General features: G+C 39.9%; 1 protein-coding gene across 1 annotated transcript; it reads left to right on the forward strand.

The window, feature by feature from the left end:
- Window positions 1–1,763: 1,763 nt before the first annotated feature.
- nxph1 (neurexophilin 1) lies at window positions 1,764–51,861 on the forward strand. The gene is made up of 2 exons (XM_075449528.1): window positions 1,764–2,211; window positions 49,934–51,861. Exons 1-2 carry the CDS (start codon window positions 2,158–2,160, stop codon window positions 50,687–50,689), a joined length of 810 nt encoding a protein of 269 aa, XP_075305643.1. The 5' UTR covers window positions 1,764–2,157; the 3' UTR covers window positions 50,690–51,861.
- The last annotated feature ends 20,228 nt before the right edge of the window (window positions 51,862–72,089 follow it).

Here is a 72,089-nt window from a genome sequence, read left to right on the forward strand (position 1 = left end):
TAAATCCCTCCATTTTCAGTACATGCTTCATCCTATTAAGGGCCACAGCGGAGCTTGAGCCTATCAGCTGCCATCCTGTCCACCACAGGGCAAACACGGGGTCAAGGAGAAAAGGAAGCAAGAGCTTCAATTCAGAATCAACATATAACATGGATGTTTTTGGACTTTGGGAGGAAGCCAGAGAGCCCAAACATTAACCTGCACACTCCCCACAGACACAGACCTCCAGCTGCGAGGCTTAGTACGAACTCTGCACATCCAACAACAATCTGTACGACTCAAACATCAGGAACATGTTGCAGGGACCCGGGTCAAACTTGGGCCTGGATTTTGTTCTGATTGTTATGATGATAGGCTAATGTCTACCTCTGAAAAGACTTGAATATCCAGTATCCAGTATACAAATGCTGGAGTGCTGCCTTTGTGAACTGCAGCTCAAGTGGTCAGTTTTTCACATTTTTACTTGGACATCACACTGATCTTCGAACGAGACGAGAGCAGCTTCTTGTTGTGCTTTCTTTTTCCTCTTGTTCGTCTAAACTTTAAAATGACTTTCCATCACTATCGACTTGCAGCGGTGCCACGATCTGAGCAGTGATCAGCCATGTGTTGATGGTCAATCATTGCAGCAGTGCCTGCGGTAGGGCAGCCGGCGGACCTGAGAGGCCCCTCCTGTCCTGTGATACTCACTCAGCTGATGTGCCGGCCAGATGTGGGTGTGGTGAGCGATGGCTTGAGTGACCTCTGTACTGACTGACACTGCGGTTCATGTAATTGTGTTGTATTTGCGCATAAAATGTGTCTTCTGTCGCATAACGAGGTCTCACATGTCTGTGTTCACTGAATTACCTGGAATGGATTCTTTCCTTGATTTTCAAAAAAATTCAAGGTTCTTTGAACTGGTTTTCGTTTTGGAGTTGTGAAACCAAATGCATGTCATTGTAAACATTTATTTCAGCCGAGGGAGTTACATAAGTCATTTCTGAATATTTGGCACATGGAGACACGAATGTGCAGCATTAAAGTTACATGAAATGTTTTTATTTTCAGTTTTCTGCTTACGAATGAATGTTTTTTTTGTATGTATGTAATGTATGTGTGCATTTTGTTTGTGGTTTCCAGAACAGTCCAGTTCTACCAAGTCTTGTTCTGATGATTTCTACTCAACAAATAAAAGAAACCTGGTCATTTCAATGTGTAATGTTACTGAAGTCTTCATTCCAATGATTTATTACTTGCCAAAATAATAATAGTTCCATAAACTGTATATAATGATGAGTACTCCTACCATACTAGAATGTCAGAATGAAACAGAATATAGCTGCGTTGTTGTGAACTTTTATGAATAATTATGATTACAATTAATTGAATTCCAATTGGCTTGAATTGGACTTATTATCTAAGTGCCTTGAGATGACATTTGTTGTATTTGGCGCTATATAAATAAAAATGAATTGAATTGAATTGTGCCTTTTCAGGTTTATGGATCTCTTGTTTGCGGGGTCCACCAAGCAGGGCACTGCCAAGAGTTCCTGGCATGGGAGGTCTTTCCTCTCAGCTCACTGAGAGCCAAGGTTGAATGCATTTTCTTTACTGGCTTCTATTTAAAGAGAAAAGTAAAAAAAGAGTGGGACGCTTGCATTCTGTGTTCCTGCTTTGACTTCAGCAAATGTATTCCCATGTTTTTTTCCTACTTGTTTCCTCATCTCATCTCGTCCCGCCCCCACAGGGGGAATCTACCGGTTAGCGTTGGAGACGCACGTTATAAAGCGGGAAGTCCAGCCATTCTCTTTGAATTGGAGTGCTCCGACCGGTGCTTGCTGCATCTATAAAATAAATAAATAAATAAATCAGGACTCCAACCAGCCCTCAACTATGACCCTCCTGCTCGCTTTACCTGGATTAACTCTTAAGTAACAGTTTTCTGCCGACCTAATTCCATCCTTAACCCCAGCTGCAGCCCCGGCAGCCTCAGCCTCTCCATCCTCAGCCTCCAACTCTCACTCTGCTCTGCGGTCATGGGGTGCGTCGCTTCCTTTTTGCCTGGGCATCTGAGGATCTTGACCGTGCTGTGAGGTGGATATCAAGTGGATATATGGTCGTCAGAGCCGCGATTATCAGCCGAGGGAAATTAGTGGAAGTTTGAGCTCCGGGAGGATGCAGATGACGTCTTGGTGCGCCGTGTTCCTCCTGACGCTTGCACTTTGCCTGGTGAGTTCTGCTCTTAATCCCTCGCTGAACTTTTCTGTTCATCCCACTGTTATATTAGGAAGAATACCTGTTATTTTCTCACCATGAGAGAGGACGTTGTTTGGTCCAACAGTGCGCACTCCCCACACATCTGCGGCTGGACGGAGGCATCTGGATCTCACATTAGGCTGCTTAAGATGTCATATGTGCAAGGGAAAAATCCAGATTTCATCCAACTTCTTTACAACTTTATTGAAGAATAGGCAGAGGAATAGGCTCCTGGTGGGTCTTTGCTGTGCGAAATCCTGGTATGTGTAAAATTGAATAATTTATTTTGCCGAGGAGATCTTAATTTCCTGCATTTGAAATGGTCCCATATACCTGATACAAGATGAAAGATTTTCAGAAATGTTCTCGTTTCTTTTTTTAAATAAAAAGATTAAAAAATATATATATATCTGCTCAAAACTGGGGCCAGTACGGATGACAAACATTAAACTTGTCTCAAGAGGGCGCCCTAATAAAGCGAAACGTTCTCGGTCACGGCTCAGTTCCCTGACGCACACCGAGCAGCCGTTTGGACTGAGACCAGTCAGATCATTGAAAGTATTAAATTAAAAGAACAACAACTACTGCCACCCACAAGTATTTACACAATGAAAAGAAAGAAGTTATTATTGTAAACTTACAATCTTGAAAATACTCAGTTCACTTTTGGCGCATTAGTTTAATATGAGGGGATTCAGAAAGTCGCGGTGGGGCTTTGTTGCGTGACACACACAAAAAAAGCAATAATGCTCTAAACCTTTTGCAGAAATGGAATAAGAGAGGAGAAAATAAACTTTTAGCTTTTTATATTCTGTGCCTACTTCACATAAACCCTGAAAACAGTATTTAAATCTCACCGTTTAATAATGAGAGATGGTTCTCTGAAGATACATTAATATCCGTCTTTCTTACTCAGAACGAATTACTTATAATTTATAGATTACACCTGATGATATGCCATAACCAACTGAGATTTCTCTCAGATTTCACTAAAAAAAGTGTAATCATTAAGAAAATCTGCTAACCTAAAGCAAATTTAGACAAACTATATTGAAACTTCTCTTTATATATATATATATATATATATGATAAATATGAACAAACGTATTAGTTGGCATTATTATACAATGTTGCTAAAGTAGGTTTAGCATTGAAAGATGTGTGATTTCTTGATTTATAGAAGAAAAAAAGGAGAATAAATAAGGCACATGGTGCGGAGCTCTCCATGGTACCAAAAGAATTTCAGCACGCTTTTCCATCAGACAAATGCAAAGAATTGAATGTGATCTACAGAACCAGGAAATAATGATAGGTGTGACCACAATGACATTCCATTATTAAAATGATTTTCTAAATGGAAATTTATACTTAAAACATTTTCTGGTTATTTATTTTTTCAATTCTTTTTTTGCCAGCAGTCAAATTTGTGACCACTCTTCAGCTTTCTGAAATGTTTCCCCTGATATCTTTATAACTTGACATTAAACTCTTTAACTATACATTAAACAGTGGCATATTTAATACAGTGTTACTGCTCCGTCTCTGTGTGTGTTTTAAATTATGCATATTTGAGGTGCCATTTCTCTTTCAACATAATTCCGTCTAGAGTTAATGAAGCTTTTTGGGAAAACCAGTAACATATCCTCAGCAGCAGATATTAAAGTTGAACTTTGACAGTTTTATTTTATGTTCATTGCTCTTGTATCCGCTCAAGCTTTTCGTCTTGAGAGCACTGCCCAGGTAGATCGCTGACCTGCAGAGTGGATGATCACCTGAGTCCATTATTTAATAAGCAAGCCTCTTATTTTTCCTGCTTATCAGAATTTTATGGAAAAATTCTAAGAAATTGTGTTCATTATCTCTTTTATGGGAGTGTTTGTCATTTATTTCTGCCAATTATGATACATATGGATTATGTATTGAATGGATCAGTTTTTTACTTTGGGTTTTCCTGTGTTTTAGCTGATTTAATTTGCAGTTAAATTGCATTTAATTTGAATCATTTATCTATGAACTTAAAACTTTTCTCAAATGTGGGATTTTCTTCTTTCTTCTAGCATGTCAACAAGTTGTCATGTTTAACAATATTTTGTATCGTAGTTTTGATATTAGGTCAGTTTTACTGCGTAACTGCACGCAACAGATTATTTACAAATGTAAATTTCAGTGTAGAAATGAAAAGGGTTATAATATTTGTTCTTTTGGCTAAATAACTGCATAGGTAGCACTTTTTATTCTTTATCTACACTGTAAAAAAGAAAAAGTTGAGAAACGTAAAACATCAAGGCAACATGATGCAGAGATTTTTGAGTTTTCTCAACTTTTGCCTGCTGTTGTTGACTTAACTAGATTTTTGTTGAATTAATAAACAATTATGCCCCTCAATGTCCTGTATTCCTACCTTCTTTAAACAAAAATAATAAACATAAATTTTACCTCTATAAATCAAGAAAAATGTATGTTGCTGTAATTTTATTTGGAAAATGCTCAATAGATGGATAATTAATAAAACACAGTACAGCTGAATGTCATCTGGAATATTTATTCATTTCTTTATATTTTTTATTTATTTTGTTAGATGCCTTTATAAAAAACAAGAACATCTCTGAGAAGATCAAATTAGTCAGTATTGAATGACTGGTTTGTGCCAATTGACTATTTTTTGCATATGCACATTAAAGTTTTACTAGAGCAATAATGAATTGAACAATTGAAACACTAAATATGAACCTCTTGGTAACTGACAAATAATACTCTATGGAAGAGGCCATTAGGGGGATTTTTAACAAGATTTACAACCAAAATAAAGTAGAACAGGGTAAAGAACAGGCTAAAGTCATGTCTGGCTTCCCCAACAGTCAAAGTAAAAGCTTCGTTTTGAGAGACCCTGTGCGCTGTGAGCATCGAGAGCCACCAAGCTCAAAAAAGATGGTCTGGATCGCTTCGAAGGTGTACCTTATCTGTTTTGGGTAATTAATGTTGAGGGCACACAGAAGGCCTAAGAGGCAGGCGAAGGCAGTGGAGAGGTTTGCAATGTCATGCAGCACCATGCCCCCTTCCAACACACAGAGATGTGGGCTTCATGTCGTAGGACGCTGAGGATGGCCACAGACGCACCTTCCAGCACTGGTGCCAAAGTGTCAGTGTCCGGAGGAAAAAGAGCAGATGCATTATTAAGAGCTTAGAGAAACCAATACACACCAGAAAGAGCATTTTCTGAGGACAATGTGTGTGAATGCTAAAGGTCCATGCGTACGCTGAGAAGTAGAACTTATAGGCTGAGATATGATTAGCTTCATAACGGCTAAAAAACAATTGGAATGTTACAAAGGCAGAAGAAAATGGGCAGCTATACACTGGAATCTGACAGCCACAGAAAATTGATGAAGCAATGGAAACATAGCTGAAGTAATAGCTGAGAATAGATTTAGTAGTTTAGAAGTAGAACTTGTGAAAAGGAGGTTGATTAACATGAATTGTACAAATGTTAGTGTGAACAATGTCTGAAAATATCAACAAATCAGATAGATATGTCATGTGAAGAGTGAGAAAAGGGTTGAAACTGTTGGACAGGAGAGGGATGCAGAAGCCAAAGTCATGACATGGAGAGGCTGTACATTCTGAAATCTTCATTTTGTGAACAAACTCAAATGTATTGAAAGACAATGTTGAAGACGCTTTCAAATTCCCCTCAAATCAAATCAAACTTTATTTATATAGCACCTTTCATACTAAAAAAGCAGCACAAAGTGCTTTACATAATGTCTGAAATCACAGAAGGACTGAGTAGTAACGGATGAAGTAGCAGAAAGCAAAATAACATTTTATCTTTCTTTGGCTGGAAACAGAAACCTCAGGTACATCAGGGCTGCGGTTTGTTGCTCCACCCAGGACAGTTTTCTGTGTCCTCACTGCTACTGCTTTTGGATTTCTCATTTTGAAATGGTAGCTCTTAGCAGAAAACAAACCAAACCAAGCATGGTTGGAGTGTGAGTATTTTTTGGTCATCTTAGAGTGAGTTTCAAACCGAAGCCCCATCTGCTCGTCTCTGAAAATGTTTGTATGTGAGTCTGTGGGCAGCAGGCGGCGGAATCTTAGAGGATCATCCTTCAAACTGTGTAGGTCTCTCTGCTTTCAGCATTCACACTAATAATCTGTGTAAGAAAGATCTGAAGAACAAGCGCATTCAGGCTAAAATACATAGGTATTTACCAGAAAAAAAAGCATCTCTTTCTTTAATCAACTAAAGATCTGCAAAGGAACACCACCCAACCATGACCAGCTGCCAAAGTGGAAAACTGCAGTCCTCACCTGACAATTATCTGCACCGGGGAAGTGTGTATTCAACTACTCCTTTAAAACATCTCATGAGAATGAGGAATTAGCTACATGACCTCAATTATTTATCTTTTTGCTACAGTTAGTAGTACTTACCAAACACTTCAGGAAAAACTTTGTTGCATCTTCTCGGAGGAAAATGGGCTCAGTGCTGCTGTCTAAAGAGTATCCAGTGGAAAACACAAGTATTTAATTCAGTATAGTACTTTTTCTGTGTTTTTCTGTGTCTGTTATAAGAAAGTATATTCATGCTCTTCTAAATATGCCAGGCAAAGGAGCACTTCACCCACCTGATCATCAGGTTCATCCAGGTGGTCTTCTCTGGACCAAAAGCTCCCTTCTTAGACCGGTTTCAGCGGGCCGGGTCCAGATGTGTCAAGGGATGCGCTGAAAGTCCCCAGGAGGTCTCTGCTCGTGATTCCATGAAATTCTTCAGATATCTAAACAAGACAATCAACAAAATATTGTCATTTCCTCATAACCATAATGTCAGGATTTCTCTGTACAGGAAATGTTTGGGTAACTCGCTCTGATGCTGCACCATGTTAACAGCAAAACGTAGGACGGTGAAGGTCCTATCCCGAGGCAGATAGAGGATCTGGGTTAATGATCCGGATGAATCGCGATTAATACACCACTATTAGCTACAATTAAAAAATTAAATATATATATAACAGTATATATGATATGATATGATCCTCCGAGCTTGGCTTCATAGCCTATGTCTGCCCCATGAAAACGTTTGCATGGCGGATTACAAAACGAGTTATCTAACAAATTTAACCACAGCAAAAGTGCTGTAAACATGCCAGCCTGAGCTAACGTAATTTAATGTGATGAAAGTGAAAACACACTTACCTTACCTGGTTATGATCGTTGGCTCAACAGAGCCGTTAAAACTGGTTCAAACTGATATCTACGGAGTTAGCCCAACTTAACCCAAAAATCTGCTCAAAGATTTAGAAATCCTTGTTGTGCTGATTTAAAACAGTCAGGACAACAATGAGAGAAAATTGCTGGACAGACAAGATTATATATTGCAAAGGCTTATTTCTGAGTCAGTTTAATTTGAAAAATCTGATGAGATCAAACAATTACTAGTTACCATTTTTCCAGTGTATATCTTTTATGTGCCTGTGTTTATTGTACAATAAATCCAGTGAATTAGCCGTTTTTGCCTCTGTGGCCGTCCTCAGACCGGCTCCTGGTGCAGCATTCTAATCAGGGCAGGGAGGCGTCTCTGGCTCTCAGTAACACCACTGGCACATCCGTAGCCCCCCCCCCCCCCCTCTTTTTTCCCCCGAGGGCAAACAGATGCAGTGGTCCCACTGCTAGCAGTCACCAAGTTGTTAATATCAAACGGTGCACATATGTCAAGAATTTTGCATAGTGGATTCTGAAAAAAAAAAAATAAATGAAAGTACCACTTCGATCACACAGTGTGAACACCTCCACCCATCTTCCATGGACACGTTAGTCCACAGACCTCTAAATGAGCTGATAATACTAATGAATAATAAAATAATGAAAAAGCTATACATCTGCATTGAACTATTTCAAACTAAAATAAAAAGCAGACCTGTAATAATTTAATGATATAGGAAAGGCATTTGTGTGTAAGCCCACAGAGGGTGAGATTGAAGGCTGCACTTACTTAACAAATGCAGCATGTGGTCATCATATGAGAACTGTTGAGTGTGTCTTATGCGTTTCAGTCTAAGTGAATATTTCTCTTAGTGCCTTGTTCAACCTCTGTGCTACTTAGCTTTTAAAACAGCATGGAAGCTTCACTTAAGACATCGATACTCGGCTACTGAAGAGAGAACAGTACAAAAGGGCCCAGAGTTCAGTGGCAGAGATTTACAGTTCAATTCCCCTGTTGCAGTTGCCAGCGCATTGTCTGAGCTCCGTTACTCTGCTCCGTTACATAAATCAGACCGCTCTCAGTGACTCTGCTGCCCTCAGATGACAAGTGGGTCCCAGCAGCATCAAATGCTGGATTATAGATAAGGAGTTTGGAAACTTTTCAGTCAAACTGAAGCAGGTTTTACGTGTTTTTCAGAATGGTAAAGTACAAACTGCAGATGATCACTACATTTCTGCTAATGAATGACTTTTTAATTTCATGTTTCTCTCATATTACCTTTTTTTATTTTGAGAAAAGTGTTTTATGATTTTCATTACTGAAATGCTGCTAAAAGGTTAGTGGAATCAAACTGTAGAGCTCAACTGATATGGGACATTTGATAAATCATAGGTGGGTTTTTACATATATAGGCTACTTAGTTTTTTGGCATAAATCTACGGACATTTATGTCTAAAATAATCATGAAAAAAGAAATACCACAGGTACTGTAATTGTATTATCATTACACAGTGTGTCCATAAGAGAGCACTAAAAAGCTAAATTTCACACTGTCCAATGTTCCACTCAGTATTCATCCTTGATACTTGATCCTTTTTAAGGGTCTCAGTTATAGCTCTGTTTTGCAAGTCATTCATATATTTTATCATACAACAAATGAATAATTTATTCTAACAAATGTTAGAAAATCTTGGAAATCGAATTTAAGAGTCTAAATTTTTGCAAAAACTACACTGTCAAAGGTATCAAATCAGTGTGCAAATATGGAGATAAACAAAATACAGATAACTGTAGCATTTAAAAAGCTGCAATCGGAAAATGTTGGTATGTTTTTAAGGGAATCATTTATAAAGATTCATTATTTAAAGATTTTTCATTTACATCTATTGATTGGTTGATTTCTTAATCTACAAAATGTTTAAACTCTAATCTCAGTGGTTTGTTACTTTCTTCAAATTAGTAAAATGTTTCAGAAAATAAAGAATGAAGTCTGAAGTGTAATTAGAACTGATGTGATGGAGAATTGATTGTGTGGAACCTTGAAGGTGACTCGCATCAAGGTGACTCGGTCTTGCCTCGGTCTCGACCGCATGAACTATGACCTTTCTGAATGTGCCTGTGAGTTAGGGGCTGTCGGATCTGAGCTCGGCCTCCCTGAGCGGCCGCATGCTTCTAAAAACAGCCACAAAGTCAACGATGACAGCAACTGTTGTGGTGTTTGAAATGTGCCTCTGGCACCTCTGAATACATCATTCCATAGCTATTAAAATCCATAATGGGAAAATGAGGGACTTCTCCTTTGGAACGGGATCTTTAAATTGGGTTTAATTTGAAAGGTCTTGAAAAATTCACAGAATGACCACACAGTCTGTCTTTTATACCCATAACAGACACGGCTATTAATATAAGTGTGTGTGTGTATATATTTGAAAAGGTAGGAGTCTTTGATTTATGACCACAGCCTCTATTTTTCTCTTCATACTCTGTTCTTGATTTTCAGTGGCATTTTTATTCGGAGGTCAAAGTGAGAGCTGATTGTTGAAGGGTGTAGTTCCACTGCTTTCGACCTGTGTTTGATCCTGAGGGAAGTTTTAATCACCTTGCTTCTCTCTCTACATTGAGCAATCCTTTTATAGCAAAGTGTGTGACAGCTCGATAGCAGTGCTTTGAAGCAGGTCAGGGGGAGAAGGGTCTGAAGTAAGGAAGCAGCTAGATAATCGTGTACAGCCATTTTACATCTTCATACACTCCAGTGGCTCTGGAGTCCAAAGTATGCCAGGTCTGTCACAGCTGAAGCAATCCAACAAACCTCAGCACTCAAACTCTTAGCTCAATGCACATGAGATGATCCAATGATTTTGGTTTTTGATGACATATGCTTTTTCTTTTCTTTTCTTTTTTATAAAAAGGAAGATTTAACATTTAAAATCAACCGGAATAGAAGATAATAGGACAACTAACAATGGTACTGCAGTGTTTTTACATTATTGTTTAAAGCTTCAATTTTTTTTCATTTAAGTAGTTAATTAACCACAGTTATGTGAAAATGATGGAAGTTTCTGATCTTTAAAACTTTGTGCCTGTGACTCATTTTGAAGTACTCTGACTAGGGCTGGGTAACGATTAAAATGTTTAATCTAATTAATCACATGATTTCCCTGATTAATCACGATTAATCGCATTTGTACGCTGAATTCAAAAATGAGTTCAAAAGTAGTGTATAGCTTTTAGCATTTAGCTTTATTTTAAATGTGCTGCCATATGAATGAAAGTGCCATAACATTTGTTGTGCAAACACACTTTTAACATCAGCATCTTTCTGTAGTTTTTATGTAGAAGCCTCGCTCCACTGTCTGTTTCCTTGAATGACTTGCTGCTATCAGTTGTGTGTTTTGCCTTTAAGTGATATTTTAGACTGGAACTACTACGCTGAGAAGACAATTCAACTTGGCTGTAAATACAGGAGTTTTTTTTAAATTTATTTTTGAAATACGTGCTTTTATGTTGAAACAAGTAAAACAGGAAGTAGCGCCAGTTAGCTCCGGTTAGCTCCGTGAGCTTGACACCTGTAGCGGTGATGTTACAGACAGCAACAGACTTTTACAACGATAAAATAAATAATAAAACCGGCGTTAATGCACGATAAAATATTTATGGGCATTAAATAATTAACAAGTTAACGCGATAATAACGAGTTAACTCACCCAGCCCTAATAATAATATAATATATTGTTTTATAAGGGATGATCTATAGTAATAGCTAATCATTTACCAGGTATAATAACTTCACACAACAGTCAGCGACCCCCTACTGGGTTGCAGCTGTTCAGGGGGGCACTATTGGGCATTTAAAGAAAATCCTTGAGGGTATCTTGTATTGATAGAAAATGTCTCCTACTACAATTAATATAACATTATTTCATTAATCAATGTAATATGTTGCTGCTGTCCTGGCCAGGACACGTGTATTAATGATCTTAGTTACAGTTGGTATTTATTTCTTCCATTTAACTTATTAATGGAAGTTATCCTTTAGGAAAGGAAGAGGAGAAGGCCTCTCATTTCTCACTTTTTTTCTCATTTGCCACCTCTCATCGTCTCCTTGTTTGGTTATCTCTCCATCTCTCACTCTGACTTTCTACATATTCTCCACATTCTTTCTTTAGGATCAAATGAATAGCACTTTTAAACAAGCTGACATTTGACTTTAGACACTGCCCTCCTTCAGATGTGCTCTTGATTCTTATTCTCCATTAAATCTCCCATAATTCTGGCCAAATCTGTCCTCACATTCATTAAGATTGAATCTTTATTCTTTCTTTTTTTTTCAAATGCATTTCGTAAATGCAACAATACGCTACAAAACAATGTTGTTGAATATTTTTAGAGGGCAGCTGCCCAACACACCACAATGATAAACTGTCACGATTATGTTGCACCCAAATGAAGTCCACTCCAATGGAAAAAAAAATAAAATGTTGCCTTTGAAATAAAGGGATTACTTCATGTTATCTTTTTTTAGTTATGATTTTCACATTGAAGAGTGGGGCAATGCCTTCTTAAAATCTGAATATAATTGTTTTTTAACCTTGTGTTCATATAAGCATTTGTTGCCATTGTTGGCACAATAGTTCATAATCCCTGTGTACTTTATCGATTATCAGGTGAGTCCATGAGGAGGGACACTTCTGAACACAACCCCACCAAACCTTGGGATTGTCAGAACTTCATGGGTTCCTTTTTTGGCCCGATGGTTGACAGGGAGCGGTGTGATCACAATCTCTTAAGCTGAACGCAGAAACAAAGACACAGAAAGCACGAGCGTGTTTACAGCTCGACTTACAGAGATACCTAAATTGTTCTTTTCAGTGACAATCAATATAAATCATATCATCTCCAGAAAACACAAAAGTGACACTGTGCAAGTTAACATGAACTAGAAACATGACACTAGAAAAAAAACAAAACTATTTTGTTTGCCTGACCAAAGCTGGACTTTTAAAATGCATGTATACGTATGAAAAAATTCAAAGTCGAGCATCTCAAAACTGGACTAACACACCCAGACAATAGTGCTGGAGTTCAAATCACTCCTGCATCTGTAGCCACAACAACAAACTAATTCATGTATCAGTGGCATTGCTACTTTTATTTTATTTATCTAAATTATCTATTTTACTGAACTGATATGCAACAGGCCCGCTCACCAAACATGGCAACCATGATGCTTAAAACCTAAACTTTTACCCTTTAACATTCAATTTAACACAAAAAACATTGTACACTATTTCTAATGATACATTTACAGAGATATTGGCTTGTGGTTTTGGACTTATCATCAGTAAGCATAAGCATGTTTACAGCTTAGCTCCAGGATTTACTCTGCAGGATTTGCCTCAAATGGGTTTTATTGGGAGTGTCACGGTGCGTTAAGGGAGGACCCAGGTGCAGACACGGACGAGTTAAAGGAAGTTAAAGGATTTATATTCAAATGTAAACAAAAAGCGCAGCAAAGCTGGAACACTGAAAAACTAAACTGAACATAAAACTAAGAAAACAACTAAACAGATTGAAATACTTGCGGACAGGACTGACGAGGAAAACCAGAGACTAGGGACAGGAGTGAGACGATAAAGATGAGGAACACAGATTGGGAATATACAGAAGTGGATTTCAGATAAGTAAGACATGAAAATACAGAAGTATAAGAATTTAACACAAAGAAAACACAAGGATTAACAAAACATAACTGAATACTGATAAAAAACAGAACTAGGATGAAACAAGGACTGATCTAATACCGAAAGAACCAAGAGCACGGAACAAAAACGGAACCAATAACCAAGTACAAAAAAGAACACCAGAAAATCCAGATCCTGACAGGGAGTTTCTTATTCTCAACTAATTTAAAAGGAACATATGGGAAAAAACAAAACAGAAAACACTTATCTGCTAGAGAGAATTGAGCGTCTGAAGTTAGTATCAACTGAAAAACTTGCCTGGCATTTCATTTTGGGCCCTCTTCGGTTTGAAAATATCTAAGCCAAAGAGCTGCTCAGGTTTGCAGAGTAAACTTCGTCTTTCCTAAAATGAACCCTGCCTCCTCCGCTCAGTTCTGACCTCTGAGCCCCGCCACCTTGCATTCACCCAGGAAGACCAGATTAGCTTGGAGGTGTTCTGTTGTCAGCTACACTGAGGAGAAAAACATCTTACATCTACCTCCATCCTCAGAGGAGTCACGTATATGCCACTATATTTTAGGCCAATGTTACAGCAAGAGTTAGCTGAAGACTGTGGCTGTGCAGCAACCACTTTTCATCAAACTGATTTGACCAGCTTCAACCAGTATGATGCTGGACTTGGCATGAAACTGGATATTGTTGGATATCCACTCATGACCCTACCGGTCACCTCCATGTTGCAACTTGTGTTTAGGGCATGTACTTTTTCTTTATTCACTCATTCACTCCGGTAAGGACGTCCATCGTACTCAAAGTCGTCCTCCACGTCGTCAAAATCTGATAAATATCTTCCCATGGTGCACAAAACTAGCAGTAGCAAACTCCATGTCAAGTTAGCCGACTGTCACAGAGCAAGGAGTGAATAAGCTGTGCTGCAGCGGCGCGTGTCGATGACATCATCCCACTAGACGCGTGTGTAGAAAGCTTCCATAAGCCCCCCGATAGCTAGTAGCTAAAGATACTTCCTTGTTGGAAGTACTGTGATTTATATCACCACCAATGTGGAATGGTGGGATTTATTGGTTTTTAAAAGCCAGTCCCTCTATTTTCCATACATATCCATCAATTTCCATAGTTTCAGGGTCAGAGAGGAGTTAGACCTATCCCACCTGCCACTGGGCAAGAGGAAGGGTACACCCTGGACAGGTCGCCAGTCCATCACATGGTGAGGTCAACAGAGAATAATCAATTAACAAAACATGCATGTTTTTGGACCGTGAGAGGATGTCAGTGCAACGAGCAGGCTTGGAGACTCAAGTGCAGAGATCAAACACAATTAAACCCTCCTGTTGTCTTGCGGGTCAAAAGTGACCCACTACCAGAAAAAATACCGTAAACTATCTTTTTCCAACTTGAAATTTTATGATTTTTCCTAAAGGGACCCCATCATTAGAAAAAGTCAGACTTTATTTTTGTTTCTGTTTCCATGTGGGCTGTACACCACTAGGGTACAAAGATTGTCTTATGGGTCATTTTTGACCCGTGAATTATAAAAACATTTAAAAACCAGAAAAAAGTTCAGTTTTTTTCCCTTTCAATATAATTAATTCAGAAGTAATTACTTCACATTTATATAATAGCAATAATAAACCTTTATTATGTAAAAGAAAACTGAGAAAACAAGAAAACTGTTGGTCCAACTGACAGTTGGTTTGTGGTTAAAAAAAAGTGTAATCCTGAAAACTGGTGATTGTCTTTTTTTATTGTGTAACAAAAAATACATGATAAAAAATGTATTGAATTGAGTTGAATAGATAAATAACAGGTGGTTTCATCATACAAAATAGATTTTGGATTTAAAATTCAATTAGTTGCTTTATTTTGGGGCTTTGGTAGGGCGGCTCATTTCTGACCCGTAGGACAAGGGGAGTAAACACAATGTTAAGACCGCACAAAGGGTTAATAAAGGTCATACACAGGGAGGCAATCTGCGGGGCAAAAGTACAGGCAGGGGTGGGCAGAGGCAGAGTCAAAAAACAGTCCAAAGTATCAAACTGGGCAAGGCAAGAGCAGGGTCAAAAAACACAGGAAAAAGGTCAAACATGGGTATACATACACTTTGAGAACGCTAGAGAGCTTGGAACAAAGGAACCTAGATAATCTGGCAAGGTAGGTCTGGAAAGCTGGGAGTATAAATAGTAGTGAGAATGATTACTGATGGCCACCAGGTGTGGCTGAGACTGGTGCGAAACTCAACAGGAAGTGAAATAAGGATGACACAGCGGTTAACAAAATAAAACAGGAAATGAATGTCTATAATCTGTGAGCATGACAGTCAGAGTACTCATAGAAAACCCACCCACGCACAGGGAGAAGGTGCAAGCGCCATACAGAAAGACCCGGCCGAAAGTTTGTGGAAACACTCAATCAGAAGAAAAAAAGAAAAGAAAAATGGACCAAAAAAACCCACACAAATAGTGGAAGGCTGTAGCTCAGGAAGAAGAGCGGTCCTCTGCCAATCAGAAGGTGGTTTTATTTTCGCTTTCCCTGGACCACATGTCAAAGAGACACTTATCCCTACTCTGCCTCCAATGTGTGCATGGCTGTGTGATCGGGAAAAAGCACTGCATAGCCTGAGTGTGTGTTTAACTAGGTGATGTGGCATGTAGTGTAAAAGTGGTCAACTCGAATAGAAAAGCGCTAAATAAGAACAGTCCATTCACTTTGTTGAACCCTCTCTGACAGTTATGACAGCTTGAATTCTTTGAAGTGTGGACTGTTAGATTGATTCTTTAATTGAAAGCTCAAGAACAAGCCGGAGTAATCTCAAGTCTTCATTTCTGGCAACAAATGAAGTATCTCAGCGCTGGACTCGGTATGACAGATCTCTCGCAGGAAATCTGTCAGACAGAGCCTCGATTTCCGGTAACATTTTGTATTTATATGTGTCATTGTTTCACATAGGTTGGACCCCTATGTTGGATCAAATATGATTGGATATGAGTAGGTTCAACATGCTTTGTCATATTCTCTGAATAAGCCAAATAATGTCTCTGAATAACCCACATAATGTGCGTGTGCCTCTGCACCTGGGTTCCCAGGGTTCCCTGTTTTGTCTGGATCAGTCTCAGTTAAGGTCATGTCTCGTGTCCATCCTGGATCATTTTAGGTCATCATGGAAAAGTACAGAGACTATTTCATTCATAATGTCTAAGAACAAAGCCAATTTTAACAGACTTCAAAATTAAAAACAATATTCTTAATCAATCAGGCTTCTTTTTTGTAAAAATATATATACAAACACATATATAATATAAATATAGTCCCTTTTACGTGCCATGGTTTATGGCTTTTCTGTGTGTAAACCCATTTGACTGACTTTGTCTGGTCACAAACATGCACTTTTGTTTTCATGGTATTTGTCTTTCTTTTCTTTCCTTGTGCATTTTCTAGTATTTAATCAACCTTACTTTGAGTTTGTCCTGACACTGGTGTTTTCCTTGGCCCACCTGCATGTTCCCTTATACAACCCTCTCATTTTGTACATTCTCCAAAATGAAGACAATAACTGGTAATTAGCATCATATTTTCCTATACCTTGTGTTGATTTATCTTCTTGGAGGAGTTTTTCATTCTTTTATTTGTTCCAGCTGACTGCCCTCTTGTTAGGTCCATGTTTCTAATCAATCACCATGTTTCATGTCAATCACCACAACGCTGCTGAAAACTCATTTCTTTTTGATGGCTTTTAGTTCTGGTTGAGCACTCAGTGAAATTAAGTTAAATGAAAAAATACTTAATACCCAAAAAGAAATTATATAATTTTACATTTTTTTAAAGCAGTTATTACAAGGAATACTGGAGGAAGGACCTCCTGTATCTTTCTTTATTGTATTGGAGCTTTAAAAGCCTCAAACTGGTTACACTCTTACACTGGTTACGTGAGACACGGCAGGCAAAAACAGTGATGTTTCATGCAGTGGTCAATTTTTAGAGTTTGGGCCAGTCTACTCCTTCAATATGTGTTATTTCAAAACATAAATTAAAATGTTTATTTCATCACATTTTGTTTAATCGTGGCAGTACCTTTCGCCCCAAATTTACCAAAATGAATTCCCCTATTTAAATCTTTAAATGCCGTTTTCTCAAAATCAGTTTTTTGTATATTTCCAGTATCAATATCTCAGACTATGGAGCACCTACTAACACCAAACTTTCCAGTTATACACTTAGCAGTATTCTGAAGATATTTACAGAAGGATTTGTTGATAAAACATTCCTGGCCTGATTTATGTGACATTATAATAAAAAAAATATAGCGAAAATTTATGTTTTTTAGGCTATGGGCAGTATATTTTGATTTCCTAGGAAATGAAAGCAGATATCCTGAAATCCCTCTGTAATTTTCATTTTGTGTGTAAACAAAATGAAAAAAGAATTTTGCACCTGGCTTTATCACATGTTCAGATCTATCTTCCGGAAATATATTCAAATGTGCGCATATTTAATGAGATAATGCCTCTTTTGCATAATTAAACATACAAATTTCTAAAACTTGTAATACATTTTTTTTTTCATACTTGTATAAGTAATCAACTGAAAAAGTTTCATGGTGATATCTATTATTTTAAAAATATTACCCTATTCACCTGTAGTGTCTCGCCTTAATATTAACCATTCTGTGCAGCATTCTTCTTTTAACAAGAAACTTATCGCACTTACTCTAGCACTAGTTCTGCTCTAGCTGTTTGGTTTTGGAAGGAAATGCACTTATGATTTCTTGAAGTTCTTTTGCCTACCGATGTGGAACACACTTATTGTAAGTCGCTTTGGATAAAAGCGTCTGCAGAATGACCGTAATGTGATGTAATGTAACAATCAGCTCCAGGGGCTCCAGAGCAGTCCCCAACAGTCTTATTTGTCAGTTTGTTCAATTTCTTTGAGTCACTGGCTCTGATGTTGAGTCACTGGCTCTGATGTTGCTGCCCCAACAGATGACTGCAAAGCAGATTGTTCTCTCCACCACAGACGACATGCAGCATTTTGATGCAGACATATCTTGGCTTTCATCATGCAAACACAGTTTAATTTATTTATGTATTTTCCTATTCACTTTATTCTTGTTCTTTTTGATGTTATATTGCCGATTAAAGGGATATGCCACCCCCAGGCCAAATTAAGTGTATCCCCGCATTCCCGAGACATAAATAAGTGTGTGGGAGCGTTTTCCTGGCGACCCAGGCATTGTCCGAATCTCACAGCACTGACCACTGCTTGGTTGCGCGTAATACATACATGCTAGCGTCGCCAGTCGAAATATTTCGCCCAACGTGAATTAATTTACTTGATTTACCTTCTAATTACTGTGTGAGTGGTGTACTTTCACATCGAGTGCAAATGACTGTGTAAATCAACACGGAAGGTTTGCTTTGCTCATGTCGGTTTGGGAACTAGTTTCCGGTGCGGAAAACACAGCCGAAGCACACTCCCCGCTACGTCACTTAATCGGCAATAAATATAAACCAAAAATCATACAAATATTCACATTTGTATAACTTGTACTGCATTTGGTCAGTATTATCTGCAGCGTTAAAACATTGTATTATCATCTTAAACATGACCCAAAGCTAGGTATACGCATATTTTAGTACTTTCTTTGTGGAAGCAAGTAATTTCATCCAGTAGTTTCGAACTTTCATTTGCAAGATATTGTTTTTACAACATAGCTACTATCACACTGAACTAAAAGGCCTAATATCCACATATCCAAAATGTTTCCGGGGATATACGGAAAGATCTAATCTTTAAAAGATCCTAATATAGGATACCCTCTATATACATGTCTGTAGCAAATCCTAGTATAGGATATTCTCCAGATACACATCTGTGATAGATCCTAGTATAGGATATCTTCCGGATACATCATACATCAATATTTTATCACTATAAATCCTTTAAACAACTTCCATCCTGCTCAAAAATAAAACATTCAATCATTTTTAGGATTTTAACCCTTTAAATGACAGTTTAATTATTTGAATTAATTATTGACTAAAAACACAAAAAACATTAAACATTTTCTATAAAACAAATATTATACAGATGGGGCTTTGGTGGTAACTACAGTCTCAGATATGTCAAAGATTAGCAACAAATTTGATTTGACATCATTAGTATATTTTTATGTGCTACAAACTGAACAAACTGAAGTTTTACTGCCGCTTTGAAAGACGAGGTGCTGGACCCAACATCCCCCACCAGTCCCAGCAAACTAGCCACTCATGCTCCCCCAGCACAACAGGAGAAGGGCCTCTTTGAAGCTGCTCACCTCTGACCATACCCCCACCCCCACCCACCACACCAACACCTCTCACTGTCCTGTCTCTTTTATTGTGTTTGCTCACCCCAAGACAAATTCCTTGTATGTTCAAACCTACTTGGCAATAAAGACACATTCTGAAATTCCTTATTTGTCAGCGATGCTGAATAAAAATAAGAAAATAACTTGAAGTAGCCAGTCAACTTCCAAGTCATAAGCTTTATTAGTTTATTAGAATATTGAAAATATGGTTGGTTATGTTATTTTTCAGAGAAACGGCAAATCTTATTCTAAAATCATTAAAAAAGGGGGGGGAAAGGTAATGTTTCTGTAACGTTTCAGCCTAAACATCCTTGTCCCTAAATGCATTTCAGTGATGACACTGGAACAACAAGGCTTACACTTTCCTCCCGACTTCTTGAAAACCTAACCTTAGTCTTGGTATAGGCACAACGGCCAAATGATTCTTTTCACTCAGTGGGTCTACATGATGAGATTAATTTGATTATAGCTATTAGTTAGGTTATGCTCCTTATTTGAGCAAGGGTCATTCTCCTTGGATATATGGCGGTGAGTAAATGGAATCATTGACACAAAGCGTGTCATACCCCGGTACGATAGGTGGCGCTGTACCCATTCCAACTGTTGCTAATAGAGCCACTTCCTGTTGACCTCTTCACCACCAACAACAACAACAAACTCAGGCATTGGAGAAAGATGGAGAACGCAGAGCAAGATGAAGCTACGTCCCTCTACATTTGGTCTGTGATGAGCTGCTTGTTGCACAAACTCGATGCCCAACGGAGCATTCTCCATCGCGTTGTTTGTTTCTTTCTGACGGCGACAACAACAGGAATATCGTCTCCTTCGACTTCCGGGTCACGACCCTGGGAAAACATCTGGAGCATGCGCAGAACGCAAAGTCTGATTCACCACGAGCTTCAGCGTCTACAAGCAGGTTTAGTGTGACTTTCAACCCAGTTATCTCGGGGTCTTAATCCGACTGCGAGTAACCCGATCTGGTCCAATTTTTTGTCAAACTAAGGTGTCTACATGAATTAAATAACTCAGTCTTATTGTAATTTAGCCATTAATCCGATTCTTTACAGTGCCATGTGACCCCCCCTGACTGTATGCTTTTCAGTATGTTGCATAGGAAAATGGTTTAAAAGCCACTTGAGTTACATGAATCACTTTCACTCTAATAGTATCTATCACCGTGTTGTTTGAACCATTTAACCTCAGCCACAGTATGCTCAGCTTTAACTGTCTCACCATCTCTTTTCAAAAAGACTATGACCTTAAGCATTCTGGAAATCAACGCTGGTCGAGCTTCAGCTTTCAGATCAAGAACAGGTTCTCCAGTTTTCTCGTCATTTCTAAGCCACCTTGCGAATACACATGACTTTTGCTCTGTAGTCTCCTGTTGATAATTCCCCCCCTCGTGTGGATCTGTCGAACCTGATGGCGTTGAAAGACACTGTGTACACAGTCATTTTTGTATAAAGTCTTAAACATTACAAAATTTTCTTCATAAGAAATATGCCTTCTGTGTAAAGGTGGAAGCAGAGTCATAAAATGTGAAGTTATGCTGAATATCATCACTGTCTGAAAGAATTTTAAGCCTATTTAACTGGTCCATATTGAGTATGTAGCTGCATTTTGATGCTTTCTTTTTGGAGAATTGAAAATATTCTTGAAGCTGTCTTGGAACACATTTATGTTTCTGAAACACCCTGCCAATCTAGCTATGCATCAAAATGAGTTCTGCATGTCAGTTATTTGTATGGTAGTCACCTAAAATCCCATTAGCCCTTTCAAAAGAAAAACACCAAAATGAATGTACCAGGCCATCGTCTATGATAAACGATTTTAGGTGTAAATGAAGGTGTAAGTTCATGGTACATGATACGCTGACTCAAGGGCCGTGTATACTGTCGCAGCAGTGTGTCGCAGTGAGCTTGTCGCAGACATGATGCAGTTATTTTTGATTTATGCCCACTTTTGAAGCGCGGTCTGCGCTATGTTAATCCCACGCCACAACGCAAGAGGGACAATCACGAACAAGCTAGGATTGTGGGTGTGGTGGGTGGCGTGTTTCTCTTCCGGTTACGGAGGTCATTCAACAACAATGGCGACTGGACGAATGCGCACTTTGATTGAGATGCAGCTGATCGATCTAGAAATAGAAGAAATATTGCTACTACTGGAGCTGGCAGAGAGGCGAAAGAAGGCAAGGCAATTTTATTTATAGAGCACAATTCATACACAGGGCAATTCAAAGTGCTTCACAGCTACATAAAATCACAAGAAGGCAATAAAATCATAAAAAAAAATAAAAAAAAACCATTAAAATAATCATTAGTTAATTAGAAAGTGAAGAGTGCAGATAAAATACTTTCAGGTGTCATATGCACAGCTAAATAGAACTGTTTTCAGCCTGGATTTAAACATTGTCAGAGTTGAGGCCTGTCTCACATCTTCTGGAAGACTGTTCCAGATTTTAGGAGCATAAAACTGAAACGCAGCCTCACCTTGTTTAGTCCTGACTCTGGGCCCCAGCAGGAGACCCCTCCCTGAGGTTCTCAGAGCCCGAGTTGGTTCATATGGCTCTGACATGTCAGAGATGTACTTTGGCGCTTGACCGTGAAGAGACTTGTACACAAGCAGAGCTGTTTTAAAGTCTATTCTCTGAGCGACAGGAAGCCAGTGCAGAGACCTGAGCACTGGACTAATATGGTCGTATTTCCTGGTTCTAGTCAGGACTCGAGCAGCAGCGTTCTGGATGTACTGCAGCTGTCTTACAGCCCGTTTAGAGAGCCCAGTGAGCAGGCCGTTACAGTAGTCTAACCTGCTGGAGACAAACGCATGGATCAGTCTCTCTAAGTCTGGTTTAGACACTATCCCTTTGATTCTGGCAATGTTTTTTAGATGGTAAAAAGCTGCTGATGTTACAGATTTAATGTGGCTGTTAAAGTTCAGGTCTGAGTCCAATATTACCCCGAGATTTCTAACCTGATTATTAGGTTTTAGAGAGAGAGTCTCAAGGTGACTGATAACACTTTCTCTTTGTTTCTGTGGGCCACAGACAATAATTTCAGTTTTGTCTGAGTTTAGCTGGAGAAAATTGTTTTGCATCCACACACTGATTTGTTCGATGCAGCGACACAGTGTATCTACAGGCCCGTGTTCTCCTGCCGTCAGTGACACGTAGATCTGAGTGTCATCTGCATAGTTGTGGTAGGACACATTATAGCTGCATATTAGCTGGCCTAGTGGAAGCATGTACAGATTGAACAATACGGGTCCCAGGATTGACCCCTGGGGAACCCCACAGGTCATAGCCATTTGGTCTGAGACACAGTTACAGATTTCAACAAAATATTTCCTGTCCTCCAGATAGGACTTGAACCAGTTTAAAGCACGACCAGAGATTCCCACCCAGTCTTCTAACCTCTGTAATAAGGTCGCATGGTCAACTGTGTCAAAGGCAGCACTCAGGTCCAGCAGAACTAAGACTGTGACTTTACTTGCATCTGTGTTCTGGCGGATGTCATTTGTTACAGAAGATGGTCTGTATGCCCTGGCGGCGGTCATACAAACAAAACAAGCCGGTTAGCAAACCGGAAATACGCATAGTGTAGACCGGATGTAGAGTTGACCAATCAGAGGCCTTCTTTCTCTCCTCGCTGCGACGATATCTGCGACGATATCTGCGACGATATCTGTGACGATATCTGCGGCACTGTCTGCGGTCAGTTACAATTTTGGGGAGGTGCACCAGAGTGTCTGCGGAAGGGGGGGGGGGACATATCTGCGTTAACTGCGACACAAACGCAGACAACCTGGTTTCCGACCATAAACTCCGCTTCAAGGAGTCAGGAGTTTGACTGTAAAATTGGGAAGGACTGGCTATTTAGTATACCTTTTTCTTTCTACACTTGCATTACTCATTTAGCTGTACAAGATATTATACATGGGATCAATAACATGCAATCGAACAGGGTCAATATAAGGCAAGGCACTATACCCGGCCCCATAAATTCCTTCTAACCTTGCTTGATCTGCCTTTGATTTAGCTCTTTTTGCTTTCCTGGCATACAAAATTTGATTTTCTTTTGATCTCGTGGCCACTGATCACACTGAAAACCTGAGTAGTCAACCTTCTTATCAATGGTTCTAGGAAATTTTTTTAAACATTTAGAACATCCCATTTTTGCCATGTGGCCTAGAAACCCTCCGGTCTTGTGAGATGCTGGAATATCACTTGACAAACACAGTAGAGCAGCTCTGTATTGTTGCTTTCCTAAAGCAGAAGAGTATTACAGGTAAACCCCCTTCCACAGGTCATAAAGGTCACTGACAAGAGATCCCAAGTAGGGCTTAATATGCCCTTAAGGCAGAATGATTCCTGAAATGATAATATTCTCCTGCTTAAATCTTTCCTCACGAGGCAGATTCATTATAACTAGGTACATAACACCTACGGATTCTTTAACCTCATCATAGGGCTGAAACCAGTCAACATTAAGCATGAGACCCAGATTACGTGCTTCAGAGAGGAATGGCTTGCCATCATAAGATTGAAAGTCTTTCCAAATCTTTCCATCATACATGTCAGCATATATATTGTCACACATTTCTCACAGGCTTCATTAAAACCTGGTCTGTGTGCTTAGTCCTGCAAACTCTTTGAAACATTTCTGTGGCAAAAGCTACGTTTAGGATATAAATATGTTTACCCTTTTTTTCCAATGACTGTTTTCAAAAGCAGAGTTCCACATTCCTTACGATGACGCTTTTGTGTATGTTTTGTACGAGTTTATTTTCCAACATGACTACATCTTGCAGATTTTTTTCTTATGACTCGTCCATCGTTTACAATTATTGTTGCCTCCTCAAATGTATTTACTATTATAGTTACAAACTGGGCATGCCGCATAGTGAATGAAGTAATCTCTTTTGAGTGAAAGTATTTTTCTGACCAAATACATGGTTGAAGGAATTATTTCAGCCAAATGTTTCAATATATCAAGTCTGAAAATGCTACCAACCACAAAAAGAAATGACCTAACCAGATCTAACAGTGCTATATTACAGCATACTGTAGTGCGGTTATTTTGATTGGTTATTCAGCCCTTGCACAGCAGGCCTGTTCGAGGGGCTTGATTTCATTGGCTGCTTCCGCTAGCCAGTATCAAATCTACAGATAGATACGCTAGCTACACTGCGGCCCTGAGTTGTGTGTTTTCCAAAAAAGTTCACGTTGAGTAGCACGTAAATGATGCCTAGGACAAGTCAATGATGCCTGGGACAGGAAAACAACTCCTCGCCATTTCTTCAGACTCGGAGGACATCGACGAGATAAGTGTCAATATGAGTGGACGACGGAAAACTGAAACGCCCATATGTGGGTCTTCACGGTGAAATCAAGTAAGATGGCGCCTCGTTGGAGCCAGTGGCAGAGCCGGCAGTCCTAGGACTATGGGCATCACATCGGACGGTATGTGGAAGTAAGTTGATACTCGTTTTTAGTTGTTGAAAATGCTGAGTTACTTGAGTTTAGCTTCGCAGACAAACTGAATGAAACTGCAGTCACTTTACTTGCAACTGATAGGCTAACCACTAAACTTGGTCCCATAGGGGACTCTGCTCAGTTGGGGGGTACAACATTATTCCATAATGAGGTTTTACTCAAATGAATCAGAGATTTGAAATATTATTTTCCCCTCACAGCCAGAGGTGGTGCTACATCAACATGTTTGAAAAGAGTATGGGCATAATTAACTACGTCAATAAATTTTGTCTTGGTACATGAAGTAGTTTCTGAGAAAAAGTATGTCCTCATATGTGGAGAATGGGTCAGTGTTAATAGATAAAAGTAGAAAGTTACCACAAGTATAAGGCTCCTTATTACTTCCACAAAAAGACACTAACTGTAAAATGCAACAGAACAGTTAAGTTTTGATTGCAAGTGCAAGAAAACGTTGTGGTCCACACTACACATGAGACTTTCCTGCACAGCCCTTTTCATTTCAAATATTTCTCTCCCCAAAGAAAGTTTGACAATTGGTTGAAAAGGTCCGTCACATATTAATATGTGTCACTTTTTGTGTTCATAGGAGCTACTTCGAGAAAGTTGACTCTAAGTCGACTGAGGACAACAGAATGGAAGAGGATCAGAGGGCCAAAGCTCCCAACAACATAAGGCATAAAGTGAGTTGACTAATTTATGGATTGTTGACATGTTTTTTTTTAAAGATCCTAAGAATGAAAAAGAGATCTCTGGTTTGCTTTTCGTGTCACATTACAGTGTTATAGATAGTCTGCAGTGTTATCTCTGGACACAATAACTGAAATATGTTGTATGACCTGTGCATAAAGATGTAGTTTCAGGCAATGCAGAAGAGGTAAAAAAAATCACATGTTTTAATGTGTTGGTTTTTTAATGTATACATTTAAAAAGTGTTCTCATTGACCTATGGCTGTCATCAGATACCTTGAAGGCTGCCTGCATGCCTGATGACCGACGAGGAGACGGACACTGAACACAAGGAAACATGGAGAGTGTATCCACCTAAATGGAAGGCAACAAAACTCACAGACATTTCAGATGGCTGCCAGCGCAAACTTTCCGAGCTACAGAGAAAGTCCTGCAGGATGGTACACCGCAGAGTGCCCAGTGGCGTATGCAGCATGAGGCAGCCTCCAAGAGGCATCAACAACATTTATTTTAAATTAAACCATCGATTTTTTTTTTTTTTTTTTTTTGTGTTCTTGGTCTGTTTTTATGTCTGATATATTTTCATTCATATGTGTATTTATGTAGATGTGAAACACCTGATTTAATAGACTACTTTATAAAATGTTAATTTAATAATACTGATATTTCATAAATGCTTATTGGAATGGTAATGTGTTTATTGGTCCAGCTGGTGATTTGTACAACGTGATGATGGTACAGAAACCAAAATTAAAGATGTAGAAAACTGACTGGGTGATCTTAAAATGTCTGATGTAAGATCTTAGAAGATAAGATCATTTAAGAGGGTTAATACTTTTACATGAAGGCCTACATGCCATATTTCACAATTAATGAAGAGAACTAGTACATCAACCATCGGGTTCCTACATTTGCATAAATGAAAAATCCGTAAATATCCAGCGTGCATCCGTCACATATGGTCGCGAGTCTGAACATTAAACGCCAAAGATGCTGCGAGTATGCGGAGAGATCTAAAGTAGGAACTGTGGGGGACTAAGTACACATGTATTTTCTTGATACGTCGCAGATGGGTATCCTGAATTTGGGGATTTTTCAGGATCCATTTCTTTCCGTATATGCGGGGGATATCTGAAAACCGAATCCGTCAGGTATGCGACGCAGATTTTCCCGTTTATTGTCCGTATATGTGACATATACGGGCATATCACCGCATCGGATAGTACCGTATCTTTATGCTTTTAGTGCAGTGTCATGTCATAGTTACCAGATTTCCTTTTATAGTCAAATGATCATGTATGTTATACAGCATGAACATTCAATAATGGAAATTTTACGCCACAAGGAACGAGTAATCCACTATCATTTCTCAGAGCACAGCACTTTTTTTGTTTTTGAGATATCTTTACGAAAAATGTGTTTTTAGTTGAGGGGGCAAGCTCCCCTAAAGACCCAGCAGTGTAGGCAGTGGCGGAGCCAGGAAATTATCTGTGGGGTGGCCAGGATGGTTATGTGATCATTTTGGGCTGGCAATGTCTATCAACAGTACCACCATTATTATAGCTAGTACTAGCAAAGTTAACTAAACAAATACACTGACAAAATTGACTGCCCATCTTATAAAAGTATGACATATTTATTATGTTCTGTATGATTTAACTTATTTGGGGGAGTTATCTAACATTAAAAACATGTACCCAGTTGACAAAGATGATAGTCAATTTTCCTGTTATTAAAATGATAGTGGTGGTGCCGTCGCAGTGCAGGAAAGTTTCCGCACGCCGTAAAGTAGCGACAGCTGTGATGCAGTGTTTGGAGTCAGGCCAGGGTGGCCAATAGGAAAACCAGCATCAATTCTTATAGGTATACTTGCACAAAGTCAGGGATTTTGTAGGATTATAGTCAGGTGTATGATGAACCAATTATACCAAACAGGTGCTAATGGTCATCAATGTCACACGTAGGTTGAAACACAGTCATGAACTGAAACAGAAACAGCTGTGTAGGAGGCTTAAAACTGGGTGAGGAACAGCCAAACTCTGCTACAAAGGTTAGGTTGTGAAAGACAGTTTCATGTCATGGCAAGATTGAGCACAGCAACAAGACACAAGGTACTTCTACTGCATCAGCAAGGTCTCTCCTAGACAAAGATTTCAAAGCAGACTGGGGTTTCAAGATGTGCCGTTCAAGCTCTTTTGAAGAAGCACAAAGAAACGGGCAACGTTGAGGATCGTAGACGCAGTGGTCATCCAAGGAAACATAGTGCAGCAGATTGAAGACACATCAAGCTTATTACCCTACGAAATCGGAAGATGTCCAGCAGTGCCATCAGCTCAGAACTGGCAGAAACCAGTGGGACCCAGGTGCACCCATCTACTGTCCGGAGAAGTCTGGCCGGAAGTGGTCTTCATGGAAGAGTTGCGTGGAAACAAGGCCAAGCGACTCAAGTATGCACGAAAACATAGGAACTGGGGTGCAGAAAAATGGCAGCCGGAGCTCTGGACTGATGAGTCAAAATTTGAAATATTTGACTGTAGCAGAAGGCAGTTTGTTCGTCAAAGGGCTGGAGAGCGGTACAATAATGAGTGTCTGCAGGCAACAGTGAAGCATGGTGGAGGTTCCTTGAACGTTTGGGGCTGCATTTCTGCAAATGGAGTTGGAGATTTGGTGAGGATTAATGGTGTTCTCAATGCTGAGAAATACAGGCAGATACTTATCCATCATGCAATACCATCAGGGAGGCGTATGATTAGGGATGGGAATTGATAAGATTTTTACTATTCCAATTCCATTTTCGATTCTGCTTAACGATTCGGTTCTTTATCGGTTCCCTTATCGATTCTCATTTGGAGAAAAAAGACAACAAACCGGTCGATTAGCACCAACTTTGTTAGTTTAGAAGTAACACGAGTCATGACCTTACAAACCCAACAACGGTGAGGTCCACATTGGTCTATCATGGCCTGGGTAATTTAACTCTTCCTGCTCTGGTGAAAGGAGAAGCTGGAGGTAGAGGTGAACTGGGGGTAGTACCACCAGCCTCTGGCTCTGAGCCAGTCAGGCTCTGTCTCTCATGATTTCATCTAAATGTAATGCCTGAGAAGGCATTCATTTAACCTTAACCGTTACTAACAGCAGCTTTTACAATGAGGCAAATGGTCCTAACATGATAGGCAGTGTTTGTTAGTTAGTTACTTACCTGCAGTGTTAGCCGAGGACATGCTAACATTGCTAACGTTGCTGGGTTCAGATTCACCAACGTTAGTCCGGAGCAGATCGAAAACGCGACATTCATTCATAGTTATTGCATGTTGGTAGTATTTCCTCCCTTTGGTGAAATATTCACTTTGCAAGTTGTCCTGTTGTCGTCTTTTTTAGGGATGTGGAACCAAACTTTCGAGCGTTTGTACCGCTTGGGCGCCATGTTTACTGTTGGCTGCTGGCTGCGCTGGACTCGCCACGCAACGCTGCGTGGTGACGTCATTCGCGCCCACTGGAATCGATAAGGGAATCGTTTGCAAAATCGCCAAACGATTCCAAGGAATTGAAACACTGGGAACCGGTTCTCAACAAGAACCGGTTTTCGATTCCCATCCCTACGTATGATTGGCCCCAAATTTATTCTGCAGCAGGATAATGACCCCAAACATACAGCCAAAGTCATCAAGAACTATCTTCACCGTAAAGAAGAACAAGAAGTACTGGAAGTGATGGTATGGCCCCCACAGAGCCCTGATCTCAACATCGAGTGTGTCTAGGATTCCATTAAGAGAGAGAAGGATGTGAGTAGGCCTACATCCACAGAAGATCTGTGGTTCGTTCTCCAAGATGTTTGGAACAACCTACCAGCCGAGTTCCTTCAAAAACTGTGTGCTAGTGGACTTAGTAGAATTGATGCTGTTTTGAAGGCAAAGGGTGGTCACACCAAATATTGATTTGATTCAGATTTCTCTTTTGTTCATTCACTGCATTTTGTTGATTGATGAAAACTAAATGATTAACATACACTTCCATTTTTGAAAGCATTCTTTGTTTACAGCATTTTTTCACACCTGCCTAAAACTTTTGCACAGCACTGTATATAGTATATTCTTTTTTTTAATTAAGTGTATCTGTACCCGTGTATGGAGGAATTGAATAATAAATTACTTAATATTCGTTTAATTAAAAAAGAAAATTGAAAAAACTTCAAATAAGGGAGCATGAGGCAAAAATCAACTTTCAGAAATGGTAAGAAGAATGTGTAATCTTAAACCACTCAATATTTTTGGTTTAATGACACATCATTAGCTAGGAAACCTTTTAAAAATGTGCTTTGTATGTATGAATTGGACTAATTTAGGATTTAATTAATTGGATTTGATTGGATTCTGATTGGATTACACTGAATTAGATTCTAATTGGCTTGAATTGGATTATATGTTTGAAGTGCCTTGAGATGACTGTTTGGCAACATATAAATATAACTGAATTGAATTTAAAACACAGAACCTTAAATAATTGAATGATGCATCACAGAAAATAAAGAAGCCATCCTAAAGCAGCAGTATGATGTACAAATAATTATTTCTCCTTGACTCTATGCTTCGTAAAGGTGATAATTGAGTGTTGGACTAAACATCCAGCAGAAGTGGATAGATGCAGGATTGCCATTAAAGGTCTTGTACAGTTGCACATTTTCAAGTAAACCCAACATTATATCTTCAACTCAGCTGAAATTAAAAAAAGCATAGCAGATTTTCAGGATAAATAAATTAATAAATAAATAAAGTACACAATGTGTTTCTCTTGTGTTCAAGAGTTCAAAAATTTTCAAAACTGGGCTGCCACAGATTTTTCACCAGATTTACCTCTGACTCGTCTATCTGATCTTTCTTGAACAGTTTCTGCTGTCATGTCTCTCTCTCCAGATTAATGTCACTAACTGGATACAAGTATCTGTTGGTTATTCACTCTGTTCTGCTCACCTGGTTGAACAGAAAGTGACGGTTTCACGCTATGGCTTCTTTCTCTTAAATCTTTCATGACTTTGCAGGAAGGTAAGATCAAAGAGACATCAAAGCATGAAACCTTTACAAGGGATGAACAATATGAATTTCTGTCATTTTTACCTGTAAATGAATTCAACAGGTCTTCTGATATACTGTTCTTGCAGTTAGTATACAGTAAAACCACAATGTTAATAGTAGCGTTTTAAAAGTACATGGTGTCTTACTATAATGCTCAATATTGGATATTTTAATACAACTAAATGTTAGATGATGATATTAATGAATTCATATTCTTCTTTCGCCACAGCGAGTCGATCTCGCGTCATCGTTTTGGCCCGTTTTACACCGGATGCCCTTCCTGATGCGACCCTCGCCATTTAGTGGGACCGGCACTAGAAATACACTGGCTCGTGTTCCCCAGTGGCTGGGCGTTCACATGATGCATATTATTGAATTCTTCTTCTTCTTTCGGCCTCTCCCTTTATCGGGGGTTGCCACAGCAAGACAATCTGATTTGGCCAGATGCTCTTCCTTCCTCATCATTTATCCGGGCCTGGAACCGACACTAAAAATACAGGCTGGCTTGTGCTTCCCAGTGGCTGGGCACTGCTAGGGACCAAATAACCCAGTGGTTCTCAATTTCTGTCATAGCTCCTCAGCTATTGTGTGAGGTTTTTTTGCACTTTAAGATGTGGTGGGCAACTTTGTACGAGGCTAACAGTGCTTTTTTTATTAACTGATGCTCACAAACATCCGGCCTGTTGGCGATACTCGTCGAGTTTTCCATGAAAAAAGTCCAGTGGCTTATTGGCATAACTACACTGCAAAAAATAGGGATCTTCAAACAAGATAAAAAACACTAAAACTAAGGGAAAATGTACTCAAAACAAGTGAAAAAATCTGCCCATGCAGCAAGATAATTTGACTTGGCAAGAATTCTTAAATTAAGATTGTAGGAGTCTTGTTTCTAGATTTAACAAAGGCAGTTTTGTGAACAAACATTTGTCATATGCTTAAAATCCAAGGAATAAAGTGTGTTTTCAGATATTTTCTGTGTGACTCTTGAATCAAGCATGTTGAGTTTGTTATTGAATCTTAAAACAAGATTTATTTTGATGAGACTTTGGAGGAGAAACGTAATACATCTTATTTTAAGTGTTAATTGTCTCATTTTATGATTCCCTGCCTGTTTGAGACAAAAAAAGTAAAGTTTTGCTTGATATAAGATTATACTGATAAGTTGAAGACTTAAAATAAGGAATTCATTCTTAAAACAAGAAAAAATATCTAGCACTTCTAAATGTAAGGTTGTTTTTCTTGGTAAGAACCAAATAATTTGCAGTGTAGGGTGTAAGGTCTCCAGGTGCCGTCTTTTGGTTTCATGTGGTCTGCTGCAAGAGTTTTTAGGCATAAAACACACAAAGGTTTTTCCTAATTTTCAGACTGTATTCACGGTAAACCCAAGGACTATGTAGGCTTCGTGGTATTATCTGGTCTTATTGTGTTTATGCTGGTTAACGTCACTTGCCTCTGACGCATCTTCCACTTTTCTTTTCATTCCTGTCACAAACTCCTCCATCTCTCCTCCATCTCTCCTCCATCTCTCCTCCATCTCTCCTTCATCTCTCCTTCATCTCTCCTCCTCCCTCAGCTCTGCACACCGGTGTATCTATCTTCCACTGGGTTGGACAGGCAGCCTGTTGATTAGTTTCAGCTTGTCCTTGTGACCAAAGCTGTTGCACCATTCACCTTTGTAGATGCATTTGCATTTCTTTTGTTTTTGCATGAGAGACTGCTGCCATCAGACAGTGCTGTTGCCATGGGGATCTGTTGAAGCTACTTCATCTTTCATTGGTTTTAATGTTGTGGCTGATTGATGTACAATATATTGCAGAGATATGTAAAATCCCTAATGGAATATTGATGGGTAAGGAGGATAATGACACATTTAAAGATCCTCCGAACACACAAAGCAACTTTTTAAAGCTCTGATCACCCCCACCTCCAAATGCATTGTGATGCATTGCAAACATCTTATATCTCTAAATCTTTCCTTTTTAATCCATTTTGATATGCAAGCCTCCTGCTTTTCTACAAATTTGAATTTATTTCTCATAAGTTTTGAGTCACATTCTTTAAGTGGAAACTAAATATCTCATCTGATGATACTAGCATGATGTTGGTGAAACACTGAAAATAAATTTTAGATATCATGAATTTATTTTCTTTTGTTTGAATGTTTTCTTATCGGATTTTGTATTTCATTCATCAGGTATTCATTGTATCATTTATTTTTCTGCACTGGATTATGAAATGTATTCAAAAGTTTCAAAATTTTTTGCAAAATTGATCACACAAGTGCATCCAGTCTGTGATAACACATACAACACCTACAGGAAGCTGAAGACAGGCAGGTGAAGAAAACTGTGACTTTGTTATAAATAAAGAAAAACACTGCAAAGGCAGGAAGAGCAAAGTATTAAACTGAAAACTAACAATGAACTAAACTCAAGATAAATGACTGACTGACAGGAGGAGGTATGACAATGATCTGGAACCAAACCAAGAAAAAATATGAATAATATACACTGAGGGAGATGATTTCAAACAAGGAGCCGGGAAAGTAATCAGTAACTGAAAACCATGTGCGAAACAGGAAGTTAACAGACCAGAAAACAAGTTACAGCCTTCTCCTCTAAATAAAACAGGATGCAAGGTAACTAAACGGAGAGAAGTAAACTGATGAGAAAAAAAGAAAAAAAATTAACAAGGGAAAACTAAGAAACCAAACAAACAAATATAAAACCAAACAAAAACTCATAAACCATTACAACAGCACAACACTAACACGAATGCCATTGAGGTAATTATGCTCAGCACTGTGTTGTGAAAAAACAACACACACCAGCAAATCCAGCAAACAATCAGTGGGGTTACATGGCACTGAAAGGATCGGATTAATGGCTAAATTATAATAAGACAGAGTTATTAAATTCATGTATACACCTTAGTTTGACTAAAAATTGGATCGGATCGGGTTACTCGCAGTCGGATTAAGACCCCGAGATAAGTGGGTTGAAAGTCACTCTAAACCTGCTCGTAGACGCTGAAGCACGTGGTGAATCAGACTTTGCGTTCTGCGCATGCTCCAGATGTTTTCCCGGGGTCGTGACCCGGAAGTCAAAGGAGACGATATTCCTGTTGTTGTCGCCGTCAGAAAGAAAGAAACAACGCGATGGAGAATGCTCCGTTGGGCATCGAGTTTGTGCAACAAGCAGCTCATCACAGACCAAATGTAGAGGGACGTAGCTTCATCTGGCTCTGCGTTCTCCATCTTTCTCCAATGCCTGAGTTTGTTGGTGGTGGTGAAGAGGTCAACAGGAAGTGGCTCTATTAGCAACAGCTGGAATGGGTACAGCGCCACCTATCATACCGGGGTATGACACGCTTTGTGTCAATGATTCCATTTACTCACTGCCATATATCCAAGGAGAATTACCCTTGCTCAAATTAGGAGCATAATACAACTAGCTCATCATGTAGACCCACTGAGTATTATTCCATCGATCCAATAGTTTCAATTAAGGAAATCTATCCATAGTCTGTATCCTCTTCATTACCAATCATGGTGTTGTGACCCACAAGTGGGTCGCAGGAGATTTTATGTGGGTCACCAAATAAAATGAAGTGCCAAATTGAAGATGGGTTCTTGATAAATTGTTTAAGCCAATTTATTTTGAAAGTATTATTTAAAGTGTAAAAGTCTAAAAAGTTAAGGCTACCATTATCAGAGGAGTTCATTATTACTGTTTTTTTTTAATAGATTGGTTTTTGTTCCTCCATATGAAGTTAATAACATCTTTTGAGACCTTTTAGTTAACATCGAGAGATAAAACAACATGTAAGACGGGATATTCGCATCAAATATTCTTTAATAGCAGCGCTCATATTTTGAAAACATGTAAACCGTAGTCTTTCCGGTTTAAAGCACGGACCACCACCAGTCCATTCAGCGACGATTCACGTCGCCTGAGGGTACCTACCTTTTCCGTTTTGGTTAATGTCGTTGTCGTTTCTCTTTTGCCGTTGTGATTTGCACTTCAGGGCCACCGTAGTAGGGTCCTGGTGAGAGTGTATGTTCTGAGAAATTAAATCCATGCTTTTCCCCTTGAGAAGAAGTCTTTACAGACTGAGCTGTTCACTGATGAATGGCTTCTAACATGGTCATATCTGGCAGATATCTTTTATCTCTCAACGAGCTGAGTTTGAAACTGCAAGACAGCATGATGATGTTTTTGCAAACATAAAAGTTTTGCAAACTCTCACTTTCCTAAAAGTCTCTGAAGCCAAAGCCATGCCACTACATGTTCCCCTCTGTGTTACAGCCAGGAGAGGAAACATCTGGCTGGACTTATAAAGACACACCTCATTGATAACTTTGATCACTATTACTCTAAGGGCAGATATGACATTTTGTGTGACAAAAGTTGGATTCAAAATGCCTTTGAATTTGGAAGCCCAGAATCCGTGCTTGTGCTAGGACTAGCTGCTGCTGAAGGAACTGAGCCGTTATAAATGAGCAGTGCTTATTCCTTTTACAATCACATACAAGTGTTAGGTGGATTTTCAGTTCTCACTAAAATAAAGACAAAATTCAGGAATAGACTGAATGCTGCACCTCATATGCATGTTGCACTATCTTCATGTACGCCGAAATCGAATGAAATCATGAAAAACAAGCAGGCCCATCTCTCACATTAGCAAGGTAGACTGACTTGATGTGGTTAAAAGATTTTGGCTGTGTTCGAAACCGCCTACTACATACTACATACTTGCAAACGGCATACTCATTCGATCAGACAGCATGCAGAGCGTTTACACACAGTGCACTTTGTTCCTGCCCGAGCCGAAATCAGCCGGCCTGAAGCTGATTTCGGCTCGGGCTATAAACTCTGTAAATATATAACTTTAGCAACATTTGAAACATTTTCAGGTGAGAAAGTAGTCGTTTAGATCCCCAACGTGTTGAAAACCTGTTTACAATTTTGTTCCCATGAATTCGGCACTGCTAAAGCTAGCCGCAATGAGTAACGCACTTCCGGTTATTTTCACAAAATAAAATACCTGTATATATATATATAAAGGTGTACTGTACTTTTCAAAGAATCTTTCAATAAAAAAAATGTTTTGATAGCACTAAATGTTCATGTTGCTGTGATAGTTGCTGTGAATGAAAGGCTTGCATTCAGTCTGTCTGTTTGTTTTTATTGATGACAGGGAGAAAAACAAAGTATTAACTGTCTTATTTTGGATTTACTTTGTTTCATTTAGTATAAATTGTGTAAATTGTACTGATGAGAATATAAAAACAATAAGATGCCCTGTCCAGGGTATCCCCAGGTTTGACCACATGAAATTTAAGACCTTTTTAAGACTTTTTAAGACCACAAAAAATGAAAATTAAGACTGGGGTCGCGACCCTGGGGGGTTCGATCCCCTTTAGGACACAAAACACCACGTACACAAATCAGTTTAAAATATGTTATTTCACAGGTCATGCAGAGCAGTCACTGTACATATTGTGGATAGGTCAAGTAATTGAAAACACATATGCTTAAAGTGTACTTTTGACTACTGTACTTAGTACAAAGTACAATATTTTCGGCGATTTAAAATGCGCTTCATTGCATTGTCATGCGTTTTGTCCCGAATAAATACCGCTAACGAGAGAAGTTGTCCTCCTGTGATTCACCGATTCATACGAGTTTTACAAAGCTGCCGTCAACATTCACCACTGACCTCTCATGTCACAGAAATAAGCCACGCTAAGCACGCTGTAGCACACCAAAATACATCGCCATTTTCTTTGTAACATAAAGCACTGTTGTCATCTTAGCATTAGTCGGAACTGCTTCAGAACAGCTACGTAAAGCTACTGTTGTGATCGATAACAAAATGGCATTCCATGTTCATTGCTACTGCTCGCAAATATATCTGCTATGGCCAAGTTCAGCAAAGAAGGGTTGACGTTCTTGAGCTAGCTTAGCATGTTTTGCGCTCCTCATGTCCAGGGCAAGGTGACCTAATGTTGTAAGTTTGAATTGTTTACGACAGCACTTACATCTCGCCTCCACGTCAGTCTCCGGGGCCGCGAGCAACCAGCTGCTGTATTTTGGATCACTTAGCCATTGCGGGTTGAATTTGCACTTTCCCATCTTCGAAACAACTGACCACCAACTGCCGGGCGGGTTGGCTCACGCGCGCTGTCACTGTCACTGTCATTGTACTCACGAACTGTCAGGCTAGCCGAGACCTGTGTGCTCATGCTTCATATTCACGTTCGCGCGCTCTGTTATTCATGTTTGACGTTCATGGGGCTGTGGTTCGTTCACGTTTTCTGCGTTGCTCGTAATTCGCTACAGATCGGTTGAGGGGGAAAAATAGACCAGAGAAATTTAAGACCTATGTATGACATTTTAGACCCGTGACACACATTTAAGACCTTTTTAAGGCCTAAAATCGGGGGAATTTTTTTTAAGACTTTTTTAAGACTTTTAAGACCCCGCGGCTACCCTGCCTGTCAACTCTTCTGAGATGCATTTAGTGTATTTCACCTCGCTGCGTTTTATTTAAGTAAAATTGAACAGATGGAAAAAGTCAAAGTCAACTTTATTGTCAAATCTGTATACACAGGATTGAAATTACGTTTCTCTCAGACTCAATAGTGCAGCGGTAACATTTAACTTAACACTTTAATACACAGCAAAAATAAACTATAGTAACCAGTAAACAGAGTGACAGTACAATGTGGATATATATATCTACAAAGTCTCTGACATTGACATCAGAAGTAAAGTGGCATATGCAGAAGTAAGTAAAATAAATATGTTTATTTGCAAATATATATGTGCAAAGTAAATGTAAAGGTCCTTGATGTATTGTTACGACTAAAATTATGGTATGCAGTGGATTTGGAGTAGTGCAAATATAACAGAAGTGCAAATTGAATGTTCAGATTTGTACAGAGATGTGTGCAAAACACAGTTCTTAATGAGTTCAGTGTTGAATTTGTGAGTTATGTAGAATAAATATTCTTTGCTGGATTTGCATGTGTTGCTTCTTCCCAACGCAGTGCTGAGCATAGTCAGTTGCATATTAACACAATGACATTTGTGTTGTAATGGTTTATGAGTTTTATATTTGTTTTCTCCAGCTAAATTCTTTCCCATCAGTTTACTTCTCTCCGTTTAGTTACCTTGCATCCTGTTTTATTTACAAGAGAAGGCTCTAACGTGTGCTCTGGTCTGTTAACACATTGAATACCGGCGGTTTTTACAGAATTATGTCGTAGAATCCCAGCGTTCTAAACCATTTTTTTGACGTTTTTTGTACAGTCACAGCATATTATGTGATAGGGCCACTGAAACATGTTATGGCTCGTTTGAAAGCTGAGACTTTAAACTCTTTGTGGGTCAAAACTGCGTGTCTCTAGGTGCCGCCATTAGCGAGCTATCCTTAGCTAAACCAAGGCGGGTATCCACCAAAATCAACAACAAACTGAGATATCGGGGCTTTTGTGAAACGTGCGCTCTTTCAGCCTGTCGCACTTTAGATACTTACATATCCGGGTCAGAGGATTTGCGTCGCGTCGCATGTGGCAAAGCTAACCTGTTCATAAGACCGCCTCCTTAGACTTGTCGCGTGTCTTCTTCTCCTTCTTGTTGTTTGTTTATGTTACTTTACCGTCACCCTCTGGAAACCGACACGTGCGATTGGACAAAATGCGGAAATGCACAACAATCAATGCAGCGTTATCAAAATTGTTCTTGAGTTGACACAAAGCCATTGGCTTAATGATCAAAATGTCCAGATGATGACACCAGTTTTTGACTGCCATCTATGTCAGTTCTGTTCATCACATAATTACAAAAATCACACAGAATGTGCATTAGAATGTATAGATTCAGAATCCATAAAAAAAACGTAAAAACGTATTTTTACCATGTGGGAGCCAACGCATGGGCAGTAAAAACGTAGGAAAGGGGAAAGAGGGAGAGCAAAAAAAAGAAGGAGAAACGAGACAGAGATAGAAAGAAATGATCGGAGACGACAATGAAAAACAAGACGAAACCAAACAACTAGTCTCTCCATCTGTAGAAAACCAAACAGAAAACATCTTACGGCCTCTGTGGGGAAACCGGCGGAAAACCTTCAGGAGCACCTGCAAGTCGACAAACAGAGAGAAAAGACAAAACAACAACAAAAAAAGCACAAGCAGCAACAATATCAGCAGTTAATACATATAATGTAACTGTGGACACGGATGGTTTGAAACCACTGGGCGACATAATGTATAATAAGCAGCGATCAGAACAGGCAGAGAGGGCCCCATGAGCCAGAAATGAAATACAAAATCTGATAAGAAAACATTCACATAAGTAAATAAATGCATGTTATTTAACATTTATTTTCAGTGTTTCACCAAAATCATGCTAGAATCATTACAAGAAGTGCATTATGTGCACACAACGAACCAATGCAGGACAACCTTGGGTAGTCCACAAACAGCCAGCTCTGCTCTGAATGAGGTATTTAGTTTCCAATTAAAGCACGTGACTCAAAACTATAAAGAAAAACAGGAGGCTTACATATCAAAATGGATTCAGCTATTTGTAAGTAGATTCTGAACAATATTAACATTTCATTTGCGTCAGAATTTCTAATATGAGCTCTGTTTTAGTTATTTTTTGGTCTCCCTAACTCTTAAGAAATATATCAGGTTAGCTTGTGAGCACATCACTATGTTCAGCAGCTCATATCTAACTTATCCTTTATACTATTTGGAGACAGGCATGTTATGTAGCATTTACACTGAGAGTTGTTTAATGGTCTGTATTAGTGGCGCCGATTTACGTTTCTGCTGGCGGGGGCTCACCGTGATTGCATGACCCGCACACACGCTCTCTTTCAAAACACACACAGTCTACACACCGGTGATGCATACGAGAAGTTAATGTCAATGTAACCTAACACAAAAGGCTCAGATGAAGATAAAGGAAAAACAAAATCCACAATGCAACAGTGCAAAGCTCACAAAACACTTAGTAGTCTATCCATGGGTATTTACCTTTCCTTACCTGCTACTGTCCTCAGTTCTTGACACCGTAGAGTTCTCGCTGGAAGACGGTGTCGAGTCGGTGGATATTTTTGGTATTTTTGTGGCAAATTTGTCCATTTTGTTGGCTACATCAACCACTATGCTAGTTTAACAGCAAGTTGCCGTCCAGCCTTTTTGGCTGTTTATCTGACATCACAACGTAATGCGTTAATAGGTAGCGGAGTGCTCATTAGCAAATCAATGACAAGTATAGGATGCCTGGTACACGTGGGAATCTCTGTGGTTGCTCCGGCCCCGAAGCAACCACGGTGTATAGCGCCTTTTAAAGGGATAGTTCGCCTCCTTTGACATGAAGCTGTAAGACATCCCATACTACCAATGTCGTTTATGAACATCTTCTTGCCCCCCGCTGCGTCCTGTGAGCCGAGTTCCAGCCTCGTTTTGGTGTTGACGAAGGTAGTCCGGCTAGTTGGCTGGGGTCACAAAAGAAAAGCGTTTTGCTTCTCAAAACAATATGCGTTCAAAAGATTAATACATTTGCATCACAAAATCGTTGTCCAGGAAAAAGTCAGACCTCACAATCGCTTGGCGCTATTTTCTCTCCCTTCGTATCACTGCCTGCTGCCGCCTGCCGACAGCCGTGCCAGTTTCACGGTGAAGACCGCGCAGACCGAAGCGCAGACCGAGCAGTAAACTCTCAATACAACAAAATTTGTTGAAAGAAGCTAAAAGCTATTTACAGATGAGGTATTATTTTCATTTTAAATCTTAACTGGAATGCTTGTAAAAGATGCCAAAAACTGTTTTTTTAAACAACAAAATAAGTTCTCTACAAATGCTAGTACCAACCAGGTCTAAATTGTGTTTGCTTAAGGAAAATGGTATCCATCAGTGGATATTTATGAGAAGCACTATGTTAAGCCACCTCTATTAAATCACCACTTTAACGTTTGAGTATCCCCATGATCCAGAGAACTGCATTGTTGGGGGCGTTAGCCCCTGGTAGGGTCTCCCATGGCAAATTGATCTCAGGGGAGTGCTGAGGTAAAGAGTGATTCAAAGATCTTGATAGATTGGCACCAGTTAGATTGGCAAGGCAGACTGCCGGACAGACCTGGTAACATCTGGTGGAGGGCCCTGTCCATGACATTTTCAACTTGCACCTCCATTGGAATTTTTTCACAGGTATGGGACATGGAATCTGGAATCGGAATAGATCCTGTTCAGGACCTCTTGCAGATGACGCATCTTTTATTACTTCTGTTATTAGTTCTAGAGAACTGAATTGATCCAGTAGTCTAGAGCTCTCACTTGCAAATCTTTTTCACCAACCTTATCACTATCACGTCATAGTTCCTAACTTTGCTTGTATGGTCAAATTCTTCATGTCGGTGCGCCCCAGCTAGAGTGTGCATGTTAAAATGGGAGTCTTTGCTCTAAAAGGAGCGAGTAATCCACCACCACTTATTAGGGCATGACATTCTGTTTTTGTATTGGAAACACCTCCAATAAAATGTATTTGGGGTTGCAAGGGCAAGTAAACCTTTTTCAGCTTCCCTATAGACACAACAATCTTGGATTGTAGATGACTCACCTTCATCTCCTTCTCTGGAACCTCAGAAAACCTATGGGAATTCAACCAATCGAAGGTACTTTAGTGGAATTATCTTGATCCATGCTTGATCCAGATGAAAGCTCTCCCTTGAACAATTATAAACTATGCAGGGATATGATGGCTGCAAAGCTAATCTAGAGATACCCAAGATTAAGAATTAATGACTGGAAATGATCATGCCATGTCCACTTTAAACACTGTTAAACATAAGGGTTGCTGTTGTCAATACTCACAAAACAATCCTCAAACTCCAACAGAAGTACCAAAAATGGATGTAAGACAGACTAACAGCTAAAAAATGTTAACATATTGACTCTCCTTAATCAACAAAAAAAATGTTTTCTTCTTTTTTTTTCTTTTGACATTGCAGGGTCAATTTTGACAACCAAATGCTAACTTAACTTTAAAAAAAAGGCGGCAGAGTTTTGCACATCTATCACTGATGGTAGTAATTCTCATAGGAATGAATGGACTTTTTGTTGATCCACAGACGTACGAACATGTGAGTGGAAACAAGGGGTCATGGCTTTGCGTAATACGTCATGCGTTGTGTGTTCTATGGTTGCATTTACCTCATTTTAACAGCTGGTTACACTGTCCTGATTCATAAAGCATTTGAACTGAAAGAGGCTTAACTTTACAGTATACTTGCTGTATATATATATATGCATAGTACAATCTCGGTGCACCTTACAGCACTTTGTATGTAACAGTACATCCACAGCAATCAAAATAGTAATGTGTTTCCCCTCATCGGTTTCATCATGTTTTGGAGAAAGAGCTGTTTTTTTGTTCTGTTTTGGAGAACAATAGACATCCTCTCCACAGCATCCTGCAGGACAGAGGAGCAGCTGCAGTGAGAGGCTGCAGGACTGAGAGCTTCAGGAGGTCCTTTGTCCCCATAGCCAGAAGGCTTTTTAACAGGGACTGCTGAGTTCTTCTCAAAATGATTGATTTGTTTTATTTATTTAGTCATTTATTATTATTATTAATATTATTATTATTATTATTTTTAGTTAGTAGTAGTATTTTTATTAGAATTGGTATTATTATCGTTGTTAATATACAATCCTTGTTAATGATTGTATAACATTGTTATTAATATTTTTTTTCGAGCTACTTGACTAATTTGAATTTCCCCCATTGGGGGATGAATAAAGTCTTTTTCTATTCTATTCTTCTAAATTAGTCTTCACAGATAGCAACAGAATTTATATTGAGCTTAATTTTGTGTAGTTAATGTTGATGTGCACACATGGGCCTAATTTTCATGATTTTGAATGATTCAATGTTTGGAAACTGTTCAGTCTTTATAATAAGAGAATAATGCCAAGCATCACACACAAACTATCCCTTCAGCTTCATATTTGTAAAGTGAATAGTTTCATATGTTGTTTTAGATAAATATTAATCCCTAAATGTATGCCTCACTGAGAGGAGAAGAAGGTGCTGTGTAGTTGCTTAAAAGCATTCAAAGAGATTTTGGGAAAGACGATGGCAGGTTGTGCTTAAGGAATTATTGCTCCACTTACTTTACAAACTGAAAATCTCGTTAAGTGTGACGCTGAACGATTAGTCGAGAGGGACCAAAGTGGAAACAGAATCAACTCACAAAGAGAATGTGAGGAGTCTTTAGCTTTTTTTTGCCATCATTAATTCAATATTGAAACAGCTCGAAGGGAAGCTCCGAGTCACTGATCAAAAAAAGCTGACACATGAACAGTTGCCCTGTTTTCTCTCCAAACACTTTTCCATTTTACCTCTTATATTGAGGTCTTATTTGAAGTAAGCCATGTATTTGGGCCATCAAAATAAAATAAAGCCGGCTTTGATTTATGGTACCCTTTGAGATTTATTAGGTTCTGGATTTCACATGCTAAACTCTTGGCTCTGCTTGTAAACTCAGAGACAACCAGAGTTGAGATAATATTAAGGTAATATTGTAATTAAACACTAGATGTCACATCTATTGATCTCACTTTATAACTGTTAATTATGTTATGTTAATTATTACACTTTTGGCAAACATGAGTAGACCGCCCAAGTGCCATCAGCCCATGCTGTATGTGGGCCGGATGAACATGTCAGGTGTGGGCCGGATATGGGCCAAAAGAGTTTTGCTATCTGAGAAGAGTGGGGTGCTGCCACACCCAGACCCAATGCTTTATAACAAAGCTTTTGATCACACGTCTTTACCAAATGGACCAATTTTCAGGCCTCTGTGATTAGATGTCTTGGAGGAGTTTGTTGAAATATCATGTTTGTAACACCAAAATGACCTCTCTGAACCAAAATGACCAACTTCCTGTTGGGTTAGGGACATTGCTCCAAGGATTTTTTGTCTGTCTTAATGTATTTAAGTGATTGCCAAGTTTCGTGAAAATCCAGGTGCTGTAATTACAGCCACAAAAAGGTGGCGCTGTGGAGTCATTTTTCCCTAAAAATTTACGAGACCCAGAAGTACATAATTTTATGCATTTCCTTGGAGGCATAGGCATTTCATAAGTTTTTGAGCATGTTCAGGCCCCCAAACAAACAAAAAAACGAAAAAAGAAGAATAAACCCTATGGATACAATAGGTCTTCAGTGCTCAGGCCTAGGTAAAGAACAGAAACAGCGTTTGTGATTTTCCTCGTTCCTGAGTGGTTCTTAGTTTCTGCATAATCAACTTGCTCAACGTTAGAAATTCGTGATATGACTTGATGTGTGATTTATCCATATGACTTACAAGATTCCAGTAAAAAAAAATTGCATTGTCTGATCAGTGTACTAGTTTTACACAAATGTTGTTGTTGCATGCATTATACATTATATGTCCTGGTTAAAAGTCCAATATGCTGAATGTTGTGATTTTTAGCAGCACAAATGGCAAATTACAGTCAGATGAATACTTTCCACCAAGCCACAAACTGTGGCAACCACAAAAAAATGCAAAAGACCCACTCAAGAGCCAGTATTTGTTGGTTTTTTTTTTTTTCCTCTTGGACAGCTGCTAACTAATTCTGATGAAAACATGTATCAGTGACATGAGTCTTAAATGTAATAGTGATTTCACAACCGGCAATAACTGCTACAGATCTTATGAGCACAGTCAAGAAATATGTAATGTCACTATTATCCTTATGCAGTGACTCCTCCAAAGAAATTATGTGTGGGTTGAACGACACAAATATGGACTATGCACCTTGCCTTGACCAGCAGTCTTTACCTTGGGGAAACCAATTTCCTCTTCCTCAACCCTCTTGCAGCAGCAGCAACAACACAAAGCCTGTACAAGATTCCTTCGTAAGTCGAACAAAGCATAGTGAGCGTGAAGGTGAGTATTTTTTAAAGTGAGACAACAATGTGCTAGCGAAAGTGCTAACTCTAAAGGAGCAATAAAGGTAGCACCCAGTATTTTATGCTAAAACTGAGGCGGTATACTTGAAGTTTACTTTTCATATACTATATTTTTTTACAATTAATAATAGCATAGTCAAGTATACTTGGCTTATACTGAAAAGTATAAAGAAAAGTCCAAGACTAAGTACATTAATACTAAGACTTATACTTTTACTTTAATACTAAAGTTTATACTTGTACTTTAGTATACTTTTTACTTCTTTCTGCCACAAAGTACTAATACTTAGTTTAACTTGATCAAAGTACAGAATAAGGTTAAGTCGTTGACTCAGCAAAGAAGAACTTGATTTCATAGCGGCTCTTTGTTTTTGAAATGCACATCTTTACTGATTTAAGCAGGTATTTGTAAATACACTGTATGGTATCTTTTAAAATGTAATATAAATATATCAAACTTGTACTGGACACTGGATAGTGTAGTGGTAAGATTGCCACCTTTCATGTAAGTTGCTTTGGATAAAAGCATCTGCCGAATGCATAAACAAGAACAGTATGCTACAAGTAATATGCTAAGCAAACTTACAAGTGTACTTAATTTATAACAATTAGTAAAGTAGTGTTTTTTTAGTTTTAGTAATTCTAAGTTCATAAAAGTATACTTAAAGTATACTTCAATAAACTAAAATGTGGACTGGAAGTGTATACCTAGTACACTAGTAGTATATAGATGAGTGTACTTGTTGTATACTTGAAAGTGTACTTTTGTAAACTTAAAATGACCTTATAATGTATACTTTAATACACTTAAAAATGTTCCAATTTAGTCCGAAGAAATATTAAATTAGAATACTTTCTAGTAAACTACGAGTACATGGTCCGTAGTATACATGCTATTCTTATACTCAAGCATACTTAATAAAATTAACTTCAAGTATACTACTTTTTGCTAAGGGTAAGACTGATACTAATGTTTCGTTAGTTTTTTTTCCAAGCAGCACCCTGTAGTTAATTAAGTGTGTTAGATATCGCTCAATGCTTCCATGCTCTTGCTGATATAAGATCAATGGGATGACCAACAAATGTTTTGTTGCATTTTTACTGTGCTGAAAACCCCTTCCTTGGCAACAACTGAGATGCACATTTCAAGCAGCTGCCTGTGTGGACGATCTCATCTGTCAGCATGGGAGCAGAAATGAAAATCTTAATAGTCCACCCCAAACACGCTATGCCATGTTCTCAGCAAGGAGTTGGCATAAAACCTCTCAGTGTAGATTTTTACCCAGATATCATCCACATATGTCCAATGGCTTGTTGCTTTTACCTTGTTTGAGCTCTTCTTTTCACTTCCTCCATCATGTGATTAGCCATGATGCGGGACACTGGTAGAGCTGTAACAAAATCCGGGTTATCCGGTTTTCAACCCGGATGGTGGCATGCATTTGATCCACCTTAAAAAAAAAATTTAAAAAAAGATTAAACCGGAATATATATATATATATCCCTCTTTAGTTGCCTACTAGGCTACAGTCTTTCTCGAGCATGGTGTTCAGTCACGAACACACAGTCACAGACACACACTGAGTGAAACGAAACCTAACTCCCGCCCCGTTTGTCACGAGCCGGTTAAAGCTATGGTAGGTAATCCTAGAGAGCTAGCAAGAGAGCTAGCAAGATTCGAAAGTGTCCCCTCCTCTAAGCTCCACCCCCCCCTCCCCATTCCGTCAGTGCTTCATCCAAAGCCGGTAGAACCGCGTGCGCACATGGAGCAGGGAGCCGGCAGAGGGGGGCGTAGGCAGAAAGCAGAGGCATCTGATTGTTTTTTGTAGGCGACCAATCCGAGATCAGCGGGACGCTGATCTCGGATTGGTCAGCTTTTTCTCAGTCCTGCAGCTGCCACAGAGGTCTGATTATTTTCGTCCCTTTTTCTAAATACATCTTGTATAGATTTCTCTCAGGATAGACGGACCATTTCACCCAGTATTACAAAATGTGTTTCTGAACAGGATTACCAACCATGTCTTTAAGTGAGCCATGCCCCCTACTGATCCGTCCTGACTCGATCCGTCCGGACGGGACGAATCCCCGCTGACTCGTAACTGCTCGAACGGCTCACTCTGCTCGCGCTCGGCTCTATCTCTCTGCTCGCTCGCAACTCTTAGTTGTATAAATGAGCCACACCACCACTTATGTTCCAACTTCGTAGCGTTGCATTTTTTTCTCTAGTTAAGCCAGCGCCACTTCATGACGGATCATTGCTCGGTCAGACCGTATTGAGTTGTTTCTGTGTGGAAGCGGGTGCCTGAGTCTGGCGAATCATGCCGGCTCTGGGTGACTCACGGCCAGCCGAGTCACGCGGCAGAATCGAAACTTAAAAAGATCCGAGTTGGCAGGGATTCGCTACTTGCCCGTCTGACCCGCTGAGTCACCCAGAGCCAGCGATTCAGCGGTCAGACGGGCAAGTAGCGGATCCATGCCAACTCGGATCTTTTTAAGTTTCGATTCTGCCGGCAGCAAGGATTGTCGACTCGTCAACCCATCTGACTGCTGAAGCCTCTGTGCCTCGCTACAGGCTCGGTTAGCGTGGCTTCATGCATCTTGTACAGTCGTTGAAAAATAATACTTTAGTGATATAGGGAGGGCAAGATCATTCCATGTTGTTTACTTGTAGGTCTAAACTCAGCATTGTCTCACCTAATGCTACCACATTTGTCGCTGTGTAAATGCACACACTAGCTGTTGTGTCTGGCTTTCAGATAAAATGGCATTGAATTATTACTTGACAAAAATAAATGAATGAACTTGTAGCCGTAGGCTGCTCTTTGATTTATCAAAATGAATTGATAAATGGGACAAAAAAAAAGGCGAGGCGTATAGCCACTAAACGGCAGAAAGGTTTTTTTTTTTTTTTTTTTTTTTTTTAAAAAGAAGTGACTCAAGTGATTCAAGTGATCCGTATAACTCGAATCCCCTCCTCGAAATGATCCGATCAGCCCGGATCGCCCAAAAGATTCGAGTTAAGCATCTCTAGACACTGGAGAACCAATGGCGCAGCTGCAGTCACTGTATATGTTTTCAGCTGCGTTTGAATAAAGCTCCAAATCTGAAGCTTGAGTTTCAAAACTTAATCCCATTTTAACTCTGATTCTATCTGATTTTATCTATTGTTCTTATTTCTTTCTTTTTTGTTTAAAACTTCAATCATGCTTTTTATTTCTACTGTTTGAATGTCTCTATAAAGCACTTTGAATCGCCCTGTAGTTGAATTGTGCTATACACATAAACTTGCCTTGCCTTGCCGTGTAGAGCATTTCCCACCAGAGACGCTTAGAATGTGGCAATGTTGTAGGTGATTGAGCTGATGCTAATGATAATGGGTCTGAGTGGAGATACCTTTCTTTTGTATCTTATCCAAACTTTCCTTTTGATAGAGCTAACCCTAACCCTATAATTGGAGATGGCTCCGATGACCCTGAAACATTCCTTAGTTATTCTGCCATAGACCTCAACTGCTGAGGGACATCCCATGAGGCACCTTTTCTCACTCTGCACTCTATACGCTCGATGTACAAATGACGTTATTTTGTTATTAAATTGTGTGTTTCTCTTTCACAACAGGTGTCTCTGGCCTGGTGTTATGGTGCTGGTTGACCGCTTCTTCCTGTCCTCCCAACCTCCAATCAATGGAGGCTGATGGCAGCCCTTCCTGAGTCCTGAGTTTCCTCCCGATAGAAGGGACTTTTCCTCTGCTCTGTTGCTCTTTTCAGGATGAGGGATTCAATCAGGAGAAGTTTTGATGCAATCTGTTTCCTTTGCAAAGCAACTTTTCTTTTTTAAATGGCATTATATGACTTGGACTTATTTGGGTTTTAATTAATTAGATTGCAATAAAATGGATTAGGGTTGGCCTGAATTGAACGGTATCTTTAAAGTGCCTTGAGATGACATTCTGATTTGGTCTTACAAAACTGAAATAAATTTTGACTTTCTTCTAATAACTGCTTATTTGGTCCCTCTTCAGAGCCTCGTAGGGGGTGTAATTACTTAGCAACCCAGCAGCTCTGTGTTGCTTTCCCTCTGTCAGCTAGTAGAGAGCTATGAGCCTCCATGAGAGTATATAAAAATAAGAATGGGTTTTGACAGCATCAGACTTTGTAATTAATTCAACTGCAAAATCAAATTATTAATGGATCCAATTTGTGAAATGATTTTCTGATTAATGAGGACTACAGACCCTTGTACTCTAGTAATTTTGGTGGGACACAAGATAAAGTGATCCCCACCTCTGCTGTAGTTAGGCAGTTTGGATAAGACATGAAGGCATACAACATCTGATTTCAATTCAGTTTTATTTATATAGCACCAAATCCTAACAAATGTCATCTCAGGGCACTTCAAAGACAAAGTCCATTGGAATACAATCTTAATCCAATCAAATCCAATTTGTTACCTTACAAATTAGTCCAATTCATAAATACAGAGCCAATTAAAAGAAAATAGCCTAGCTAAGGAGACCAACTTCACTTCAATACAATCTCCAATACTAAGCATGCATAAGGTGACTATGGAAAGAAAAATCTCCCTTTTAACAGGAAGAAACCTCTGGCAGAACCAGACTCAGGAAGGGTGGCCATCCGCCTCCACCAGCTGGGGTTTGAGAAGACAGAAAGGGGGGACAACAAAGACCGTAACACCAGACCAAGGATACCAGGGAAAATGCTCATTTACATATTAAGACTTATGCAGTATAATACAAATCAAAAGATAATTCCATATTTTGTTCCTCGTGATTGAGTAATTCCATATTTTCTTCCTGAACTTGACCTGCAAAAAATTTGACACTAATTAGAACATTAATGACAACAACGTTTATGAGGCATGTTTTACAGGTTTTTAGGTTATACAATAGAATAGAAAATACTTTTTAAAACAAATTCATCTAATTTTCATCTCTAATTTGTACCAAATCACATAAATTATATGGACATTACAAACCTGTAAGATAATGATGGCAAAGATGATTAATAGATACCAAACACTGAGGTTCTGAATTGTTTACATTCTGACAATGTGTAATAGAGAACATCTCATTTGTGATTTTGTGTTTTTGGAGACCTCCAGTGATTGCAGGACTTCATATACCCGTGAATATTGACCTACAAACATTAAGCACCAGTTGACAGATGTGTTTTACTCTCTTCCTCAGGTTAAAGGTGCCGAAGCCTCAAGGTCAGACATTCTAAGGTCAGGAAGCCCAAAGTCTACAATAAAGCATATATGGACAGAAAACAGTAAAGAGATGTCCATCAGTAGGCTGCTGTCACAGACTCTGCATGGCAAAGAGAACAACACAGCCTTGGACCTTCGTTATGACACTCCTGAGCCCTATTCGGAACAGGACCTGTGGGATTGGCTGAGGAACTCCACGGACCTGCAGGACTCACGGCCACGAGCTAAACGGCGGCCCATGGTTAAGACGGGAAAGTTTAAGAAGATGTTCGGCTGGGGGGATTTCCACTCCAACATAAAGACAGTCAAACTCAACCTGTTGATCAATGGCAAAATTGTGGATCATGGCAATGGCACCTTCAGTGTATACTTCCGCCACAACTCCACAGGGCAGGGCAATGTGTCCGTTAGCCTGGTTCCTCCTACCAAGATAGTGGAGTTTGATGTGGCAGCGCAGCAGTCGGTCATTGATGCAAAGGACTCAAAGTCTTTCAACTGCCGTATAGAGTTTGAGAAAGTGGAAAAGGGTGCAAAGAACACACTCTGCAACTTTGACCCATCGAAGACCTGCTACCAGGAGCAAACCCAGAGCCACGTCTCCTGGCTCTGCTCTAAACCTTTTAAAGTGATCTGCATCTTCATTTCCTTCTACAGCACCGACTACAAACTGGTGCAGAAAGTGTGCCCAGACTACAACTACCATAGTGACACTCCCTATTTCCCATCTGGCTGATGTTCCTGCATTGCATATATACCACAGCAGTTAAGGGAAATGCAGTCTGGAGGTTCCATCACTGAGAAATGTGTTTATTAGCCATAATGTCCCTCAACAAAACAGCCATCTCAAATGTTTTTTGATTAATCAATGTTCCGAATTTACTTTGAGTTCTTTCTAACTGTTAGAAATGGTATATAATACTGTAAGGTGTTTCAAATTAACCTGGAAATACTATGTAATAACAATGATTGTTTTCCATTAAAGTTTTTAATTAAGTTTGTGAACCACTGAACCATGTTTAGTTCTTAGGGGCTTATTAGTCTGTTACGTGACTGTTAAACTTTGTTTTATGTTTTATTTATCACTTCCGTTCCTGTGACATTTTGCTAATTGTGTTTTCACTTAGCATTTTTCTGCATTAACTCTTTGGACAACAAAATATGGACTGATTGCCTCTGCTGTGCTATTTATGCTCTACTCTTTTTCTCGCATAACTAGAAAACAAAATGAAACCCTAACTTGAAAATAATATCAGAAATGATCCTCAGATGTTTTTTTCCAAAACACCTACAAAAGCAACTGACAAAGACAGTGAAGATTCAAATGTGAGTTTGCAGCTGTTAGAAATCTGAGATTGTCTTACCTACATAGTGGTGAACTGGGACTGAGGAGGTGTTTCCCTGTCAGTATAGTCTGAAAATGTGTACTGTAACACTGTCAATCCTCAGTTGTCTGTATTTTATTTAGTGAAGGCCAACATTGAGTTGGCTGGGTGATTGGTACATGACTGGGCTTACTGAATGTCTGACTGCCTAACTGATTGATCAGTGGGTGGTTTGTGGGGATGAGCTTGCTTATTTAATTTAATATATCAAATGTCAAGTATTGAATTAGATATCTTAGAGTCTAATTTGTATGAATGGTTTGTACTGTACATAGTTTATCCCAATTATGCTGCTTCTGTAAAAGTTCCCTATGAGCTGTGTGTTTAACTCCCTCCCTTCCTGCTTCTGTTCCTCTAACAAACAAATTGATGTTGCTGCCCTTAATGTGCATTTCATGAAAACAGCAATCATGTACAGAAGTTGTAAAAACTTACAAAATATAAACTAAATTATTCTCTGAAATATTTCTTTCCTGGGGGATGGAAGGTTGGAGCTATGAATTAAAGAAATCTGTAAATTTTATCAATTGGTCGTTAGTGCATGTGCGTTCTTCTTTTGAGTGTTATTGTAATAATTAGTCAGTGATTATTTGTAGAAGGTTTTTTATGTATCACAACTCCTGGTAACTGTTTGAAGGAGAATTGTGTCTATGTGTAATAATGCACCCATTTGCAACAGACTAGTCTGAAGAGGAGAGAAAACATGACAAATGAGCAGAATATGGGGAAAAAAAAGTTTATTGTTATTTGTTTGTTATTTTGTTTGTTTTTTCTACACAAAGTGATAAAGCTTGATTTAGAAAAGACTTAACAAAAAACACCCCAGGCAGACAAGATGATTCATCTTTTTTAGTTTTGTTTTCAAACTCAAAGAAATTAAAACTAATTTCCTTGTTTTCATCTCTGGTGCACAGCAACAATAATATTGTTTAGATTTGTGCACAGACCCACAAACACACTCGCATTTTAGTTCCGACAAAGTGGAAGTGGATTCAGAAAAAGGTGCTGTAGTCGGGAAAACTGTGTCACATGGACAGTGTATAACTGCTGTCTGTTTGAATTATTTCAAATCTTTTTCTAATCCACTGAGAAAACACTGAATTACTTTGGATTTTGCACAATGCTACACATTCTGTCAAGTTAAAAAAGAAAAGGAAAACTCTAAAACATACCCACAAACATGGGCAACCCATAAAGATGTACTATTTGATCATTTATTATTAAATATAACTTTGCAATTGTCAAGTCACGTCAAAGATTTGTGATCATTGTGCAAGCTGTTTGCTTACGTTCGTTTTCTCCAGGAGCCAAGCAGATTACCGTACAATGCAATTTGTATCAGTAACTAAATGCAACACCATTAAAAAAAATTTAAATAGAAAACAACTGTAGCTTAAAGACAGTGTTTAGCACTGTCCTCTGTTACCTGTTCCTACTTAATTAACTTTCAGTTCAATAAAGATTTGGTCCTTTTTACATACTTTTAACAAGGTATCTATTTAACAAGTAACAAACTAAATCACAGCTGTAATGATAGCATTCTGTGTCACCAGTGAGGAGGTCCTATGCAAAAAGTTATTTATGAGGCCAATAAAAGTGAAGATTCTGTATTGTATTTTCTTTTATTATCATTAACAATTTCTACAAGGTTGAAAAATAACTTGAAATTCAATTTGATTTCAAATTAATTTTTCATTATAAATATGAAATGGTGTTCATAATGAAAATAGAGCTACTAAAATAAACCATTGTTTTTACTAAACCTTTCCTTAAAATTACGATTTTTTTCCAAAATTTCATTGAAGACTTCTAACAACAGTTTAAATCTTAAGTTAGTATATAGCCTGTATAGTTAGTACTGGTACTATCCATATGTTCATAATCACACTAAATTAAACCAAATACTAGAAGCCCTTGCTTTACAATAGTTTTTAGGATGTTTAGAAAAGTTTTTATAAACTAAATAAATGAAAAATCAATTGACAGTACGGCCATGTTGTTTGTAAAATTCCTAATATTTAATGTGTCGCAATGTTGATTGCTGTTTGACAATTGATGTTAAATATCTAAATGTCTCTACACCTGAAATTTATCATGAACTGTTTTCTCTAAACTACAGAATGAATCTACAATTTCCCACATCACAATTGTGCAATGCTTTGCAAAATATTTTCATGAACAAACTGAGTGAACTGCCTAAAACCAGACCTATTTAATAGAATATAAATGAGTGTTTTCTTGAAGCAACAAAAATGCTTAATTTGTTTAATGACAAATTACGTAGCTTCAATCTTTCACATACAACATGTGTGTAATGTACAAACAGCATTTATATGAACTGTCTGTGGGAAATGCCGAAATTTTGTCCAGAGTAAAAGAAGAACACATAAGCTCTCTGCCTGATTATAATTACTTCTGGAGCACCCTCTGATCCAGCACCATGTGTGATCATGCAGATCCGAATAATCAAATGTGCCAGAAAGTTGGACACAGGGAGGCACTCTCGTATTATAGTCCCTGGGGGATGTGGAGACTGGAATGCAAGACTGATAGCGTCTGTTCCGGGACACAGTGGCACCTGCCATCGAATCCTTCAACTAATCAGTTCGAATCAGCAGTCAGATTTGAAATAAATTAGAGTCTCTGGGGGAGGGAAATCGCTGCCTTTTTCTTGCTCATAATTTTTCAGTAATGAAAACAAACGCCAGGTTTGCATGTTTATTGCTGGCCCATGGAGGGCTTTTATAGATGTCCTCATTAATGACCCACAATCAAAATTTTGCCCTAAATGTTCACTTTAAAGTGCCAATTGGGGATTGTGCTAACAACTCTAAGTGTAATGAATATAATTTTTTCTTACCTTTATAACACTGACATTAAAGAAATGGTTTAATTTGATCTGAGGATCCATGGAACATTGTACATTATACTGAACACACACAAGATTACAAGATAAAAAAACAAAGAACTAAGGCTTTTGGAAGAAAAATTAGTGCATTTCACCTACTTAAATAATCTAAGAATTATTTTTCTCAATATAAAAAATAAAAGGAAGGGTTTTGTTATATACCACACATAATTGCTTTAAAAGATTGAGAGAATATGATGAAATCTCTGTTCCCAAGGAATAAGGCCAAAAACCTATGGTTATTATGTTTTACCTCAAAGCCCTCAAGCAATACTAGAATAAAAACAGAAACTGTTACTGCTCTCGCTGAAATCCCTGAAGTCTCAGTTTCTCATTCACTCAAACACCCATACAAACCTTCAACAAATGTGCAGCACTATTTTATCAAGATAATCACAAACCATTGAGCATGTTCGGGGGCAATCTGGGGTTCACTTTTGTACCAAGGACCCCAAACACAAAGGGGCCTTAAAACCTTATAGTTGGAGGACGGCCACTTAACTGTCTAAGCCACTCCCTCCCCAAGATAAACAACACCCAAATATAATTTCATTCATGAAGTAGAATTTTTGTTTTAGCATGTTTTTTTGGCTTCTGGTTCGAGATTCTGCCTTCAACTCTCTGCTCTCGTATTTTTTGTCATTCATTTACAAAAACAAAGATGGTATTAAAAAACAAATTCTTTACCAACTGAGCTAAAGTCAAGGTTTTTATTGCAATGTCAATCCTGTTATTTAGTGAAATCAAAAAGGAAGCACAATGGTGGGAAATTGTATGAAAAAGATTTATTGAAATAATACGCAAAATGTGGGTTGTAACATTTTTTCAAATCCATGTTTCTTGTTGTTTAGTGAAAACATATTTCTGGCAAATAATGCATTTGAAATTGCAGCTACTCTTCTTTATTCTTCTAAAAGTAAAGTATTTCATAACTAATATTTTAGAAAGAACAAGCATTAAAAATTTTTAATATCAATTCCCAGGTTTTACATTTACCTGCGTTATTTGATCTTATCATAAAAATTAGTAGCTGATGAAAAATGGACAAATTTAAATTTCGTCTCACTATGTTTAGATAATGTCACCTATCATAAGTGACGAGCAGCAGCGGGGCTTTGCAGCTTAAACAGACATGCAACGGTGGTGTTTGGACCCAGTTGCATCCCACTGGCAGGATGTCCATCTCTGCCTCCTCTTCCCCAGCATTAGTAAGTGAGTCATCCTCATCAGACGATGGTTTCTCTTCAGTCTTTTCCAAGGAGGGACGAGCAGGACAGACGAGGCCAACCCTCCATCGATGAACCAGGGTAGAGGCAACGGTGGATCAGCGGGCACCAATGAACTTTTTTCTGACGAGCTTGACCCTCGAGACCTGGAACGTCAGGTGCATTCGAGTGGACCGAGGGAGCTTGAGTCTAACTCCCGCAAGGTTTAGGACTTTCAGGATCTCAACTTCAGGTGCCAAAAGCCAGAGTTACAGTTGACGCGTCACTCACGGCGGTGGCGGACCATGACGTCAAAGTGACGTCAAAGTGACGTTTCAGGCCTGGCGCTTCCCTTGAAAAGACGGCGCATCACGTTGTCGTGCACCATTCAATTTTTGTAACTTGGCTTCGCCGAGAACTACAAACCGGATGGACCAATGTGAGACCAGGCTCAGTGAGGAGGTGCGTTTGTACAGACAGCTGTACGAAACTGCAGTGAAACAGCACAGGGAGCACGTAAACTCCCAAAACTGGTGCACAGAGATTGGCAGAACTTTGGGGAAAGAGGGAGAGTTCTGTAAGAATGTGTGGAAGAAGCTACGGGACAGATACGTGAAGGCAAAGAAGAGGGCAGAGACTCAAAGTGGTGATGCCGGGGGCTTCAGACCTTCATCTCTTTTAACTGAATTAAAAAATTTAAATGATCCGAATACTGCAACAGTATCATTAATGACAGTGTTCCTGCTCTGGACAGGGGCATTGTTTTCTTCTTGACTTTCTTCGTTGTAGAGTAGTTAGCGGTAACCTTAACGTAGCAGCGCCACCTTTGTGACGGAGAAAATTGCAACTACTGGCGCATCGACTTGCGCCACTATATGTAGCCTTTCAGGTACTTCGCTGATGAGTAGGGCATCATGCTCATGACGCATTTCAGCAGGTTGAATCGGTGGTTTCGTGAATAATGTCAACTTTCTCTCTAAGGAATTGGCAAATTGGCAAAAAGTCATTCTCCAAATTGGGAACAGCCAGAGACACGATGACTAAGCAAACTAGAAGTTAAGAAAACGATCGCATTTGCGAGCAAGACGTAGCAGGAGCTACTGAAAAGCAGGTAGTGTGTGGTATTGAAGAGCAGCAGCAGTGGCAGCATCAAGCATGAGGTAGAGAGCTCTGAAGTTTAAATATACCACTCATATTAGAGGGGTGCGTTTAAGAAGTGGCATGTAGAGTATGTGACAGATTACATGGGAGGCAGCAGAGCAGCTCCAGTTGCCTGCTTGAACAAGCTTGCAGGCGTTACTCTATTTAAGCTGAAATGAGTAGGGAAAAACTGAACATTTCTTTGAGTGACTGGCCCATTTTTTGTGTGTGTAAACTTTGGGTTTGTCTTTACACCAGAAAAGCTCAACTGTAAGTTGTAGTCTCGTTTTCAGAAGGCTCCTGGGTACAGAGATAGCGTTCATGCGTCTTCCTTCTCCACAACCAGACAGATGGTATCCAACATGAAGGTGTCAGGTTTTCCTTAGGTTCTCCTGAGTGGACACCTTTCCAGTTAAAGCAACACACTTTAATGAAGAACTGTATCACATACTGTTCAGACAAGCTTGTGAGATTGGGTGTATGGATGATTGGTTAGTAGAGAATCATTGTGTGCATATGATTACATAATAATTCCCACACTAGAAGGTGGGCGCATAGACTCTGTCTATCATGCTGCCCTGAGGTTCATCACTAACTGTAGGGCTCTAACCCATCACTGTGAACTACATGCCAGAGTACAATGGCCTGCACTGGCTACCAGGAGACTCACTCACTGCTACACTTTTATATACAAGGCAATACTCGGACTACTGCCACCCTACATCTGCAGCCTAATCACAGTAAGGAACATTGGCTCTTATGGTCTGCGTTCCAATGGCCATTTGCTACTCTCTGTCCCCTGTTTTCGTACAGAACAGGGAAAAAGGGCCTTTGCTTTTTCTGCTCCTACCTCATGGAACAATTTACAAAAGGATTTGAAATTAACGGAACTGATTCCATTGAGCGATTTTAATTCCAGGATGAGAACACTTGAGACCGAGTCCCTTGTCTGTAATTGTTTTAATTGATTTGTTATTGTTTTACTTGATTCGTTATTTTAATGTAACGGAAATTTTAATTTTGTAACTTGTGCTGCCACTTGGCCAGGACGCCTTTGTAAAAGAGATTTTTAATCTCAACGGGTCTATTTTCCTGGTAAAATAAAGGTTAAAAAAAAGAAAGAAATTCTATTCAAACGATGGCTGAGTAAATGACATCATTCTTACATTTACCGATATGACATGATTCATTAAAGTGTGAATAAAAGCCAATTCGAATGATTAAATAGCATACAAAAAATGTTGTTTAGATTTCTACCCAGCATTCATTGCTTCAGGACCATCATTATCTTGTCAAGTTGGTGCTTCAAAGCGCAACAGAGACAAACACACCTAATATGTCCTCAGTCTAAATCTGAGGGCTTGCTCCAACATGTTTACCTTAAATAACAGGCGCTAGAAGTTGGCCCTGCTTCGCTTTCATTAGGAGACAGATATAGTGAAGACATCACAGACTTTACTCTGCTCTTTCCTTCCCACCTATCTGATGTTCTTCATCTTGGTGTACATATCCAATATTGACTTCAGTCTTATCTTTGACTCTTTTGCAGGACGTGAGTTCAAAGTATAAAAGACTGAACAGAACTTTTTCTGCTGCTGTAATATGCTGAGACTAGAGCTAGTCATGGGATGTCCCCACCTTATATCACTATTACTCATTATGCATTGAGCAAACAATATAAGAAAAGTACAAGTATAACAGTAATACTGTTAAGAAATACATCTAGAGTCCCTTAAATATCTTATCTATATAATAAAAGCAAATTTTAATCTTTTTTTAAACAATTTTTTTAACCCCTTGTCCTGTCCAGCATTATGGCAGCAGAATTGTAATCTGAATACCGTTTATGCTAAACACATTTGCTATGCCAAGGGAAGCTGTATGAATGTAAAGCTCCCCTTGGTGCCCATCAACTGCTTATTCATTTATTTATTTATTTTAGTTACAATACTTAACATGTGATAGTGCCGAACCGGACCGGGGGACAGGGAAAGAGGGAGAGCAAAGAAAAAGAAAGGAACAGAAAAAGGAAGAGACAGTCATAAAAAACAATGAAAAATCCGACAACCAGCTGCTACACCTGTAAAAACCAAACTGAAGACAATCCACGGTCTCTGTGGGGAATCCAGCCTTAGAAGCACCAGGAGCACCTGCAGGCAGATAAGCAGAGAACAAACAAACAAACAAAAAAGCACAAGCAGCAGCAATCACATGTAATATAACTGTGGATACAGATGACCTTAAACCACAGGACAACACAACAGCTGCTCAGCGAGCATGCTACTGGGCTAATGAATGTGTGTTTGTGTATGTGTGAGTGTGCATGAACATGCAATACACATAGATGGTCCCACATAATAACCATGCTTAATTATGAGTGTATAAGTGTATAGGGCCACAAGCCCCCCCCCCCAACTAGCAATCAGAAGCAGGCCGAGAGGGCCCCCAGACCCAGGCCACCAACAGCCCCCAAGGAGCACAGAACCCTGGAATCTTTAATAAACCTTTTAATCTAAAAGGCCATACAAGTTGAATTAGTCGGAGGTTCATTTCAGATATACGCATAGCACTTCTTCTTCTTTTTATTATTATAACCACGTCCCTCTTCATTTACCACTACTTGATATCATTTCATGTTAATATTTTCTAACACAGAGTTAGCTGTGCAATGAATGCTAGTGATGAATGCAGATCTGATAGGCAGCCTGGAATCTTCCCATGAGAAGACATTTCTGTAAAATCAGGACATCAGAACAATGAGTATGATATCCTGTTCAAATTAAGCCATCTCTGCAAGTCCCATCCAGACCCAATCCGTAGTTTTCCCTCAACATAATTTCTGCTTTAATCAAAAGTGGATTGGAAAAAGGACCCTGTGTGCCTCTGGGATATTTTTCCATTAACCATTTTGACACATGACTGACTGTAGGGGATTATTGGTTTTTGAAGAACTTTCAACAGCTGTACATTTGCATTTTAATACAGTTTCCCTCAACTTACTAATAAAATTTTCTTTTAGCTTTATTTGTCCCTTATTCATGTAGCAATTCAAAACTAACAGCAAAAAAACCTTTACAGATAATCATTTTTAATTACCATGAAATATTAGTATTCATTAATTACCCCTAAAACTTCAATTTGACACTGGAGATAACAACTCATCTTCAAACAGTTGCTTGTTACTTCTTGAAAGGAAAATGTCAGCAGAGAGAAGGGACGCATGGAATTCTGTGTGAAAAAGTTCAAAATTGATTAAATAAGCTGTTTTCATCGTTGAGTCAGTGGTTCTTTCAGCTGCTTTTGTTATACAGAGAGAAATTGAATACAGTCATTTGAGACAGGAGATTTGCAGTCACTGCAAATAGGTTTTGAAATTCTAAAGATGGGGAGGTGTAGCCTATCAATGGCAGTAATAGTTTAAATGTCATGATAGAGCAATGATTCTCAACATGGGGGTCGGGACTCCAATGGGCTCAGAGAATCATTTCTGCAGATCGCCAAATGTTTGTGGAGGAAAATATTCTAAATTACAAAAAAAGTTGCTGTGTAAGATATAAATGAAATCAGAGTGTGGTCATTTGCCATCCATTCATCCATTTTCTATACCCGCTTAATGCAACTGTCGGGTCTGGGGGGGGGGGGCTAAAGCCTATTCCAGCGGTCATAACACCTCATCCTGACTGAATGTGAGCGATTGATAAAAAGTGATCAGAAAGCGTCCTTTCCAACCAGCCTGTCCTGACATGCCGCGAGCGATGTCGCTCCGTCCAGCGATCACGCCAACCCCTTATAAAATCGCCCGCGCTGTCTCTATTGGGACGACATTTTGCGGCGGCGGCCTGTTCTCATTGGTTGAAATGAACACGCTGCTTCCTGTTGACAAGCTAGTTAGCAACAGGTTAGCATCACTCAGGGAATAATGGACGAGGAGAAGCTGATCTTTACTGTGGAACAGCACCCGATGGTTTATGACCCCAACCACCCGAACCACAAGGATCTGAACCGAAGGGAGCCAGAGAACTCGGTGTTTCAAGTGAGTACCTTCTGAACCAATAGAATCACTCCTGACAAAATCGCGTCAGTTTTGCTCGCTTTCAGTAAGGATGAGATGTAAGGTGAGAGGGGGGGTACACTCTGGACAGGCCACACAGAAACAAACGAGACAAACAACCACACACACACTCACACTCACTCCTAGAGTCACCAATTAACCCAGTGGTTCTCAAACTTTTTCTGTCAGACCCCCGTTTGGAAGACAAAAATGTCAATTGTCAATAATACAATTGTGCAATCCCTTTGCTAGAACAATAACTTATAATACTTTGCAATCTGTGCAAAAAAAATGTAAGAAAAAAAGTGCCTTATCACAGCATTAGTGGCTGCAATGAGCCTGTTTTGCACTGCACATTTTTTCAAAACGGGGTTGCAGGCTTGATACTGCCACTCTCAGGTCACGCTCAATGTTGAGCTTGGACCTGTACTTTGTTTTCAGTGGAGCTGAAAAGCCAATTTACCATCATATCTTAAAGATCTCATTGTAAGATATTTTCCTAACAGAGCACTTCGTTCCCAAACTGCAGGTTTACTTGAGGTTCCCAGAGTTTCTAAAAGTAGAATGGGAGGCAGAGCCTTCAGTTATCAGGCCCCTCTCTGTGGAACCAGCTGCCAGTTTGGGAGGCAGAGCCTTCAGTTACCAGGCCCCTCTCTGTGGAATAAGCTGCCAGTAAATGTCCGGGAAGCAGACACCCTTTCAACTTTTAAGACCAGGCTTAAAACTTTCCTTTTTGATAAAGCTTATAGTTAGGGATGGCTCAGGTAATCCTGAAACATCCCATAGTTAAGCTGCTATAGGCCTAGACTGCTGGGGGGCCTCATCTGTCACACCTTTCCTCACTTTACTCTCTTTATGTATATGTGACATTATTGTGGTCATTAACTCGTGTTTCCCTGTTCCAACAGATATCCTTTGAATGGTGTTACAGTGCCCCCCCCCCTCTTTCTGTCTTCTCAAACCCCAGCTGGTGGAGGCGGATGGCCACCCTTCCTGAGTCTGGTTCTGCCAGAGGTTTCTTCCTGTTCAAAGGGAGTCGTTTCTCTCCACAGTCGCCTCAGGCACGCTCAGGACGGGAGATTGGACTGAAAACAAAGTTTCAGTGCAATCTGTTGGTTTCCTTAGCTAGGAAATAGTTTTTGAATTGGCTCTATATGAACAAATTGGATTATTTTATAAATAATTATGATTACAATTAATTGAATTCCAATTGGCTTGAATTGGACTTTATTATCTAAGTGCCTTGAGATGACATTTGTTGTATTTGGCGCTATATAAATAAAAATGAATTGAATTGAATTGAATTCTAGCTTTGCTTTGTTGGGGTCACTGACTGACAGGCCTCCTTTTTGCTCTACTTTGTTCAGCATTCTTTTCAATCTGAGCAAACGCGACAAACACTCACCTTGTCTAATTTAGACAATAGACAATAACACCAGTGTTGTGCCAGTTCACAGCTTTTCTGAACTAGTTCAAGTTCAGTTCATACATGCTCAAAGTGAACAGTTCACGTTCAAAGTTCACAATTTTAATTCTGAACTAGTTCAAAGTTCAGTTCATTTTACTTTTTTCGTGAGATATTCAAATAAATACTTTTTTCACACTACGAGCTAGAAATCACCATACGTTCTTGGAAACTGCTCATTGTAGACATTTGCTCATGACACTGCAATTGTGGGTTTCTTACCAGGTGATGAAACTTGCAGCAGTACAGACAAGGTAGACCAGTTCTATACTTAGTGCAATGAAATCTACCAGCATTTAACTAAAAAAAAGAATATATAATATGAAATGCCGTCAGGGTCTTGGTTTGCAAGAGTGTACAATTGTTTTAAATGTTCATAAGGAGAATCGGTGCCTGTCCCCGTGCCATCACTTCCACCTGCCTTTTTTTTTTTAATTGCAGCGCGCTCTCTCTCTCTCGCTCGCTCGCTCGCTCGCTCCTCCAGCCCTCCGCGCTCTCGTCGTTGCCTGCTACGCGGCGTTGCTATGCCTACCCCACTCTGCTGCAATTCATCACGGGTAAAGTCGTGCGGAAGCCAGTATGTTATTCAATTATTCTCAGCCGGACACTACGTTGCCCGCAATGCATTGCGCACACAACGTCAATGTCTGGTGATACAGGATTTAAGCGGCACCAGCGAGAATACAGGAGGGAGGAACTTTCTCTCATTGCGATGTCACTCAGTTTTCAATGGAAAACAAATTCCAACATTCATTTACAGTGATGTCTGCCGTTCATGACACATAATGTGAACTAATTCACGTTCAAGTTCTTTATTAAAAAATGTGTTGCGTTCAGTTCAACGTTCACGGAAAAATGAGCGTGTTCAATGAACGCGTTCTTTTGAACTTGTTCACGCACAACACTGAATAACACCCACACGTGATGTCTCGCGTGAGGTAGCCTCCTGTAGACGGAAGAGGCTCTGATTGAGTAGCAGAGAAGAGCAGGTACTGGCTTGATTAAATTCATTCTGGACTCTATATCCGACCACATGAAGACCTCGGGACACTTCGGTTTGGCTTTAGGGACCCTCTACTCACTACCACGTAAGTGTTATGTTGTTTGGAGCTGTAGAAGAGGTATAAAAATAGCGTTTTGTAGCGGCAAAACGATATGCCCCTCTGACTTCCAGGCTAACGACTTTTGGCTAAAAACGGTCAAATCGAAATTCTCAAAACACATCCGAATTACATGATTTTGATGTAAACTCAACGTATGTACTCCCAATCATCCCGTAAATTGATCTAAAGTGCATTTTACTCCGGATTATCCCTTTAATGTCACAGCCTCCTTCAGACAAACGTAACAACCCGAGTGCTAAGCTGTGATTTTAACTATATTTCAGTGCATTTTGATTCGTTCTTTGATATATTTAAAACATATTCACAGTCACTTAGCCTTTCAATCAGATTTAGCTGAAGAAGCACGAGGTCTGATTCAGTTGCACATTTAATAAGTTGTTCTATATGTATCGATATTGTAAGATATTTAACAGAGCACTTAGTTCCCAAACTGCAGGTTTACTTGAGGTTCCCAGCAGTGTTGTTTTTGACAACCATCTTAGATTTAGTCTTAGTCTTAGTCTTTTGGACTAAAATGCTTATTAGTTTTAGTCACATTTTAGTCACTTCTATATGTGATAGTTTTAGTCCAGTTTTAGTCGACGAAAAGTCAAAAAGGTTTTAGTCTAGTTTTAGTCGACGAAAAGTCAAAAAGGTTTTAGTCTAGTTTTAGTGAAAAAATAAGTATAGTCTACCGTGTTAAGAAAATAGTATGGTCTTAACTATCAAACAAGCAGAACAAAAATACATAACTTATTAACTGACCCTGTACTAAAGCTTTCTGATTTTTCATTCTGTACTGTGCGTGTGTCCTAACTTTACTGTAAGCGCACTAAACACACAGGTCCTGGCTAGGGCTGCACAACGTCACTTGTGGCTTTTAGGCTAAAGCTAGCAGACTCTACGTATAACAGTAACTCGACCTGTTTAACATATCAAGTTACGTGCTGACAGAACGTACACACAAAGAGATAACCACACCGTCACTGAATGTAAACATGGCTAAACATGCTGCTAAAGTAACACACACATAATGAATTGATGTTAGCGTAACAAAAGCTAACTTTAGCCTGAAGTTAGCAGCCCATTTGCGCCAGGAGTATGTGGAAAACGTACTAATGTATTAGCTTACTATGAAATTTATCGATTATGTTAACAGCATTTGTAGCTTACTTTCGAAAAAATATCCCTGTGGCGAGCCTTAAGGTGCCGCAGCAGATACTTTTTAGGTTTTAATTGACACACACAATAAGCAGAAATGTAATGCATTTTAAACGTCTGACAGATCACCCACTAACATTTTCGTCCATTCTCGTCTCGTCAACGAAAACTCACACACGTCACCGTCTCGTTATCGTCATGAAAAAAAGTGGCGTCAACGAAATGATTTCGTCATCGTTGACGAAAACAACACTGGTTCCCAGAGTTTCTTTCTCCTCAAACCCCAGCTGGTGGAGGCGGATGGCCACCCTTCCTTGTTCTGGTTCTGCCAGAGGTTTCTTCCTGTTAAAAGGGAGTCGTTTCTCTCCACAGTCGCCTCAGGCACGCTCAGGCCGGGAGATTGGACCGAAAAAGAAAAAGTTTCAGTGCAATCTGTTGGTTTCCTTAGCTAGGAAATAGTTTTTGAATTGGCTCTATATGAACGAATTGGATTATTTTATAAATAATTATGATTACAATTAATTGAATTCCAATTGGCTTGAATTGGACTTTATTATCTAAGTGCCTTGAGATGACATTTGTTGTATTTGGCGCTATATAAATAAATGTGTGTGGCTGGGAGTGTTTTAACAACGCTCTACATTGTTTGTCGTTTTTCAACTCTTGTGAGTTGCCTGTTAATATATATATACCATGGATATGGAGTACTTTCAATTATAAAACAGCAGCAAAAACCTATTTTATTCAAGAAAGAAGCTGCTTGGACTCCGGACAATGGGACGTGCCGACTCTGTTCACCCCTTACCTGAGGAGCTGCGTCGAAAGTACCGAGGCTGCCGAGCCGGAGCTAGGCTAATAGGCACACCATCAGTTATTAGAATTGAGAGACTGACAGTTTGAGGGAAAGTGATCAATACCTTCTACATTCTGATCCCGCACACTTTTGGGAACATATCCTGAGGAGGTCCCTCCCTCTACACCAGAGATACTCATTGTGCGGCTCCTCAAGCTCTAATTGGCGGCTGCACTCGCAATGTAGCTTATAACAATATGGTAACAATAACAATATTTTTTTTCAAATAACATACAGTGAATACTGCACAGTATTAAAGCTGCAGTCTGCAACTCTTTTTCAAGCATAATGCCTGGAACTGTCCGGGGATTCTGAAAGTAGTACATTAAATACCCCAATACAAAAAAAAAAGAGTTCTCTAGGTCCCCTATATGTCCCGCTATGTCCCTCCAAAGCCAGCAGGTTTGTTTACAAAATTGCAGACCGGACCGGTAAAAGGTAACCAATCAGGTTACGAGCTGGGCTCTGCTGTCTGTCAATCACCGATTGTGCACGCGCGATACAAGGTAGGCTCGTCCCCACGCTTATTTATCTAGACTATTGAACTTCATTACGGGCTTGTCTGCTTACTGTGTCTTCCATGATCGCAAATGACAGGTGAGTTGATGAATGAGGAGTCGTGTACGCGCATCTGGCGTGCACGTAGACGTGCACGAGTTCTCATGTGTTTTGATGGGGCGGGACAGGAAGTTGAATAACTTTTTATTTTTCGGTTAAAAAATAAGCATTTCTTGCATTTTGCGACTACGGAGGTCACCGTTTCCAACTTCAAGCGTTCTGATAGATCATGTAAACTCTTAAAATGCCAAAAATTAGAACTTTACGTATGACAACAACAAATCCTGCAGACTGCAGCTTTAAGTATTTTTATTAAGTTTTCGTTTTTGTAGTATTAAGTATTTTTATTAAGTATTAATTAAGGCTTAATGGTGTTTCCTAAAGGGGGCACTGTTAAACCTGGCAACGCAGCCCGCTTAAACCACCGTCACACTTGACCGCAGTGCACGCTAGCTCCTTTAGTCAGCGCGAGATGCAGGCACAATGGATCGGTTTTTAATAAAAAAAGGGCAAAAACCAGCACAAAAAACAAACGAAATTCAGCATGAAGACGCCAGAGAGGGGACGAGCAGGCAAACGTTGGGTGTACCGCGAGATGCAGGCACAATGGATCGGTTTTTAATTAAAAAACCAGCCCAAAAACCATGCTCATCTTGAATGTCTCACTATGATTACAACAACAAACTACAAATACAACATGAAGAAAGTCGCGGACATGCATGCCAGCTTCCGCTCAGCCCAGTATTAAGGTAAATGTGGTCTTAATTGAAAATGTATTGGCTGTGTTGTTTCTTTTTTTGTGGGATGTTTTATATGTAGAAATGCATATTTGCAAAAGGGGACTTAGTATGTTGTCGTAAAAGTGGCTCTTCCCTTGATTTTGCTCTGCCAATGTGGCTCTTGTGAAAAAAATAGTGAGTATCACTGCTCTATACCTTCCACCAGTGGCCTGGTTAGAGCAAGTTCCTCTGCTGGTGTGAGATTTTCGGGTGGAGGACCCCCACCAGTGGCCGAGGCCTCTGTCTTTTTTTGGTAGCTACAGTGCAACATATATACAGTTCAACACATTTTTTTGGACTAACACATTTCTTCAAAGGCTACTTACCACTCTGAAATATGTTCCTGTACTTTACCTTCACCTGCTGCCAGGTACGCTTCTGGCTGTTAAGATTGCTCCTGTTGAGATGTAACAGTGAAGAATTAATATGAGGGTCACACACTCAAGGTAACTTAGTCACAAAGTATGATGATGCGTGTTGATTATTGGGTTATTAATAAGCTGAGCAGGGCCAGTATATGTGTGCAGTACATCTCATACAGAGACAATTCAGCATGCTTTATGTAAACACATTATAACACAAAGAGGAGAGCATAAATACATGAGGACAGTAAAATAAACGAGTAACAATTGACAATGGTATGAAAGTTGTATATAACTTACGCATTTAGCCTGTATGCAGTTGTTTGCCATGCCGTTTCCCTCGCTTTATTTATCGCAGCTGTATTACCATTTCTGGTGATGACACTTTTAAAATCCTCATACAGCTCCATCAGAATTATTTGTTCAGCTGCAGAGAAAATAACAGCTCTTGTCTTGCCAGAGCTGCCAACTTTTCAAAAAACCTTGGAGTGAGATTTTGTGGGGGTAACCAAAATTTTGCCGCACGCTCGCAGCCACACGGGTTGGTGGCTCAGATATCAGATCATTTTCATTAATTTGATGTTGAACCATGTTGTACCTGCATTTTGGTGGTTTGTGGGGAGGCCCAAGTCGTTGATAGTGGCATCATACTGGAGATGGACAATATTGTTTACATTCTGTGAAGCAAAGACATAGCTGAAGGTCCACCAGGACATTTTGGATTAAGTAGATGTGATTTAATGCATTCTAGTGGATTTTTGGGTGGTCTGCTAAAGATGTGCAATACCTGAACTTATTCTGATTCATGTTTGGCATCCTGACCTGTAGGGCTTAGTCTGGAGTTGATCCAGACTATCAACCAGAAAACTATGTGCTGCAATATAGCCTTATTCATAGACCAGTGTTTAAGATTTGACCTAGGTAGGTTGATTGATATTTTGATTACCTCAACGGTATTAAACTAATTCTGATCTGAAACCTAATGTATGTTGTGAATAATTGTATTCTTAAGAACACTTAATGATCTATGTTCAGCCAAAAACCACAAGATTAGTTAGGGAGATAAATTATAATTTATTTAAAGCCTCCCACCACATTGTCCATCAGCAACAAGATAAAGTGCAACAAATGAAGGGCTTAAAATGCTTAAACAGTAGAAGTTTTCAAACAATATAACAACAGATACAAAAAGAAATAAAAATTAGGTTATGCAGATCAGTCCTTTTTTGATGTGTGGGCACGGTTATACTGGCCTGTGGCCTTCTTGGAGGCCTTGATGACATCTGGAGGGGGCTCCCATTTGAAGCATGGCTCAAGGTTAGCCATCTTGATTGTCATGATTGAGGAGAGCGTGCCATCCATCGCTAGTGTCACGCCCAGAGACTCTTGTTTTTAGTTTTCATGTTTAGGTTATGTTTGTTTTTCAGTCCAGGTTTAGGTTTTTTGTCATGCTTTAGTTTCCCTGCACTCTGTTTATTAGTTCACTCACTTCACCTGTGTTTTTTCCCTCAGCTGCACTCACTCCCCAATCACTCTCACTCCCTATTTAGTTTCCTGCCTCCCCTTCCAGTTTTGTCGGATCTTTGCCTTTGTTAGTGTTCATGACCTGTCTGTCCCAACCTGCCCGGCTAAAGTTAAGTATTTATTCCATGCCATGTCAAGTGATTTTGTTTTGTTTTTGTCACAGTTTAGTTTTTGAATCCGGCTTTGCCGCGCCTTTTGTTTGTACTTTGTTTTTTGTTAAATAAATCACCCTTTTTTTGTAAGTCCGCATCCGTGTCCTCCCTTCCACCCATACACCCTGACAGAAAGATCCGACCAGAAATGGACGCGGCGGACGAGAACACTTTTTGGAAGCTGGTCGGGAAGTTCTGGTGCTGCTTGGCACGGGACGACACCGCCTGGCAACAACTGAACGTGGCTGATGACCTGGTGGACTTCTTTTTAAAAAAACAGGTCCTCCAGCACTTGCCGGATGTGGCAGACATCTGGGCGGAGGTCATGAGCGTGCAGCGCTCAGCAACCCAGGACATTTTCGGCTTGGAGCCACACCAGGTAACCATGCTGTACAGCTTTTCCTCAGCCACAGTCACCAGGGCCCCAGCCGTCCCAGAGCTGGCCCCGGCCCCAGCCGTCCCAGAGCTGGCCCCGGCCCCAGCCGTCCCAGAGCTGGCCCCGGCCCCAGCCGTCCCAGAGCTGGCCCCGGCCCCAGCCGTTCCAGAGCTGGCCCCGGCCCCAGCCGTTCCAGAGCTGGCCCCGGCCCCAGCCGTTCCAGAGCTGGCCCCGGCCCCAGCCGTTCCAGAGCTGGCCCCGGCCCCAGCCGTTCCAGAGCTGGCCCCGGCCCCAGCCGTTCCAGAGGCCTTAGGGCCTGACCACGAGGCTTTAGGGCCTGACCACGAGGCTTTAGGGCCTGACCACGAGGCTTTAGGGCCTGACCACGAGGCTTTAGGGCCTGACCAAGAGGCCACAGGGCCTGACCACGACCACGAGGCCTCCGGGCCTGACCAAGCCTCAGAGCCCATGTGGCCCATGGACTCACCGGTTCGAGCCCCTCCCTCCCACCCCCAGACTTTGGGGATGTCTGGGATCCATCCCTTGAGGTCCGTCCGACCGTGGGACGGTCCCCGGCTCCTCCTCCCGCCACGCCGACGGAAGTCCTGGTGCCATCCAGACCACAGCCTGCTGCCACGTCATCGGGGGTCCGGGCGTCCGCCGGGCCGTCTCCTGCCGCCACGCAGAGGGAAGTCTGGGTGCCAACCAGACCATCGCCTGCTCCTGCTACCTCGTCTGCGGTCTGGGCGTCCGCCAGAACACCGTCTCCTGCCGCCACGCCGACGGAAGTCTGGGCGTCCGCCAGACCTCCGCCAGACCTCCGCCTGTCACGCTGTCTGCGGTCTGGGCGTCCGCCAGACCACTGCCTGTTCCTGCTATGCCGTCTGCGGTCTGGGCGTCCGCCAGACCACTACCTGTTCCTGCTATGCCATCTGCGGTCTGGGCGTCCGCCAGACCACTGCCTCCTGCTGCCCGAAGCCGGTACCACACACCCGTTTCTGGTCCCCGGCCTGACCGGCTTCGAGCCCCTCCCTCCCACCCTCGGATTTCTTAGGGGTTGTCTGGGATCCACCCCTTGAGGGGGGGGCTCTGTCACGCCCAGAGACTCTTGTTTTTAGTTTTCATGTTTAGGTTATGTTTGTTTTTCAGTCCAGGTTTAGGTTTTTTGTCATGCTTTAGTTTCCCTGCACTCTGTTTATTAGTTCACTCACTTCACCTGTGTTTTTTCTCTCAGCTGCACTCACTCCCCAATCACTCTCACTCCCTATTTAGTTTCCTGCCTCCCCTTTCAGTTTTGTCGGATCTTTGCCTTTGTTAGTGTTCATGACCTGTCTGTCCCAACCTGCCCGGCTAAAGTTAAGTATTTATTCCATGCCATGTCAAGTGATTTTGTTTTGTTTTTGTCACAGTTTAGTTTTTGAATCCGGCTTTGCCGCGCCTTTTGTTTGTACTTTGTTTTTTGTTAAATAAATCACCCTTTTTTTGTAAGTCCGCATCCGTGTCCTCCCTTCCACCCATACACCCTGACAGCTAGGCTGTTTCTAGTCTTGGTCTTGTTAAGACCCACAACTGAAAACACCCTCTCAGCATCTGCATTTGAATGGGGCAACACCAGGACCAGCTTGGCGACAGCAGCAAGCCTCTCAAATTCGTTTGCTCCTGTGACCTATGGAAAATGCAACAAGAACACAATGGAAAAACATACCTTGATTATTTATTGATGAATACTGTAGGTTGATCCATTAACAAAGTCCATATCAAAACATGCATAATTGGCTAAATGCATGACAATATATATGCATGTGACAATGTTATAGTGACAATGTTATAGCAACACAGGCAAGCCACACCTGCCAAAAGGAAAGACAAAAAATAAATTGTTTACTTTGTGTTTCCGGGTTGCCATTTCAGCCCAGAAGCTTTCCATTTCAGATTCGTTGTGCAGGGATATCAGTGGCATGGTCTGATAATTCAGAAACTCCTCACTCAGAAGGTCATGCTCCTCTGGACCATGGTATGGGAGGAGATGGAGAAACCTATTTATGAAAGTAGAGTTACAAGTTGTTAAGTTTTAGGTATATTGTCATCAACCAGCAGCAGTTCATACACATCTTTGAGGAGAAGCCATATAAGAATAGCTCATGTGCAGTTTAGGAGTGAACATATGTCATCATAAAAAGCTGTTTTTTTAGCTAAGATGACAGAATATAATTAGAGAACAAAAACTAACCTTTCCACAAAGAACAGGACATCTCCGATATCACTTTCAGCCCTCTGCCGTATGTCTACAAATTTTGAATGTTTGAGCAGGGGCTCTTTTAGTGGCAGCTTCTTTAGGGCATATTCCACAGCACAGATCAGGAAACTCATTGCAGCTTCGTGGAACAAATCCACCTGCTGTGGTGTGATGTCACCCTCGTCAAGCAATCTGTTGAGTCTCGCCCTGGTTGTGAACCCGATGTTCAGCTTTCTTCCTGTTACAGATACAGCATACTAGGTTAACATAAATGGATTAAACATGTTGATTTTGAAATATCAGGTAGACATATAGGGCAAGAAATCCAACCGGAAGCCCACTGTTAATAGAAGAACTACCACACACCTTACTAGGTTTCTACTCATGAAGTGACTAAATGCTAGGTACAAGGCTATATATCACATATTACAGTGTTTGATCATAAGAATAGTCAAACACTAACCTGGTAAATGGTTTGCCTTCTCTTTAAAGGCGATATCACAAGGCTCCTCAAGGCCCTGCAGAGCTCCCGGAACAATGAACTTTGAGCAAAGCTTGCGTACAAATTTCACCATCTATAAACAGACATTTACAAAATAGTAAGTGAAACCTCATTTAGAAGATCCCTGCAGATATCAGCAAGAAACACAGAGTAGAAAAAGCAAAATCCAATCCCACCTCATCATATAACAGAAATATTGATGACTGTTCTCTTTGCAGAAGCAAGTTGAAACTACTAAAAGTTGGTACGGTGGCTTGAAAGAACAGCAGGTACACTTCTGTCATGGGGTCAGTGAAAGTCCGCACAAGCCTCTTGAACCTGGCCTGATTTTCATCTTGAATCAATCAATAAATAGCACAAAACAGGAGATTATCAA

The sequence above is a fragment of the Odontesthes bonariensis genome, chromosome 18 (genome assembly GCF_027942865.1).
Source record: "Odontesthes bonariensis isolate fOdoBon6 chromosome 18, fOdoBon6.hap1, whole genome shotgun sequence".
NCBI lineage: Eukaryota > Metazoa > Chordata > Actinopteri > Atheriniformes > Atherinopsidae > Odontesthes > Odontesthes bonariensis.

What these genes read in the sequence shown, in the direction of transcription:
- nxph1 (XM_075449528.1), top strand. Translation starts at nt 2,158, where the DNA reads ATGCAGATGACGTCTTGGTGCGCCGTGTTCCTCCTGACGCTTGCACTT. An exon ending in TGACGCTTGCACTTTGCCTG is followed by an intron (nt 2,212 to 49,933) that starts GTGAGTTCTGCT and finishes TCTCTTCCTCAG; the next exon opens with GTTAAAGGTGCCGAAGCCTC.